This window comes from Crotalus tigris, unplaced genomic scaffold (assembly GCF_016545835.1).
Source record: "Crotalus tigris isolate CLP2741 ecotype Arizona unplaced genomic scaffold, ASM1654583v1 scf7180000017739.2905288, whole genome shotgun sequence".
NCBI lineage: Eukaryota > Metazoa > Chordata > Lepidosauria > Squamata > Viperidae > Crotalus > Crotalus tigris.
Window position 1 is genome coordinate 1 of NW_024096605.1, and position 53066 is coordinate 53066.

Here is a 53066-nt window from a genome sequence, read left to right on the forward strand (position 1 = left end):
CTTGCTTTGAGCAGCAATGTGTGGTTTGAGCTGTTTCTTCCTGTTAACTGCCAGTGAGGGTATGAACGGATTGGATGGGAGCTTGGCTGTGTTCTGATTGGGTGGAGGTGTGTTCTGAATGGTTAGGGGCTTGGCTGTGCTCTGATTGGCTGGGGGAGTGTTCTGTTTGGTTGTGCTCAGGTTAATCTGAGTTGCAGAGGGGTTTAAGATTTTGGGGTTAGGGAGTCGTTTGTCAATAAGGGCAGGTTTCCAAATTGCTGGTAGGCGGGAGGTATCATCTCGCTTGTTCATGCTTTGTGGGCGTTTTTCTATCTCGATGGCTTCTCTGATTATTCTGTTATTAAAATGTTCACTTTTGGCAATGGTTCTGGTAATTTTAAAGTCAATTTCATGTCCTGTAGCTTTAAGGTGTTGGACCAGGGAAGATGTTGGTTCCTCTTTTTTGACTGAGTTCTTATGTCTCAAGCGTGATTTATTTGTGGTTTGTCCGATGTATGTGGTGGGACAAGTGGTGCATGGGATTTCGTATACGCCTTGATTTTCTAATTCAATTTTATCTTTGGGGTTTCTAAGGATGGTGGATATTTTTCTGTTTGTGCAGAATGCTGTTTTGATGTTGTGTTTATGAAGGATCTTACTGATTCTGTCTGTGGTGACTTTTATGTATGGGATGAGGGCTTTGCCGTTTTCTGTTCTGGTCTGGATTTTGGTGGGGGTTTCTTTTGATTAGGTTTGTAATCTTATTTCTATGGAATCCATTGGATGTGAGTACATTGGTGAGAGTGTGTAGTTCGGGTTTTAGGTGGTGTTCGTCAGCTAAGCGTTTTGTTCTGGAGATGAGTGTCTTGGCTACAGAGTTGATCTGTGCTGGGTGGTGGTGTGAGAGAGCGTGCAGATAGCGGTTTGTGTGTGTTTTCTTCTGGTAGGTGGTGTGTCCTAGGGAGCCATTGGATTTCTTGTAGACTAAGACATCTAGGAAGGGAAGTTGGTTGTTAGTTTCTGTTTCCATGGTGAACTGTATTTTGGGGTGTAGGCTGTTGAGGTGTGTGAGGAAGTTGTCCAGTTTTTCTTTCCAATGTGGCCAGATTATGAAGGTGTCGTCTACATATCTGAGCCAGAGTTTGGGTTTGTGATCCGATTTTTCTAGAGCTTGGGTTTCAAAGTGTTCCATGTAGAGGTTGGCAATGACAGGTGAGAGGGGTGATCCCATGGGTGCTCCTTCTGTTTGTTTGTATTTTTGTCCATTATAGATGAAGTATGTGTTGGATAGGCAGTGGTTGGTCAGATCTAAGATGTGTTTGGGGGGTTATATTTGTTTTGAATAGCTGTCAAGGCTTCTTTGATAGGCACTTGGGTGAAGAGGGATATGACATCGAAGCTCACTAGTAGGTCGCTGGGCTGTAAGCTTTGTTTCTTTATGATCTCTATAAACTGGAATGAGTTTTTTACGTGTGAGGTGATGGATTCTGCATAGGGCTGTAGTTGTTTGGTGAGAAATTTGGCTAGGTTTTGTAGAGGTGAGCCTATGGAGCTGAATATAGGTCTGAGTGGGGTTCCTTCTTTGTGTATCTTGGGGAGACCATAGAGTTTAGGGCATCTGGATGATTTCTCTCTGGGAATGATTCTTTGCTGGATCTCTTCGCTAATGGGGGAGGCTTTTATTTTGGATCTGGTGGTTTTTTCCAGGTAGGTGGTGGGATCTGTATTTAGTGGTTTGTATGTGGAGTCTTGGAGTAGGTTTGTTAATTTGGTTTGGTAGTCCGATTTGTGTTTCATAACCACCGTGGCGTTTGCCCTTGTCTGCTGGTAGGATTATTATGCTGGTGTCTTCTTTCAGGTTAGTAGTGCTGTCTGTCATCTTTTGGGTAGTTGCTTTTGGGTGGTTGCTGGTGAGAGGATGTTGCGTGATTGGGAGTCTGATTTGTTAGCGTCGTCGGGGTTGATTTTGGTCAGCTGGTTTCAACTCCACATATAATGGTTTCAGTGGGGATGTGTTTGGGAGCGACTGCAAAGTTGAATCCTTTGGAAAGGACATTGGTTTCGGCTTTGGTGAGGATCCTATCTGAGATGTTATGCACTGTTTGTTTCATGTGTGGCTGTGAGGGAGGAGGGGTTTGTGTCTGGCGTTCTTGTAGTCTTCGGAGTTTGTTGGTGTGGGTATCTGTCTTGAGGGTGGTCTGTGTTTCGGCTCTCCAGACGGCGAGTTGTTTGGATTTGTCCCAAAGTGCGGGGTGGATCTTGTTGCTGAGTTTGAGGTGGAGTGTGAGGAGATCTTTGTTAATTCGGTATAGGAGGAATCTTTTTGTGTGAAGTTCATTTCTGATTAGGGCCAATTCTGTTCTTTTCAGGATCCGTTTGGTGGCTGCAGAGTTGGAGTGGAATTTCAGTTGGAAACATGTGGGGATTAGATTTTGATCTCGGCAGTTACGTAGGAATGCTAGGTCACATAAAATGGAAGCTCTTTGGACTTCAAGTTTTTCATTAGGTCCTGGTCAGATGGTGGATTTCTCCCCGTAGAGGTTCGATATTTGTTTCTGAGGTTTTTCTGGGTATTGTATATAGGTCTTGGTTGTTCGGGTTTTCTCCGCGTAAAATGGAAGTGTCTTGGCAACGGTTTCTACGAAGTCACATTGTCATATTCAGGCTGGGTTTTTAGCCTTTCTGCCTTTGAGCAGCAATGTGTGGTTAGCTGTTTCTTCCTTTTAACTGCCAGTGAGGGTTATGAACTGATTGGATGGGAGCTGGGCTGTGTTACTGATGGGTGGAGGTGTGTTCTGAATGGGTAGGGGCTTGGCTGTGCTCTGATTGGCTGGGGGAGTGTTCTGTTTGGTTGTGTCAGGTTAATATGATTGCAGAGGGGTTTAAGATTTTGGGGTTTGGGGCTAGGGAGTCGTTTGTCAATAAAGGCGGGTTTCCAAATGGCTGGTAGGCGGGAGGTATCATCTCGCTGTGTGGGCGTTTTTCTATCTCGATGGCTTCTCTGATTATTCTGTTATTAAAATGTTCACTTTTGGCAATGGTTCTGGTATTTTTAAAGTCAATTTCATGTCCTGTGGCTTTAAGGTGTTGGACCAGGGAAGATGTTGGTTCCTCTTTTTTGACTGAGTTCTTATGTTCTTCAATGCGTGCACTTATTCTTCTGTTGTTTGTCCGATGTATGTGGTGGGACAAGTGGTGCATGGGATTTCGTATACTCCTTGATTTTCTAATTCAATTTTATCTTTGGGGGTTCTAAGGATGGTGGATATTTTTCTGTTTGTGCAGAATGCTGTTTTGATGTTGTGTTTATGGAGGATCTTACTGATTCTGTCTGTGGTGCCTTTTATGTATGGGAGGAGGCTTTGCCGTTTTCTTGTTCTTTGTCTTGGATTTTAGTGGGGGTTTCTTTTTGGATTAGGTTTGTAATCTTATTTCTATGGAATCCATTGGATGTTAGTACATTGGTGAGAGTGTGTAGTTCGGGTTTTAGGTGTTGTTCGTAAGCTAAGCGTTTTGTTCTGGAGATGAGTGTCTTGGCTACAGAGTTGATCTGTGCTGGGTGGTGGTGTGAGAGAGCGTGCAGATAGCGGTTTGTGTGTGTTTTCTTCTGGTAGATGGTGTGTCCTAGGGAGCCATTGGATTTCTTGTAGACTAAGACATCGAGGAAGGGAAGTTGGTTGTTAGCTTCTGTTTCCATGGTGAACTGTATTTTGGGGTGTAGGCTGTTGAGGTGTGTGAGGAAGTTGTCCAGTTTTTCTTTCCCATGTGGCCAGATTATGAAGGTGTTGTCTACGTATCTGAGCCAGAGTTTGGGTTTGTGATCCAATTTTTCTAGAGCTTGGGTTTCAAAGTGTTCCATGTAGAGGTTTGCAATGACAGTTGAGAGGGGTGATCCCATGGTGCTCCTTCTGTTTGTTTGTATTTTTGTCCATTATAGATGAAGTATGTGTTGGATAGGCAGTGGTTGGTCAGATCTAAGATGTGTTTGGGGGGGTTATATTTGTTTTGGATAGCTCTCAAGGCTTCTTTGATAGGCACTTGGGTGAAGAGGGATATGACATCGAAGCTCACTAGTAGGTCGCTGGGCTGTAAGCTTTGTTTCTTTATGATCTCTATAAACTGGAATGAGTTTTTTACGTGTGAGGTGATGGATTCTGCATAGGGCTGTAGTTGTGTGGCGAGAAATTTGGCTAGGTTTTGTAGAGGTGAGCCTAGGGAGCTGACTATAGGTCTGAGTGGGGTTCCTTCTTTGTGTATCTTGGGGAGACCATAGAGTTTAGGGCATCTGGATGATTTCTCTCTGGGAATGATTCTTTTGCTGGATCTCTTCGCTAATGGGAGAGGCTTTTATTTTGGATCTGGTGGTTTTTTCCAGGTAGGTGTGGGATCTGTATTTAGGGGTTTGTATGTGGAGTCTTGGAGTAGGTTGGTTAATTTGGTTTGGTAGTCAGATGTGTTCATAACCACCGTGGCGTTGCCCTTGTCTGCTGGTTGGATTATTATGCTGGTGTCTTCTTTCAGGTTACGTAGTGCTGTCTGTTCCTCTTTGGGTAAGTTGCTTTTGGGTGGCTTGCTGGTGCAGAGGATGTTGGTGATTTTGAGTCTGATTTTGTTAGCGTCATCGGGGTTGATTTTGGTCAGTCTGGTTTCAACTTCACATATAATGGTTTCAGTGGGGATGTGTTTGGGAGCGACTGCAAAGTTGAATCCTTTGGAAAGGACATTGGTTTCGGCTTTGGTGCGGATCCTATCTGAGATGTTATGCACTGTTTGTTTCATGTGTGGCTGTGAGGGAGGAGGGGTTTGTTTCTGGCGTTCTTGTAGTCTTCGGAGTTTGTTGGTGTGTGTATCTGTCTTGAGGGGGGTCTGTGTTTCGGCTCTCCAGACGGCGAGTTGTTTGGATTTGTCCCAAAGTGTGGGGTGGGTCTTGTTGCTGAGTTTGAGGTGGAGTGTGAGGAGATCTTTGTTAATTCGGTCTAGGAGGAATCTTTTTGTGTGAAGTTCATTTCTGATTGGCCAAATTCCTGTTCTTTTTCAGGATCCGTTTGTGGCTCAGAGTGAGTGGGAATTTCAGTTGGAAACATGTGGGATTAGATTTTGATCTCGGCATTACGTAGGATGCGAGTCCATAAAATGGAACTCTTTGTACTTCAAGTTTTTCATAGTCCTGGTCAGATGGTGGATTTCCGTCCCCGTATAGGTTCGATATTTGTTTTCCTTCGTGAGTTTTTCGGCAGGGTATTTGTATGTAGGTCTTTGGTTGTTCGGGTTTTCTCCCACGTAAAATTGGAAGTGTCTTGGCAACGTTTCGACGAAGTCACATTCTTCATCTTCAGGCTGGTGTTTTTAGCTTCTTGCTTTGAGCAGCAATGTGTGGTTTTAGCTGTTTCTTCCTTTTAACTGCCAGTGAGGGTATGAACTGATTGGATGGGAGCTTGGCTGGGTTCTGATTGGGTGGAGGTGTGTTCTGAATGGTTAGGGGCTTGGCTGTGCTCTGATTGGCTGGGGGAGTGTTCTGTTTGGTTGTGCTCAGGTTAGTCTGAGTTGCAGAGGGGTTTAAGATTTTGGGGTTAGGGAGTCGTTTGTCAATAAGGGCAGGTTTCCAAATGGCTGGTAGGCGGGAGGTATCATCTCGCTTGTTCATGCTGTGTGGGCGTTTTTCTATCTCGATTGCTTCTCTGATTATTCTGTTATTAAAATGTTCACTTTTTGGCAATGGTTTCTGGTATGTTTTAAGTCAATTTCGTGTCCTGTGGCTTTAAGGTGTTGGACCCAGGGAGATGATGTTGGTTCCTCTTTTTTGACTGAGTTTCTTATTTCTTCCAATGTGCGTGGCACTTATTCTTCTGTTGGTTTTGTCCGATGTATGTGGTGGGACAAGGTGGTGCATGGGATTTTTCGTACTACTCCTTGATTTTCTAATTCAATTTTATCTTTGGGGTTTTCTAATGATGGTGGTATTTCTGTTGTGGCAAATGCTGTTTTTGATGTTGTGTTTATGAGGATCTTACTGATTCTGTCTGGGGTGCTTTTATGTATGTTAGGAGTGCTTTGCCGTTTTCTTGTTCTTTGTCTTGGATTTTAGTGGGGGTTTCTTTTGGGATTAGGTTTGTAATCTTATTTCTATGGAATCCATTGGATGTTAGTACATTGGTGAGAGTGTGTAGTTCGGGTTTTAGGTGTTGTTCGTCAGCTAAGCTTTTTGTTCTGGAGATGAGTGTCTTGGCTACAGAGTTGATCTGTGCTGGGTGGTGGTGTTAGAGAGCGTGCAGATAGCGGTTTGTGTGTGTTTTCTTCTGGTAGATGGTGTGTCCTAGGGAGCCATTGGATTTCTTGTAGACTAAGACATCCAGGAAGGGAAGTTGGTTGTTAGTTTCTGTTTCCATGGTGAACTGTATTTTGGGGTGTAGGCTGTTGAGGTGTGTGAGGAAGTTGTCCAGTTTTTTTTCTTTCCCATGTGGCCAGATTATGAAGGTGTCGTCTACGTATCTGAGCCAGAGTTTGGGTTTGTGATCCGATTTTTCTAGAGCTTGGGTTTCAAAGTGTTCCATGTAGAGGTTGGCAATGACAGGTGAGAGGGGTGATCCATGGGTGGCTCTTCGTTTGTTTGTATTTTTTGTCCGTTATAGACATGAATACTGTGTTGGATAGGCAGTGGTGGGTCAGATCTAAGATGTGTTTGGGGGGGTTATATTTGTTTTGAATAGCTGTCAAGGCTTCTTTGATAGGCACTTGGGTGAAGAGGGATATGACATCGAAGCTCACTAGTAGGTCGCTGGGCTGTAAGCTTTGTTTCTTTATGATCTCTATAAACTGGAATGAGTTTTTTACGTGTGAGGTGATGGATTCTGCATAGGGCTGTAGTTGTTTGGCGAGGAATTTGGCTAGGTTTTGTAGAGGTGAGCCTATGGAGCTGACTATAGGTCTGAGTGGGGTTCCTTCTTTGTGTATCTTGGGGGAGACCATAGAGTTTGGGGCATCTGGATGATTTCTCTCTGGGAATGATTCTTTGCTGGATCTCTTCGCTAATGGGGGAGGCTTTTATTTTGGATCTGGTGGTTTTTTCCAGGTAGGTGGTGGGATCTGTGTTTAGGGGGTTGTATGTGGAGTCTTGGAGTAGGTTGGTTAATTTGGTTTGGTAGTCAGATGTGTTCATAACCACCGTGGCGTTGCCCTTGTCTGCTGGTAGGATTTTATGCTGGTGTCTTCTTTCAGGTTACGTAGTGCTGTCTGTTCCTCTTTGGGTAAGTTGCTTTTGGGTGGCTTGCTGGTGCAGAGGATGTTGGTGATTTCGAGTCTGATTCTGTTGGCGTCGTCGGGGTTGATTTTAGTCAGGCTGGTTTCAACTCCACATATAATGTTTTCAGTGGGGATGTGTTTGGGAGCGACTGCAAAGTTGAATCCTTTGGAAAGGACATTGGTTGCGGCTTTGGTGAGGATCCTATCTGAGATGTTATGCACTGTCTGCTTCATGTGTGGCTGTGAGGGAGGAGGGGTTTGTTTCTGGCGTTCTTGTAGTCTTCGGAGTTTGTTGGTGTGTGTATCTGTCTTGAGGGTGGTCTGTGTTTCGGCTCTCCAGACGGCGAGTTGTTTTGATTTGTCCCAAAGTGCGGGGTGGATCTTGTTGCTGAGTTTGAGGTGGAGTGTGAGGAGATCTTTGTTAATTCGGTCTAGGAGGAATCTTTTTGTGTGAAGTTCATTTCTGGTTAGGGCCAATTCTGTTCTTTTCAGGATCCGTTTGGTGGCTGCAGAGTTGGAGTGGAATTTCAGTTGGAAACATGTGGGGATTAGATTTTGATCTCGGCAGTTGCGTAGGAATGCGAGGTCGCATAAAATGGAAGCTCTTTGGCTTCAAGTTTTTCATAGGTCCTGGTCAGATGGTGGATTTCCTCCCCGTAGAGGTCATATTTTGGTTTTCTGAGGTTTCGGGACGGGTATTTGTATGTATTTTTTGTTGTTCGGGGTTTTCTCCCACGTAAAATTGGAAGTTGGAAACCGCCCTCATTGACAAACGACTCCCTAACACAAAAAATGATACCAGACCCACACTCACAAAAACCACACAGGATGTCACCACCAAACATCCACGCAAAAAACAACCCAAAGCCACACTGACTATGAGGCACGACCACAAACCAGAAGCCAGACCACAGCTGCATCATTAGCCACTTTAAACCCCCCCAATCCATACATGAAGCAAACTGACACCCTCCATGAAGAGGAGCATGACCACGAACGCGAAGCCAAGGAATGGCAAGGCAGCCCAAATCTTGAAACCCTCTGAACTCAGACTAACCTGAGCACAACCAAACAGAACACTCCCCCAGCCAATCAGAGCACAGCCAACCCCCAGCCAATCAGAGCACAGCCAAGCCCCTAACCAATCAGAACACACCTCCACCCAATCAGAACACAGCCAAGCTCCCACCCAATCAGTTCATACCCCCACTGGCAGTTAAAAGGAAGAAACAGCTAAGACCACACATTGCTGCTCGAAGCACGAAGCTGAAAACACCAGCCTGAAGATGACGAATGGGACTTCGTCGAAACGTCGCCAAGACACTTCCAATTTTACGTGGGAGAAAACCCGAACAACCAAAGACCTACTACAAATACCCGCGAAAACCTCAGAAAACATATATATATATATATAATATAATATATATATATATATATATAGTATATATATATATATATATATATATATATATATCTTCATTGTTATCTTCATTTTAGATGTCAAAAGGGTCTCCCTCCCTCCCACTCTTTCCCTCTTTCTGCCCTTGATCTGCCAGTCCTCTTCCCCCCCACTCAATGTGTGTGTCTGTGTGTGTGAGAGAGAGAGGGAGAGAGAGGCACTTGCGCTCCCCCCTCTCTGTCTCTCCCCTCTCCTTCTTTCTTTCCTCTCCCTCCCTTCCCCCTTCTTTCTTCAGGTGAGGAGAGAGAGAGAGAGAGAACAAAAGGCAGAGGGTGCCGAAGGGGCGGGAAGAGGGGGCAGGAGGCATCAGAAGACCCCCTGTTGCTGCTGGAGCACCCAGCTTCACTGCCTGCGGGGACGCCCTGGCTCACGGTCATGTTGGCAGGCCATCCCACATAACATGGCATCCCCGGGCTCAAGTCAGGGCCATAGGGCATCTACGGAATGCCCTGCCCATCAGCTGCATCGCCAGGCCTCCCCTCGCACTGCTGGTGTCCCTGGGCTTAAGTTGTGGGACATCCGCGGAACATGCCCTGTCAGTTGCGTTGCCAAACCTCCCACGCCACTGGCATCCTTGGTCGGAACCAGGGCAACGATTCACCTCCCGCCAGAACCAACGCTGGAGCCTCCCATGCTGCCGGTAAATCCGTCGTGCTGAAGGAGCTGGGGCCACTTTGCACCACGCGGCGCTCCCAGCGATCCATGACCCACCAGCTTCGCCCAGGGAGCAATGCCCCTGCCAGCTGCTGCCCCAGCCAGGACTGCCACACAGGGGGCAGCAGGAGGAAGAAGGGGAAGAGGAGGAGGGCAAGGAAGCTGGCGCCGGACCCCAGGAGGAGGCGCTCCCATGGATCCAGCCAGGGCTCTTCTTCTGCTGGTTGGAAAATGCCTCTCTCCTCCCTTTCTCTCCCCCCCTCTTCTGCTCACCTCACATTCTTCACCGACAAAGCAGCCGGGACTCCGGCACGCCTTCCTGGTCAGCTGGGCCAATGGTCCCGGGGCTGGGGATCTCGGGCTGCTCTCCTTCGGGGCCGCGGCTTACGGGAAGGCTGGCCCGCTCAGCTGAGGGTCTGGTGGGCTGCTCCCAGTGGGGATCCTGGGGGGATCCCGGGGCTTTCCCACACAGTTCCCCGGCCACATGCACCTCAGACAGGGCCAGCCAGGGAAAGGGACTTCCTGGCTGTGCTTCTCCCAGGTGGCGGGGCACCCAGGCCCAGGGCCAATCAGGAACCCTGTGAGGGGGCAAATCCGCATGAGAGAGAGAGAGAGAGAGAGGCACTCTCTGTCTCTCTCTCTGCAAATGGCGGAGGAGGCTTGGAGCCACAGGGGAAGGCTCAAAAGTGTCCCCAAAACATCTCGCTCCATCGCCCCCATATCGTCCCCCTTTTGTTCCTTCACCCCTACATTGCCCCTTTTTGTTCCATCGTCCCCCTGAAAAATGAAATCGTCCCCTGGGGGCAATATCGCCCAGGTTAAGAACCACTGTACTATATGAAGACCTCCAAGGTACCTTCCAACTCTGGTATTCTGTATTCTGTACTACTGGTTGCTTGACAACTGCTCCCCTCTCCCCATGGCTACATGATTACATTTTGGGCATTTGCAGCGTTGTGCAATCGTGACCACAATGCCCAATGTTTTTTTGCTGGAAACTGGTGTTTACTTCCAATCGTAGAATCGGGTGGGTCATGTGATGACTTGCTTAGCAACCAGCATGATTTATACCAGTGATGGCGAACCTTTTAGAGACTGAATGCTGAAAAACTGCCGCCACCATTCTACCCTCTGCCCTGCCCTGCCCCACCCCATCCCCCACCCCGCCTGCTGCAGGGCCACTCACAACCTCCAGGACCTGCCGCAGATCACCCAGGCAGCCCAGCAGCGCCATGGCGGTCACACCTCTGCCCACCTCCGCAGCATCAGCGGTGAGAGCAGAGTCTTGTCTACACTGCCTTGGCTGCGCTGCTTCACATGGGCCACGCTCGGGGGTGATTCTCCTCCAGGGGGGCTGCTGGTGAAGAGGGGGTCGCGGGGGAGGTGAGGCATGTATGCCCACAGAGAGGGCTGCAAGTGCCACCTCTGGCACGCGTGCCTTAGGTTCGCCACCACTGATTTATACCATAATTCTAGATTCAATTAAGGTCGTAAGTCAAAGACTATATTCTTATAGGCTTTTGAATGGATTCTAACATTGTTGGTTTATGTTATGTGATTTCAATTTAATTTAATTTTGACTGTAATTACTGTCGTGATTTTGTTGTTGTATTTTATAATTATGGACTACTAAGAGTCCAGAGATGTGGCAGATAAATCTGTACCAATGAGTAGTGTAGAACAAATACCTGTGAAAGTGTATTTGTGTTAAGGTACCATAGTGCAGGGCTTTTCAACCTTTTCACCCATTGTATCACTTTTAGGATACGGCAATATCCGAGTACCACCAGTCGCCTAGCAAGGTGTCAAAAACTTGATGACCAAAAAAAAAAAAGGAAAAAAAGTGATGAAGTACAGTAGTCCTCGACTTACAACAGTTCGCTTAGTGACTGTTCGAAGTCACAATGGCACTGAAAAAAGTGCCCCCCAAGCCATAGCCGAGCAAGACACCTGCCTGCCCATCCGGCGGCGCTCTTCCTCCTGTCTGACGTTTCCATTGTTAACATTTCTGTTGAAGATTGGCAGTGGGGGTGGGGTGGGGGGTGTTTGGTTTTTATTCCCCCCTCTGCTGGGTGGTTGCAGCAGGTTTTGGTCACTTCACATGACCCTGGGACACTGTGACAGTCATAAATATGAATCAATTGCCAAGCATCTGAATGTAAATCACAAGACCCTGGAGATGCTGCAACATTCCAGCTGATTGGTGCTTTTTCAGGGCTCAGCAGAAGCACCAGGATCAGTGCTGCTTTCCAGCTGGAGCCTGTCGCTGATCCTGGCGTTTCCACTGAGCCCTGACAGCCCCAAAGAAGTGCCGATCAGCTGGAAAGCGGCACTGATCCTGGCGCTTCCGCTGAGCTCTGACAGCCCTGCAGCTCCAGCCATCTCTCGCTCAGGCTTGTGCGGTGCTGCCACCGATTCAGCTCATTCCCCTCCCCCGCTACCACTTTTCTAGGATGGCCGCGTACCACCTGCCAGGTGCTAATGTACCGCAGGTGGTACCCTTATCACTGGTTGAAAAGCCCTGCCATAGTGGAAGGAGAACTTTTGTCTGTAAGAAGACAAAGAAATTAAGACTCACTTAATTTCTGCTCATTTCAGCGGCTTTTCTCTACATATGACTAATTAGATATTCAGTGTTCTCACTAGGAAATACTTGATCCATCTCAGATTTTAGATGGCGTTTAAATTAATGTTACTTTCTCAACATTGACTGTTATAGCAATATTAACACTTTAATCTTTATTATTATTCATCCTAATTAATTTTTGTTGCAATATTATTCTTAATGTTTTTGCATACGTTTTCATATTTCATATAAGAATTAATGTTCTGTGATAGACATTGAATTGAGAAGACCTTGAATGCAAGCATGCTCATCCATAAAACTCATCAAAGCACCTTGTTCTATTATCTGTTCCCCAGTTTATACTCATTTATAGAATAATTCTTAGAATAAATGAGATAATCCTGTGTATGCTATTTGGAGCTATACAAGTGTGCTTGATGTTTCAGAGTTTTTAATAATTTTCTATGGATTTCTTTGGTCTGCATACAAGTATGGATTTATTTAGGGTGCATATAGAAAGCACAATCCAATATTTTTCAGTATGAACATGTTGATAATAATAGCAAGCAGAGAGCTGTAGCACAATTGTAGCTTCTTCTACATACTATAAATGCAGTAAAAGAGACCTCTTTATTTGTACAGAATATTTCCAAATGACTGAAAAAGGAAAGTGGTTATATTTTATGCTTTCTATCACAGTATTTAATGCATCCTTGAGCAAAGTTTTATTTTTATTTGTGTTTGTGCTGACCAGAAAAATTACATTAACTGTTTGCATTGATAGAATTAAACATAAACAGTTCAAGTATTGTAGTTTTTTTTTATGTAATTGATGGTAGCTAATGTTATCGTAATTGATTAAATATTAAATAGCGTGTCTGGTTTCCACATTATGCATGCTGGCATAGGTCCACCTACGAAATATATCCACTGTTTGAAATACATGATCAATACAAATTTGTGTAACGTGGACTAAAGTGCTACTTTTTGAACTAGTTCTTCTCAAGTACCGTATGCCAACATTTCCTAAAACAGACTGGCTGCCAAAAAAAAAAAAAAAAAAACATCTAAGAACTCTCTTCATTTGAAAGGATTTTAAAGTCTTTAGAGTAAAAGAGGACTGCAGAGCAGTGTATTCATGGACATTAGAAATTTGGATATACGATATTTGATTTCTTGAATATCCAGTGTCAAAATTGGAAATGGGAAAGTATTACAAACAGAGGGAAAACATTTTTTTTTTAAATTTGGAAAGATACTCTGTAGAGTATTGTCATGTCTAAGAGATCAGACTTCCAATTGGTTGAAAAAATGAGTGATTATAATCATGTAGTTAAGACCGATTAAATTGTAACTGAGCAAATTGATCATATATGTTTTATGTGGTAGAGAGAGTAACTATAAAACGTGTGAGCTCTAATTGTTAACAAGGTTTCCCTTTGTAGCCACATATTGTTTCACCTTCCAGTATTAATTTTATTGTGTCCTATTTTGTAAAATTAAATTGCATTCACCTGTCAGATGCAATGCTTCTAAGATGAAATGGCTGAAATGGCAAATTGAAACTGCTTGCCTACATTCAGCATATTTAGCAAATAGCTATTAAATGTCTTGAATGCTATAATGATAGCTGCAATTTTAAAATTCTCTTTCCCTGAAGTATACATTTAAACTAAATACTAACGGTGATAGTAAAGGTTTTTAATCATTGGCTAGGAGACTTCCTGCTCAGAGCAAACAGCATCTATCTCTAAAATGGAGATCCACTGTTTAGTTTTCCATTTAATCTGTTTGGATAAAAGACTATACCTTTATTTATTTATTTATTTATGGGACTTATATACCGCTTTAAGTGCAAGCACTCTCTAAGCGGTGTACACCAGTAAGCAATGTATATATGTATTTACATTGCCCCCAACAATCTGGGTCCTCATTTTACCTATCCCGGAAGGATGGAAGGCTGAGTCAACCTTGAGCCGGTGAGATTTGAACCGCTGACCTGCTGAACAGTCAGCTAAAGTGGCCTGCAGTACTGCACTCTAACTGCTGCGCCACCTCGGCTCATATCCTTGATCCTTATTTTGGTGAGAAATCAATAAGAAAAATATCCTTTGTTTGTTTTGGGTTCACCTGCTGATGACTGCACTGACACGTGTGTTGGCAACAATACAGCAACCCTTTTTCCAGATCTTTTTTTTTTTTAAGTTTTCAAGTTTAGTTCATGGCATGGCATGGAATAACAAATGGTAGTCTTTGGCATGGCTATGATTTTTCCCCTTTCTCTTTCCCTTTTTGTTTATTTCTGATAAAGTATTTCTTTTTTTCTTTTGTATGTTTATTAGTGAAATCTTTTCTTTCCACCCAAGCCCCTAGCAGGGAAGAGCGAGACACCTTTTTATCACGCCTGCTTTCTTTTAACTATTTTTATCCTTTCCTGATTTTATTATAATTTTCCTTTTTTTTATTGTTGTGAGCTACCCAGAATCAGACAGTTGGTGTACAACCTTAATAAATTATTATTTATCCACCAGTTTTGCAACAAATGTGATCACTGTTGGCTTAGAACTACAGATAAAAAAATATTACTGTTTTATTATTTATTATTTATTTTAGCATTTTTTCTCTCACTTCCCCTTCATTGGAATGTATATATGGTTTTGACCATGCTACCCTCTTTTATTATGTTTCTAGTGTTCATAGTTATTTTTTTGGAACATGCCTTTGTGCAACATGGAATGATAGGATTTTGAGGAACTCCTCTATGCTTTTATTTTATCAGTTACACAATTTCCTGTGAGATACAGCAAAAGCATTTACTGATGGTGCATGCAGAAAGAAGCAATAGATAGTTAAGTTAAATTGTTATGTATCTGTGCTAGGTAATCATCTTTTGTGTGATACAGATCTCTTTTTTTTGCTAAACAACAACTTTATAAATGCATCATGTGTAACCTTATTTTGAGGGAAAGATAAGAAATCCAATAAATAATTCACTTTTAGATTTTAATTAATTAAAGCAGTACTAGTTTTCTTAGCATAAATAAATACATTTAAAATCTAGTAACCAGAAGGGTTTTATAGTCCCAATTCTTTATCAAGAGACGACTTTTTCATTGATTGCAAAATTGGAATCAGGTTACAACTACATGTTACATTTTTCTTTTCAAGAAACAAAATAAATATAATTTAATATATGATACTGAAGAAAACTGTAGGTCCTGATAGATTTCTGATTGACTGATATAAAATATACCTATTTAAAATGTCCTATTTGTGGAAGATATATGATAATGCCTTCTTACAATAATTTCTCTAAGCAGGTAAATATACATATTCAAGTTATAGATCAATTTCCTTAAATTCAGCTTATCCATCAGAACGCTAATAACTTTCGATTTCTAAATGATATCATAGAGTTAATTCACTGTAGTTTGAATCTAGGTTATTTGTTTAGATGTTGAGAGAAAGTTTTAAGTTGACTTCTTGGACATTTCTGAAATGTAGTTTTCTTTATTATGGATTCTGACAGAAGTTTACATTTTGGGTAAATTTGATTTATTCAGACCTTAGATCATTAGTGATTATCAAAAATATTTTTAAATTTTTTATTTATTTTATAGTAAATGTTAAGGATTGAGCCAGCGCTATCTGAAGATATTTTGCATTTAGTCATGTGGCCAGCATGACATCATGGAGGGCTGTTACATTTCCACTGAAGTGGTACCTATTTATCTATTTGCGTTTGTATGTATTTGAATTGCTAAGTTGACAGGACCTGGGGCGAGTACATGTGGAGCTCAAGTCTTGAACCTGGGCTTCTGGCTTTCTAGCCAACAAGTTCATTGTCGTAGCTACTGAGCCACCGCACCGCACCACCCCCTAACAACCTTGGTACTGCCAAAGGATTTCACATATTTTCTTAAAGTGTTAGTGGGATTATGTTGGGATCATAATAGGATTCGGCTGTCCTGTCCTGTTGATAGCATCTTTTTTTTTTAACTGAATTCTTTTAAAAAAAAATAGTGTATTTTTGCGTGCTGTGTTTTATCTTTGTTTTTATGAAAAATAGACCATTTATTGAATTTGAGATTCTTTAAATTGATATAATGAATATTTCTCTCTTCTCCTTCTCACATTTTATAGGATCAATTTGATAATTTGGACAAGCACACGCAGTGGGGCATTGATTTCCTGGAAAGATATGCAAAATTTGTTAAAGAAAGGATAGAGATTGAACAGAATTATGCAAAGCAACTGAGGTAAGTTATTTGTAAAATTCTTATGTCTTAAATTTAGATGTTACCTAAAAACCATTGCCTAAATATTGTAATTGTATTGTAAGCAGTTATTACTTTCTATAAATATCTATCTTGATTCCTTTCACTTTAATTCCGTCCACTTTGGCTCAAATAAAGACACGTTTTAGTTCAGTATATGCAAACAAAAGCTTGTGTAACCATACCATACTATGTAAAGAGACCAGAATAGAAATAGACTCTCTTAATCCAAATGCACCAAAATTAGTAGCTTTTTACCTCACTATTGATGACTGCTTACTCATTTGTTCTATTTGAAACATATATTTTTGCATTTTTCCCCATAGAGAAGGTTATGATTGTAGAGATCTGAATTAAAATATAATTGCTCACTTTCTTTCCTGCTGCTTTTCATAGCTTTTCAGTATGTGCTGGAAAAAGAAACCTCCAATTCCTTAGGATTTCCTCTGTTATTTTTCATTGGATTACATTCTTCTGACCTTGATAGAATAGTAAAGGGAATTTATTATAGTTTTTTTATTATGACAGGAAATTGAAAATATTGCAAGTTGTAAATATGTTCATTAGGATTTAGCAACAGATGTAAGAACCAGTAGTGACTGTACTTTATTTTGTTTTAAATGTTCATTGTTTTCCTGTAGTCAAGGAATACTGTTGTTTTTATATAATGGTAGGAATCCTACTTGAGAGCTGAAAATGTAAGCTGGTTGTTGAAACATTTAGAAACATTTACTCTGGAAAGCACAATCTAGAAGCAAACTCTTTATTAATGCTGATACATTTCTTTCCAGATTGATGATTTTTACATTGATCTTTGAAGATAATATTGTGAGCAGTGGATTTTTCCCTAATTATAAATTTCAGAACATTCTCCCAGTTCTGTTTCCTTTTTTAAATAACAAATTTTGTTAATGTCCATTTCAATTAATTTATGTTTTTGTATTCTCATTTAGCTTCATTTCCATTTTTGCAATATTCTCATACTTCCTTCTGTTTAGAGCAGTGCTTCTCAAAACTGGGTAAATTACCCAAAATTGGGTAAAAGTGGTTTTTCTTTGGGTACCAAATGTAATCACAACACGGACACTTAAATAAGGATTTTCTGATAAGCAGTTTTGGAAATGATGGGAAAAGTTTGGGAAGCACTGATTTAGATAATTACCACTTAATTTTTATATTTCTGTGTTTATTACAGTGATAAGCATATCAATTAATACATTTTAAACAGTTTCCCCATGTGGAACTTATATTGTATATTCTGTGTTGGGCTAGTCCAGGGGTAGGCAACCTTGGCTCTTTTATGACTTGTGGACTTCAGCTCCCAGAATTCCTTAGCCAGCCATACTGAGGGGAAAGGGAGAGTTTCCAAGCTGAGCCATGCTGGCTCAGGAATTCTGGGAGTTGAAGTCCATGAGTCATAAAAGAGCCAAAGTTGCCTACCCCTGGGCTAGTCAATGTCACAAATAATAGTAAGTGACAATATGCCACACAAATGTATGTTCCTCTTGCTTATTCCATTGTTTACTAAAGTTGAGAATGCTGACTTTCAACTTGAATATCATCTAATTTAAGTAATTATTCTGAGATATGTACAGGGAGCCCTCTGGCTATGACCAAAATTGGGACCACAATTTCCCTTATACGATGGGGGGGGGAATTATTTGATCCCCTGCTGATTTGGTATATTTGCCCACTGACAAAGAAATATCAATCTATAATTTTAATGGTAGGTTTATTTTTAACAGTGAGAGACAGAATAACAACAAAAAATGTATTTTAAAAGTTATAAATTGATTTGCATTTTAATGAATGAAAGAAGTATTTGACCCCTTTGCAAAACATGACTTAATACTTGGTGATAAAACCCTTATTGGCAATCCCAGAGATTACACGTTTCTTGTAGTTGGCCACTAGGTTTGCACACATCTCAGGAGGGATTTTGTCCCACTCCTCTCTGTAGATCCTCTCCAAGTCATTAAGATTTCGAGGCTGATGTTTGGCAGCTCGAACCTTCAGCTCCCTCCACAGATTTTCTATGGGATTAAGGTCTGGAGAGTGACTAGGCCACTCCAGGACCTTAATGTGCTTCTTCTTCAGCCACTCCTTTGTTCCCTTGGCTGTGTGATTTTGGGTCATTGCCGTGCTGGAATACCCATCCACGACCCATTTTCAATGCCCTGGCTGAGGAAGGAGGTTTCACCCAAGATTTGACGATACATGGCCCTATCCATCGTCCTTTTGATGTGGTGAAGTTATCCTGTCCCCTTAGCAGAAAAACACCCCCAAAGTATAATGTTTCCACCTCCATGTTTGACGGTGGGGATGGTATTCTTGGAGTCATAGGCAGCATTCCTTCTCCAAACATGGCGAGTTGAGTTGATGCCAAAGAGTGGCACAACATCTGACCACAACACTTTCACCCAGTTCTCCTCTGAATCATTCAGATATTCATTGGCAAACTTCAGACACGCCTCTACATGTGCTTTCTTGAGCAGGGGGACTTTGCGGGCACTGCAGTATTTCAGTCCTTCATGGCGTAGTGTGTTACCAATTGTTTTCTTGGTGACTATGGTCTCAGCTGCCTTGAGATAATTGACAGGATCCTCCTGTGTAGTTCTGGCTGATTCCTCACCGTTCTCATGATCATTGAAACTCCACCAGGTGAGATCTTGCATGGAGCCCCAGACCAAGGGAGATTGACAGTTATTTTATGTTTCTTCCATTTGCAAATAATTGCACCAACTGTTGTCACCTTCTCACCAAGCTGCTTGGCAATAGTCTTGTAGGCCATTCCAGCCTTGTGTAGGTCTATAATCTTGTCCCTGACATCCTTGGACAGCTCTTTGGTCTTGGCCATGGTGGAGAGTTTGAAGTCTGGTTGATGGATTGTTTCTGTGGACAGGTATCTTTTATATAGGTAACAAGCTGTGATTAGGACCACTCCCTTTAACAGAGAGCCAGAAATCTTGCTGATTGATAGGGGATCAGATACTCCTTTCACTCATTAAAATGCAAATCAATTTATAACTTTTTTGAAATGCATTTTTCTGGATTTTTTTGTTGTTACTCTCTGTCTAACTGTTAAAATAAACCTACTATTAAAATTATAGACTGATCATTTCTTTGTCAGTGGGCAAATGTACAAAATCATCAGGGGATCAAATAATTCCCCCCCCCACTGTAAATCAGTGTAGTTGTGTTATGTGTCTGCATCGGCTTACGACAGCAAACCTGGCTCTTCCCAATATGGTTATTAATCAAGAATCCCATGTTGTTAAATGAATGTCCATCCACAATCCAACCCAAGCTTTGATAAGATAAGAGACTTATTCCAATTCCCCCACCCGCCTCTCTCCTATCCCAGTTCTGTCCTTTTGGCCACCCTGCCTTGAGAGGTGACAAACAGTCCCAAAACTGTGTGATACTGTGGCTACTTGCCATGCCCAAGGAAGCCTCAACAAGCACCAGGTGGCGCAGCAGTTAGAGTGCAGTACTGCAGGCCACTTTAGCTGACTGTGTTCAGCAGGTCAGCGGTTCAAATCTCACCGGCTCAAGGTTGACTCAGCCTTCCATCCTTCCGAGGTAGGTAAAATGAGGACCCAGATTGTTGGGGGCAATGTAAATATATATATACATTGCTTACTGGTGTACACCGCTTAGAGAGTGCTTGCACTTAAAGCGGTATATAAGTCTCATAAATAAATAAATAAATAAATAAATAATTTTCCCAGTTGCTTTTTCTCCCAAGGCCCATGGGGCCCCCTAGCCCACTCCCACAAGCAAGCCGCAAGCATTCATTTGCTCCCAGCAATCAGTCAACCACCCAGTTGCCTTCTCTCCCAGTTTCCCACACCAAACTTTCACCTTTTGTGCATAACACCTCATCACTTCAGAAATGGGGGTGGGGGGTGGGGAGGGAAGATTTCCAAAGACAGCACAGCTTTAGCCAGTTTGGAAAACCATGTTGTCTTCAGAAAGGCTTCCAAAGATGGTGCAGCTTCTGCCGCTTTAGAAATGGGGAAGGGGTTGAAAGATTTCCAAAGACAACACATCTTTCTGAAGTGGCTACAGCTGGATGCCAAAGGCAAAACATTGATGCATGAAAGCGTCTATAATGTAATATAGATGTCTCTAGAAAGAATTGCACATAGTCCTCAACTTACAACCATTCGTTTAGCAACCATTCAAAAGTTACAGCGGCACTGAAAAACATGACTTAGACCAGTTCTCACAGTCATTGCAACATCCCCACAGTTTTGTGATTAAAATTTGGATGCTTGGCAACCAACATGTATTTACATAGTTACATAGTTGCAGCATCCAGAGGTCATGTTATCACCATTTATAACCTTCCCAGCCAACTTCTGAACAGCAAAGTCATAGGGGGGAGTCAAATTCACTTAACGACTACGTGATTCAAGGGGAGAACCAACTTAGAACGAAGGAGAAATTTCCTGACAGTTAGAACAATTAACCAGTAGAACAACTTGCCTCCAGAAGTTGTGGGTGCTCCAACACTGGAAGTTTTTAAGAAGAGACTGGACAGCTATTTGTCTGAAATGGTATAGGGTTTTCTGCTTGAGCAGGTGGTTGGACTGGAGAACCTCCAAGGTCCCTTCCAACTCTGCTATTCTTAATTGTGACAAAAGGTTGTAGAATTGGGCAAAAAAGGTTGCACCACTAATTCAACCGCCTTGCTTAGCACTGTAAGTTCTGGACTCAATTGGGATTGTAAATTGATGAATATTGAACTTGATTTTGAAGATGAAGAAAGTTATTTAACTAATCCTGTTGAGTTGGAAACTATATAGTTTGTGCATAGCCAAATGAAGTTTTAGTTACCTAAATTACTATATTTAGAAAGTTTGGCAAGATTTCTAGATACTTTACTAGCATGAATTCTAAATTGAAAGCAAATGTGGTTTCTTGTTTCTCAAGTATGTTTTTCTTTAATTGAAACTGAAAACATAAGACATTGATTCTGATCCAAATGTAGATGTGGCAGACTCTCATTCAGCAATTGTACAGATGAATTCATATTCTGGAGAGATTCGTGCTGAAAAACCTATCATTCCATAGGTAATTGCTCCCAGAATAAAATGACACTTTATTGTCAACTGCTTTTCTCTAAATATTCCAGAGAAAGAAACTTTTAAAAATGATACTCTGTCCTCAGTTACTTTGAACCACTAAGGTGTGCAAAATATTTCAATTTAAACCATTTTGAACGCTAAACAATTTAAACCCATTTAAAACATGTTCAGAAATGTTTTGAGCTGGAAATGAAATTGGTATGAGTGCAAAACCATTTCCAAAATGCTTAAAACTAGCCTGCTTTGCAAAAGTTTCATGCTCAAAATGGCTTAAAATGAAATGTTTTACATACCTCTTCTATCTGCTTATGGACTAATATTTTACTTACCTGTGAAAATTGATTAAAATGTAATATAATAAAAGTGTGTTGAGATAGAAAACCAGCCTGGCCTACCAAAATAAACACAAATGAACAGTGTTTTTAATGTATTTCTGTTCTGATCAGTAACTGTAATAAAAACTCTAATCTACTCCTACTTCTACTCTACAGCTACTCTACTACTCTACTCTAAATAAAAACAAAATAAATAAACTTTGGGAAAGGTGAATTTACAGTAACGATAAAGCTAAAAAGTTCTTCACACCTCCACTGGACTGTCTGCACCTCCACAAAGGAGGTAAATCTCACAGTCTGGGAAACGCTGAGTTATAGTATTCTACTATTCTCAAAACAGTGATGCCAAAAACAACACTAGGGAAAAGATTGTGAGAAATGAATGATATCTTGTAAGTAGCCTATAAAATGTGGGTGAGTTATCCCAGGCGGGTCTCCATTAAAGACTCTTGTGAAAGAAGTCCATGAGTTCCACATTGCCCTAAGAATTTTTTGACATGTGTTTAATATTATACAAGACTCTCCCAGGCATTAAGAAAGTCAATATATAGCAAAGTGTGTTCACCCATATATGTCTTAAAGGCATAGATGGAAAATCTTAGTATCTGTTTTAACAGATTAAATGTTCGTCAACATTTTCCCATGGCCTTTTACAGCCATGTAGAAAGTGTTCAACATCTGTTAACCATTTATATCAGGCATCCTTCCACGGTTGCCCTTTGTGAGAAAAGTTTCTTATTGTCATCAGTTCTTTCTTAATTTTGAATAATTCATTAAATCCTCTCTGCTAACTTTCCCACTTTCTTTTTGCTACTGGTGAAGTGTGAATATTGTAGTGTTTAAGTGCCGGGTAATTTTCTTATATCTAAAAACTAGATGAGGGTTAAATTTAAATTTAGTCCAAGGAAGAATGATTTATTTTATGTTCTTAGTATATCACTTGAGGAAATGAAATAGATTTCCTGCTGTAAAATGTGAAATGTATACCATTATTCCTTTGTGGGGATATTTATGAGCAATCTGGTTAACTTGAGGCCACTGGAATCTTTGGAATTTCTGCTGTATTCTTTTAGTGTCAGTCTTCTGCCGCTGCTATTCTTTACCATCTTGTGGGAAATGGCTTGTTATGGTTGAAAAAAAGCCATGTCTTTACTACTCTGGGAAAAGACAGTAAAAACGCTGCTGAATTTGCAATTATAAATTAATTAGTCAGTCTGTGCATAGAAAATTCTGTTTTTTTCCTTTTGGCTTCATTTTAACATTGTGACCTTACACAGAAAGAAAATACGGCAAATTAGTTTGATCTAATACAGGTAGTCTTTGTGTTATGACAGCTGTTGGAACTGGAATTTTAGTTGCTAAGCAAAGCGGTTGTAAAAAATGACATCATGTGACCACATTGCTTAACAATAGCAATCCCTGTAATTAACAAGGACCACATGAGTCATTAAGTGAGGACATCATGTGACCACAACATGGAAAGAGACGAGAATCCAGGACAGCTTGCTTATGCCACTGAAACTATGTTCCAGGCCAGTGAGTGGTTGCAAATGGCAATCGTGACTGGGACACTGCAACTTTTGTAATTGTGAGCCAATTGCCAAGTGCCCAGACCATGTTCATGTAATCTTGGAGATGTATGATGGCCACAACTTTGTAACTTTGAACTGTCATTGAACGAGCGGTCACTAAGAGAGGACTAGCTGCAGTTATTCAAGAGTGGAATAATTTTTACTTTTTTATATAATTTGTTTTATTTTAAACAATGTAATTTACATAATATAAACAATGTATGCAAATATAAATAAACTCATGCTGGGCAACTTAATTGTGTTATTTTTCTAACTCAGGCAGATTCTTAGGCTCATCTCGCCCCTTTTTAAAGCCCATTTCTCTCTCTCTCTCTCTCTCTCTCTCTCTCTCTCTCTCTCTCTCTCTCTCTCTCTCTTTCTTTCTCTTTCTCTCTCTAACAGAAATCTGGTGAAGAAATACTGTCCTAAACGTTCATCCAAAGACGAAGAGCCCAGGTAATATGAATATGAAATATATATGGATCTTGGTCTAATCCCAGTATCAGGATTGTTGGGATTTAAATGTTTAAGCCAAGTACATTTTTCATAGGTAATTATTTTATAATAAGGTAAAGATATCTGGATTAATGTGACTTCCAAATTCTGGTACATTCAAGACCCGATGAGTTGAGAAAAGTAGCATAATTTATGAGATCTATTTTTAAGAAGTAATATCTTTGTTCTTCCTTTCCATACATTTTTCTCCTTTCTTTTCCTCCATTCAGTTCTAAACCTGTAAGCCTCCCTACGTATTATGTCAGAATAACGTAACATATTTGACCTGACCCAAGTGTCCGACCCTTCATGATGTAGCAAACACGCTCATTCACAGGGTACACCTGAATGATATGTCCCATTTTCCAGATGAAGTGAATCATTTCTGCATCAAGCTTAGTTTTCCTTGTAATTTTAAATTTATTCCTACAATCTGTCTTTTCATTTCACATCTTAGTAAATGCTTCTATTCTGCAGGGCCTTTGGGCGGTATTCTTTATTTTCTCCCTGCATAAATTCCTGTTGATCTTACCTTCTCTAATGAGAAGTGGTTTGGGTATTTGTGTTTTACCTCTTTCTCTGAGATTCATTTTTTTAAAGGTCTTCACAGCATGCTAGATTATGATATGTTCCTTTCCTTGTTTTGTTAAAGAAAAGCAGTTGTACACCCACAGTAATAATGAAATATCTTTTTTGTTTATTTTCTGTATTCTGCCAGGTTTACCTCATGTATAGCCTTTTATAATATTCTTAATGAATTAAATGACTACGCAGGACAACGTGAAGTAGTAGCAGAAGAACTGGGACATAGGGTATATGGAGAACTGATGAGATATTCCCACGAACTCAAAACAGAAAGGAAACTGGTAAGAGGATGGGGGTGGAAGATCCAAGTTACTGTTTTGCTGAACTACTTATGAATGTCAGGACAATTTAATTATTTGTTTTCTCGAAAACAGCAAAAATTATTAGGTCTCTCTCCTGCTGGGCTTGTACATAGATCTTCGTGTAGTTCTGCATTATTCTGTTGCAAAAATGCAGCAAAAATATGCTTGCCTTTAAGATTCTAAAATATAGCCCATTTAAATGTATTTTGTTTTCTGATTTGTATTTTATTAAAATGCACACACACACACACACACACACACACACACACACACACACAACTTCAGTGGAGCTGATTCCTTGAAACAAACTTCTGATCACAGCCTTGATTGTTTTGTAGGTCCTCAGCAAGCTTCTTCTAGATTTATATGTTATTTAGTAGCTAATATATTTGAGGACTTTTAGAAATATTACAGTTTAAAAATATGAAGGTGCTGTTATATACTTAAGACGGGTTTTTTTTTCAGCTGTAGGAATGTAGCAGTAAAACCTGATATCAGTGCTCAGCAATCCATGCAATTATATAAACCACATAGTTACACACATTGTAGTTCCTTCCATTGCATCTCTTAAATTATTGGTCTCTATAAATTATGGCATCTTTTACATCTTTGGAAGAAAGAAAACAATGGATGAGCGCATATCAATAATGTTAAAATCATGATGCTTCTGTTGTGATTTACATTCTTGTTTGGCATTCTGTTTTACCTTGTGTGTGTGTGTGTGTGTGTGTGTGTGTGTGTGTGTGTATGTATCATTTTGTAAGATTAAGCTGAACAGTTTTAAAAGCAAGATGAGGTTTGTAAAACATCTTTTTTATTATATTCCAGCACCTTCAAGAGGGCCGAAAAGCACAACAGTATCTTGACATGTGTTGGAAGCAGATGGATAATGTGAGTTTTCTTTTATTCCTTTTCTGGTTTCTTTAGGGTTGCATAGTTTTATGGATGACTGATGCCAGAGTGAAGACATAATGAATGAACTTGTTTATCACTGAGCAATCACAGTGCTTTCATTGTTCAATAGCCAAGATGGATTGTTATGTTTGTTAGATCATTACAGTGCTAATTCCTCAGTTAGTAATATCTGCAGGAATATGACTTTAATAGATTTACTGACTAGATTTCAGCTGTAATAAAATATATTAGTCTTGCCTAGTCTTGGAGTTCTTAAGCAGGAATTTATTTTGGTAGACCAGAGGCTTACTTTTAATTAAATCTTGAGAATCATATCTTCCCTTGTTATTTAATATTCTTTTGAGTTACTTTAAGATGATTTTTTTATGAATTAGCCTCAAAATATTGGATATTATAGTTATAAAATTAAAGGAAAGTTGATGGAGTTACATAATGTTCCATAATTATTTTAGGCAAAAATCAAATCATTTGACCCATGTCTTTCTAAAAGAATGTACTATGAAGGAGACAAGTAATGATAATGGTAAGCCTAACATTTATACAGAGCTGTTCTCTAGTATACAAACTGCTCTATAAAAAAAATCTATTAATGATCTCTACTGCTGATGATATACTGTATTTCAGATGCAGGACATTTCTGTGCTATATATGAGCTTTCAAGAATGAAAATGCTAGGCCAATGGTCTCTAACCCTCTGGTCCGTGGAAAACTCTTTCTCCATGGAACCGGACCCTGATGCCCAAAAGATTGAGGGCCTCTGGACTGGGATGTTCAGACTAGTTGTTCACGTCGTCTTAATTAGTGTTTGTGTGTGTATTTGTGTGTGCTTATAGATACATTACTCTTGTTAGCCTCTTATTATTAGTTCTTGTAATGATATGGTTTATGTGATGTATTGAGGATAGAATAACTTTTTCAGACAGATGGAGAAAGCAAATACTTTTATGTATAGGACCTGCCATGATGCTATTCACACAGAAGAGCGGATTATTCAAGGTTAAATTAGGGGAATCAATAGCTAGCAAATGGATAGAGCTTCCTAAAATAATGGGGAATGCAATAAGTAATAGTCTTGCTAATCTTAATGTTCTTTTATTTCTAGCGTTGGACGAATACATGGTTGAGAGGGTAGAGGATTTTAAAATCTAAAAATTAAACAATTACAAAATGAAATGCTCACTGGTTAAAGGGCAGTAATGTGTGCAGAATACTTTTCATTTTCATCAAAAGAGCATGGATCTGAATTGTAATTGTGAGAGTAGTACAGGCAATGTGATAAGTTGTATTGATTCATAACTATGTCATTGCATTGTAGAGCAAAAAGAAATTTGAAAGAGAGTGCAAAGAAGCAGAAAAGGCACAGCAATGTTATGAGAGACTGGACAATGATACCAACGCCACTAAAGCAGATGTTGAAAAAGTAAGATATTGTTATTGGAAAATAAGAGTTTGCATGGCTGTATCTGGAAATGTTGTTTGTTGAACAAATACAGTATTTTGACCATCAAATGTGGATATCAAAGTGTGTTGAATTAGCCGAGTTTCAGCCATCACATTTTTTTTATTTTTTTCAAATTATGGTTTGAAAATTACAGTTCTGAAATGTTCTGATTGCAAAATTTCATGAAATGTCCCATTTTGTTGGTAAAACGGCTGGGAAAGCTTGAAACAATCTGTTTTATATTTGAAAGAGAAGTTTCCACACATGTGGCAGGACCTTCTGTGAAATGTCACGCACAAAACCTTTTAAAATGCAACTATTATAGTCCTGTGCTCGAGCCACTCTTGAGCTTTCTTGTTTTCTCATGGATCGAGCTGCAGATTGTGCTTATAAATCCAAAGCAATAAAATGTGACTTGGGCAAATATTCCACATGAAGATTGAAGGCCAGAATTAGTCTACTGAATATTTATCTAAACCAGTTTGCTGTTTCAGATTTCACAGCAGGCCTTTGCTTAATCATGTCCCTGAAACTTACTTACTTAAATATTTTTTAATCTTTAATTTTATTTTAAATACAAAAATACTATGGATAATACTCAGTATGAAGGCTTTAAAATATTAAAATCATGTTAAGAAACTTCATGCAATGTCTTATTTACTTGTATAGTCTTGTATAGGACATTTTATTGTAATTGAATAAAAGCCATAAGTAAAGGTGCAGCATTTTTAATAAAAGGTCTTAAGCATTTGCAATTTTTATCTAAGTTTGCTACCTCTCATTACATGTCTGTAATGTTTGTTTTTATACATTGAGGTACCATGTTTCTCATTAGATTTACAGTTAGTGATTTTTAATATCATAATTTATTAATTCTTATTCTTTATTCCCAAAAGAAAACTATTTTGCCTTATAAAACTCATTACAATAGGAGTCAGTTCTGTTGCAGGAATATGCTTTTCTGCTTGTGTTGGTGGGATTTCTCCCCTTTTTTGTATCTATCCACACATAGATACAAAATTAATATTGTTGTGACTATTTTCTCATAATACTAGTAGATTTGTGCAAGGTTTGTTTCCTTGGTAAGTCAGCATAAGTTTCTGCAGATGGACAGAAAGGATCACCTAATAAACCATTCGTTATAAAGCTTACTTTCCTTTTTTTGTACTTGCATTACCTAAGGAGCAAAACTTGTGTTAAGACATCGCAATATATATTTTTGTCATTTTGATGACCGTTTGGCTTGCTGCAAATGCTCCTGCAAGGTAGTCTTTCCTGTTTAGTTTACTTTGTAAATGCATTAGTTGAAAGTACCACTAAAACAATGACATGATTTGAAACAACTACCGTAAATGCCGGCATACAAGGCGACCTGGCGTATAAGACGACCCCCGTCGTCTTATACGCCGGAAACTACCAGTATTTCCGGCGTATAAGACGACTCGGCGTATAAGACGACCCCTGTCTTTGGTGCCGATTTCAGCGCTCGCGGAAGTCGCCTTATACGCCGGCATTTACGGTACCTGTTAAAATCAAAAGCTTTATATATATATATAGAGAGAGAGAGGTTAACTTCATAGTTGAGAAACAGTTTCTAAATGTTACAAATGTTAATGAGAGGATATATTGGACACTAAGATGTCATAGGTAATTAAAGATAATGAGTATGCTGCTGAGTAAGAATTTCTTTTAAAAATAATTTAAAACTGTTATTGACCTGTCCCCGTTGTTTAGGCAAAGCAGCAACTAAACCTGCGTACACATATGGCTGATGAAAATAAAAATGAATATGCTGCACAGCTCCAAAATTTCAATGGTGAACAGCACAAGCATTTCTATATTGTCATTCCTCAAATATATAAGGTATGTTTTTCATCTAAATGAACTTGGTCATTGAAGAGTGTGAAAGTAAATTTCTACAAGTTTTCAATAGGAACTTGAGTTATCTAGGTTTTTTCTTTGTCTATCTCCCTAAAACACACAAACACTCTCTCTTCTATCATTTATTCTTCTAGATTCTGTTTTATTTAAATTTATATAATTTATTTTATAAATTATATAATTACTGTGTGGTTTTAAATATAGAATATAATTCTAAAAGTAAATAATGCCCAACCACCTATGTGTTGTATTTGTAAGATTTGAAAATGTTTTAGAAACCAGCAAAAAACTAACTAGTTAATTATGGCATACGTTTTTACAGTGTTTGTAATAAATATGTTAGTTCTTAAATTATTCTTTCTTTTTTATTACCACAATCTTAGGTTTCATATACAAATCACGACTTTAATTATTGATGACTGTAGTTAATACTTTCCAATTCTAATTGATTTTAGAAGGCATTAGCTGAATGTGAATACCATTTGTAGAAATGAGTAAGGTTTGGTGAAATAAAGACCCCCTAATAATACATTTAGTATATTTAGTTCACTAACAAATTGTACACATGATAATTATAGGGAGGACAAAGTCCCACCGTATTTGGAATGTTACTATAAAGATGCTCAGTCTCTCCTTTATTACTTAGCACCTTCAAGAAATGGATGAACGACGAACCATCAAACTTAGTGAATGTTATAAAGGATTTGCAGATTCTGAGCGGAAAGTTATTCCAATAATCTCAAAATGTTTAGAAGGAATGATTGCTGCAGCCAAATCAGTTGATGATCGCAGGGTAAGTTAAATTTGTTTTTCATAGTTCAGTGCTAGTATTAAGCACATTGCTATGGAAGTAAATCTAATCTTGTAGATTACAATCACATTATATCTTAACTAGAGCCTATGTTGGTCAAGCTTATGCAGCTTAAGTCCCATAAAGCAAAATACAGTCAGTCTGATATGTTGTTTTCCATGAAATCAATAGCTTTCTTCTCTCTTTTCCCAACAAATAATTTTCCACACTTAATACCCAAATTGCATTGGACAACAATGTATGCCAGAGAGGATATTGGTATTGCTGCATGAGAGAACTTTATCTAAATGGGATGGCAGGAAGTAACGATCTCAAAATCCCTCTCCCCCCCCCCCCTCTCTCTCTCTCTCTCACACACACACACACACACACACACACACACGGTTGGCTTAGTCTCTGTTCCTGGAGTTGCTAAAAGAGGACAGATTGTATTGTTTCCAATCCAACTCCAGCAGATATGGCAGCCAGTCTTATTAGTGGGGTTTCAGGTTTGCATATCTGATTATTGTTAATTAAAGAAATATACCATGTTTCATTGATATTTTTATCTCTCTAAGCACTGTGGCTATTTAATATTGCCTGTTTAGAAAAAAATAACAGTCTAATATTTTTACATATGCCAAAAGGAGACTATTGGATTTTGGTAGTATAATGGGCAGAAGGAATAACCTTGAGAGACTGGAGGAAGAGCTGCAACCTAGACAGTGGTCAGTTAAAAAACAAACAAAAATCTGAGTTCAAACCAGAAATGTGTTGTGAGGAATCACCTCAGAATTGATCCTTCCTAGTTCTCTGGAACATAAAATCGGGGGAGGGGTGGTATTAGTATTCATGATTTTGGTTTCCTGATCAGGAGTGCCTTGAAGGACTGATAGTCTTTAAGTGTAATATTAGTTAAATGCGATATTTAAGCCATTAACTCTGTAAATTTCTCTCATAAAGGATTCTCAAATAGTAATAGACTCCTTTAAGTCTGGCTTTGAACCTCCTGGAGATTTTCCATTTGAAGATTACAGTCAACACATTTATAGGACTGTTTCTGATGGAACAATTAGTACCCCGAAACAGGAAGGAATGAAAATCGATGCAAAAACCACTGTGGGCAAAACTAAGGGCAAACTCTGGCTCTTTGGAAAGAAACCAAAGGTAAAGAAAATTGAAATGTATCCTATGATTGCACATTCAAGGTTGTAATTCGGTGTTTAAATGTTACCTTTTGCAACAGAATAATCAGATTGATTTTTGTGGCAAAACTATTCATTTTAGAAACTGGGTTCTAGTATGTTCCAGAGTATAACTGTGCTATTATGAACATTTTGGTCTCCCATCCCTACATAATTCAACTATGGCATTCCAGCAGCTGAGTCCCAGCAAGTCAAAAGCATATACTGTGACTGATTAGGACTATAAATACAAAAATTCCCCTGGAATTGTAAAAATATTGTAATCCATACCAGACAGTGACTTGGCCAGAAACTCTTATAGCTGATCTGAACAGTTGTAGCAGCCTCTGTAGTTGTTGCTGAACTGTTACATCATGCAATATCTTGCTATCCATGTGGAATTATACTTGTTGAAATAGAAGTGTTCTGGTGGACTGGAGAGAAATTAATAAGCACAATCGGTTGAGGGTTTTAACTTACATGATAAATGTAGTACAGATAAGAGTATAGTTTGTTTAAGCTTTGTTTGTCTTGGTGAAGCTTTGTTGAGTATGGTTTCATATTTATAAGATAAAACTTGTGAAAAAGTGAATATTGTTGAGAAGTGGGTGACCTGAAGGTTCAAATGGAAGTTAGTGTTAATTCCTTTCGAAGTATGAAAAACTAATAATATTAAGTCTAAGTTGACCTTATAACTGTAGATATTGTTGACATTGGGATAAGCAATTGAATTATGGTGGATTGTATGGGAAATTTGTGCAGAAAATGTTAATACTTCAGATCAGGCTTGTCCAACCTGTGAGCCACATTTGGCCCTGGGCAGCTAGTAATGCAGCCCAAAATACTGTAAACTTTTAATATTATTATGTGAATTTATGTATATTAACTATATTGTATATTTATATGCAGCCCAAGACACTACCTCTTCACCAGTGCAGTCCAGGCAAGCTAAAAGGTTGAACATGCCAGCTTTAGATGAAAGAATGCCATTGTAAATTCTGACTGCATGGTGTATTTCTATTAATATTTGAAGCCGCTGGTTTCATGTATCGTTAAAATGGACATCCAAATTTGGGATAAAATAAGTTTTTAATTTCATTTTTTCATAGCAAGAAGCAAATGACACCACATGTATAAATAAAATATCAATGCCTATTGTATATATTTCCTTTTATGACCGAAGTTTATTGGTGTGTTTTTGAGTTAGTCCCAAAGGATAGCTTTCATTGTGATTTTGAAATTCTTGTGAGCTCAGTGTGGTGTCTTTATCATTTTGGTAGTTAAAAACAAGAGCTTTGTGATACCTTAAATATTATAAATTATTTTTATTATGATATAGGTTTTATGATGATACATTCTGATGCTGATAATTGTAATGATGAAAATATAAAATGTTATGGGCTTGGATCCAGACTCTGTGTGCTGATATGGAAGATTTTTTTCCCCATTCCCTAAAGTGAATCGTGCAATGGAGGCTATGTAAAGAAGATTATTTTCACATGTTCTCTTTCTCCACCTCCGGTTCCACCTTTCATATTATTTTTAAAGACCTCCAGTCTTCTGAAGTATATTTATGAGAGGATGGTTACTATGGGTTTCAGAAGTAGGGGTCATTTGGTTAAAATCTCCCCTTCCAGTTGTGGGAGCATTCAGTTTGCAGAAATTTGTTCCTTTGTTACTCTGGATCCAACCCATTATTTGTTTCTGTATTGAAAGGAAAAAAGACAGAATTTTCATCACTTTGAATGTTTGCCTTATCTCTTCCTTTCTTTTCATATCAGCCACAGTCCCCACCCCTTACCCCTACTAGTTTATACACGTCCAATACTTCTAATGGTTCCCAGTATCCCATATTCTCCATTGAACAAATGCATTATTGCATGAATGAAATAAAGGCAGGGAAGCCCAGAATGCCTTCTTTCAAAAGCCTCAAAAGAGGGGTAAGTTTTATGAGTTGTATTAGGTGCATGATGGCGTTGTGGTGTGCTTCTATGTGGCTTCCACCATCGTAACTTTTCTATTGGCAGTGGTGTAGTCGACAATCATGTTGCTTAATTCTATGTTGTGAAAAAGCTCTGCTTAGCACCACAATGAATGTTAAATTAAGAAATAGCTGACTCTGATGGTATTACAAAGAAGATGCTGGGTGCATGTTCTCATTGTTTCCTGAGTGTATTTTAATATTGTCATTAATATTAATATAACATTGGGCACTAGAAATTGTTGGTAAGGAAAGAGAAGTGAGATAATTGTTTAAAAAGGGGGTCGATTTCTATCTTGTTTGCTGACTTCTTTAACAAAAGAGGTTTAGATTTTCCGAGAGATTTTAAAAAGTCATGCTGACAGCCACCCGTACTTACTTCAGATGTTTATAATAAATAATTATGAGGAAAAGTAGGTAAAATTATTTTAAAATTCTTTTGTTCCAACCTTCTTCCAAGAAGCTCTGCATGGCAAGTCTGATGATGCATTTCCCCTTGACCCATCCTCTAGGACAGGGCTTTTCAACCAGTGGTACAGGTACCACCTGTGGTACATTAGCACCTGACAGGTGGTACGTGACCATGCTAGAAAAGTGGTAGCGGGGGAGGGGAATCAGCTGAACCGGTGCCAGCACCATACAAGCCTGAGTGAGAGATGGCTGGAGCTGCAGGGCTGTCAGGGCTCAGCGGAAGTGCCAGGATCAGTGCCACTTTCCAGCTGATCGGGGCTGTCAGGGCTCAGTAAAAGTGCCAGGATCAGTGCCAGGCTCTAGCTGGAGCTCGGCACTGATCCTGGCGCTTCTGCTGAGCCCAGAAGAAGTGCCGATCAGCTGGAATGTTGCAGCATCTCCAGGGTCTTATGATTTACGTTCAGGTGCTTGGCAACTGATTCATATTTATGACAGTCACAGTGTCCCAGGGTCATGTGAAGTGACCAAAACCTAATGCAACCACCCAGCAGACGGGTGGAATAAAAATCAAACACCCCCCACCCCACCCCCACTGCCAATCCTCAACAGAAATGCTCACAATAATGAAAACCTTGGACAGGAGGAAGAGTGCCACGGGGGGGGGGGCAGGCCAGTGTCTTGTTCAGCTGTTGCTTGGGGGACACTTTTTCAGTGCCATTGTAACTTCGAACAGTCACTAAGCGAACTTTTGTAAGTTGAAGACTACTTGTACTTTATCAATTTTTTCCTTTTTTGACACCTTGCAAGTTTTTGACACCTTGCTAGGCGACTGGTGGTACTGGATTTTACCATATCCTAAAAGTGGTACAGTGGGTGAAAAGGTTGAAAAGCCCTGCTCTAGGAAGTCTAGGCAAGTCTAGGCGCCGCGCATGGGGGTGCGCATGGGGGCGCCGCCGCGCATGTGCGGCACGCATGGGGCACCGCACATGCGCATAACGTTAGTGTGACGGGGGTCGCCATCACACAAACGTTGAGAACCACTGATTTAGTGACTGTTCAAAGTTACAACATCACTGAAAAAAAGTTGACTTATGACTTTTTCACAATTAACAACCATTGAAGCATCCCCATGGTCACGTGATCACAATTGGGATGCTTGGTAACTGGTTTCATATTTTTGACAGTCGCAATGTTTTGGGGATTACGTGATCATCTTTTGTAACCCTCTGAAAAGCAAAATCAATTGGGAAGCCAGATTCACTTAATAACTGTGTCACTAACTGTTAACAACTGCAGTGATTCACTTAACTGTGGTAACAAAGGTTGAAAAATGAGCCAAAACGTGCTTAACAACTGTCTCATTTAGCAGCAGAAATTTTGGGCTCATTTGTAGTCGTACGTTGTGGGCCTACCTCCATGTTATTACCCTCTAGTGTTAATTTGAGTTTAGCCTTGACAACCTGTGAACTGATTCTGGTTCATGATCAGAGCATATATTTTTAAGTATGCTGTGAATTTTGTATAATGAGTGTTAAAACCCATTATATGCCACCTTGAATATTAGCAGACTTTTTAATTTTTCAGATTATTGATTGTAATGGGATATCTTAAAAGGTTAGCTTCTGAGAAACATATTTTCATTTTTTAAAATATCTTCCTGCACTTTAATAATTCACACACATGTCTGTCTCTTTTCATTTTAATATATAATACTTATTTAAATAACATTTAAATGCAGTATTCTTCACTCTAGTGGCTAATTTACGGTTATTTCTTGAAGGACACATTTGTTCACTCATTTATGGATTACTATTACGGGTGCAGTTCAGGAAGTGTGCTTACTAATTTATACTGGCAGATTCTGCAAATGGAGTTTTTTTCTAAGGAAGAAGTAATCTCCAACCAATATTTATTATTCCACGACAAATGAACTAGCATAAGATCATTTTCTCTGAAATACATTCTTTCATATGTGGGAGTCTAATCTGAGTCTTGATAACTAGAAATTTAATGAATTCCCCCTCTATACACACACACTTGCATAGTGGAATCAAAATTATAACACTATATACTTATTATAGTTGATCACGTTGGTGTTGAGAGAAGCAGTTCAGAGTCCAAAGATACCATAAGCGGTTCTAGTTAATTATTAGATAGGTTTTCATTGTAGTAAGCTGATTTGCTCCCTTTTTTCTCTTCTGGCTATGGATTTCTTATAATTTCCTTGTCTTAGATTAGAACGCAGTCATTTTTCCATTCAGCATCTGGTTTTAATCTATAATTCTTGCTCTTTAGCCTAAAAAGTTGCAAATTTTGAACCCAAAAAACCCCTTGCCCATTCATTCAGAACAAATTAGATGATTAGACTTCATTAAAAGCATACATTTGGATTATAATTTTGTTGTTCTTCCACACTTAAGTTTTTCAGATAGATTTTATGAGGCGAGAAAAAGCAAATTTGGCAAGAGTTCTCGTCTCTGGTTGGAATTAAGGACGCTAGAGATGATAAAATATTTCTTAGGCTTCCTTTGTATCTCTGAAGCTTAGCTAGATTCTGCACGCACATTACATCTCATTTTTATATAGCAGTTTTGCATCCAGCATTCTGAGAGAAAATGCTCCTAGCATAATAATTAATGCAGCAAGAGAAACTTATCTTTAATAAGTTTGTAAATCATTAAAAAAAAACACAGTTTATCTCCATTTTCTTAACTATTAATCATGGTGGCTCTGTTGAGAAGATCTATTGAATAACTCCGTATTTGAAAAAAATGATAGCTGGCCAAATTAATAAAATTTAATTTAAGAATACTGTGAGAGTTCTCCAGATGCAACTTTAAGTCTTGAGCATTTATATTTATTTATTAATTTTATATGCTGCCTGCCTCACCATAAAAAAATGAAAGGGACAATCACTGTAAGGGCATTGGCTTTCGTTATGAGGGCTGGAATCTGATCTGATCTGATCTCCCGTACTGTTAATGATTTCGTGTTGTATAAAAATGGAAATATATACAGTCCCATATCATAGCTCAGGAGAGGTTTGTTCATGCCAAATTGGCACACTTCATTTTATTAGCAGTGTTCCAATATCTAAGCGGCTCCACAAAGAAGAGGGGGTCAACCTATTCTCCAAAGCACATGAAGGCAGGACAAGAAGCAATGGATGGAAATTAAGCAAGGAGAGGAGCAATCTAGAATTAAGGAGAAATTATCTGACAGAACAATTAATCAGTGGAACAACTTGACTCCAGAAATTGTGAATGTTCCAACACTGGAAGTTTTTAAGAAGAGATTGGACAACCATTTGTCTGAAATGATATATAGGGTTTCCTGCCTGAGCAGGGGGTTGGATTAGAAGACCTCCAAGGTCCCTTCCAACCACGTTATTCTGAATTCTATGTTTAATTTATAATCAAAATCCTGACTTGAAATAGCATTTTCTATATTGGACAAAATGGCTAAACCCAACAATTCCTGTATCATTCAGAATAAGATAGGACAGGACAGGATCTTGGAGGTCTTCTAGTCCAGCCCCTTTATCATCACCCTTTGGTTATCATTTTTAAAAATAGAAAATAATCAAGGAATGCCATAACTATTATGAGGAACAGGATAATTCAACTACTCTTTTTTCCCCTGAATAAAATGGCATGGACTTTAACTACTCATAGCTTTAGCCATCTATTGATAACTGAACATACCAAAAACAGAGGAAAATACGAGAATGACTTTGCTTTCACTGTTTTCCTATATAGATAAACCTAGCTTAAAAAGGACTAAAGAACTACACGAGACTTAGAATTTGGGAGCTTTGTTTAAATATTGGCATTTTTTTTCAAAGTTAAATAAGCGTATAATCAGGGCTTTTTTTTGTCATAGAACGCCCAGAACGGAGTTCCGGCACCTTTTTTGGATGGAACCGTGTAGGGTAGGCAAGGCGGGTTGTATGACGTATATGAGTTCCGGCACCTTTTTTTTTTTTAAGAAAAAAAGCACTGCATATACTGTAGATTTTGACTCTAAACTTAAGGTCATTGTCATTGTCAAATGCTTCTGCATTGTATAACATTCCCATGTGCTTTTTTTTGGTAGAAATAGTAAAATATCAAAGATATTGTGTACTTCTAAAATGTTAGACCATTGCTTCTGTTTTAAACCATGGCTGCCTGCGACCTCCATGTATGCTATTGCGGTACTTTAGGTAATGCTTAAAATGAGCATAACAATAGAATATTTCATAATAAGGAATGCAGTACTATTTATGCTTGATAGCAAACCCTAATGAATTCAGTGAGAGTTGCTTCTGAATAATATATGCCAGATTAGCTGATATTGGGTGGATATTTTACATTCAAAAATCTTCCTAAATACTGGTTGGAAGTATGCAAATAATTTCCTGTTTCTTTCTGTTTTCAACTAAACTTGGTCAGTGGTCAATGAAGACGGTAAGGCGTGTATACTGTCTACACCTGTCTGCTGTAATTCGTAAAAATAGCATGTAATAGCTTATCCATTTCGTAGTTGCTTTTGAGTCAGTTAGTCAGATGTGTGCATACTTTCGTTTGTCACTTTGTCTCATAGTTCGTTTGTGCTTGCTGTAAACAATTTCCTGCTATTTTATAGATTGTATTACTGGTCTGACAAAGATAGAATTCATCTTACAAAGTAGGATGTGTTTACGCATTGTCTTTATGAAATGAAAATAATTTCACCTAGAGCAATGGTTCTCAACCTTTCTAATGTCGCGACCCCATAATACAGTTCCCCATGTTGTGGTGACCCCCAACCACTTATACATCACTGGGTACCAGGGGCGTGGCCAAAGAAAAGGAAAAAAATGGCAGACAGCCTTGTTTGGCGACCCCCGTGAAATGGTCGTTCGACCCCAAATGGGGTCCCGACCCATAGGTTGAGAACCACTGACCTAGAGCTTACTTGAGCTCTGTTACACAAATTACACTCATTTGAACTGGGTCTGGGGGAAAAAAAATCAGTGTGGCATGATATACCCTAGAATTGTTCTGTTTGAATTACTGAATATTTACAATTATTTGGGGAGGGTGAAGTCCTATTTCTGCATCCAATTCCAGAATAAACAGGGTCTTTCTACATCTTCCCAAAGTGCTCTGAAGTTTTTGAAGATAATAGATGAAGGATACAAGGAGCATTTAGGGAAGAAAAGAGGAAAATTAGTTTTGTATAAGAGGTCTTACATTACATAGGAGTTTATCCATTATTTAGAAGTCATGTAAAGCTGGTTCATTTTGATGAAATAATCCATCATCCTTTTCTTTAACATACATTTAGAAAATCTTTGCAAACATGACTTAATCAGAAAAAATATCCTTAACATATTTTCCAGTGCAGTTTTATATACTAGATCTGTTGTAAGCAGGTTTGGTTTTTTTAAAAAAAGACGTATCAACATCCATTTTTAGTTAATGTTCTATTTACATCATTTGCATTTTTTAAAAAAATGAATTTAAAATAACATTGAAATATATTGAGCTAATTCTACTATCGATGTCGAATGCTATTATGGAAGCAATGGAAAATGAGACTTGACGCTTGAGTATAATTTACTGTGATAAAAGAAGAAATATTAATAGGTTATTCTAATAATAAAACTGTTCAAATCTAATAATGTGTACAGTCATAATACTGGAAAATGTTTTAGTTTATTTTGTGAATAGGAAAGTTTATATGTTTCTACTGTTCAATATAATAAAAAGTTGCTGGAAAAATTAAGAGACTTAGGAAAAAAGAAAGAGAAGATGTAAATATAATTTCAGCTATCTTTGCAATTGATAAAGAAACATAAAACTTAATTTTCATAAATAAGTAGAATCCATAGCCTCCTTCTGCTTTTGTCAAAATAAGGAGACCAATATTTAGCTGCAAGCTCTGCCCCTTTTGGATATGTGCATCACCACAATATGCACACAAAATAGACAGGGCACACATCGCTGCAGATACTCCTGACAGTTATATTAATTTTTTGACATCAAATTACACAGAACTCAATATAAATTCAATAAATATGGTGGAAAAAACTAGAAACAAATGTTGCTTATTGTACTGAAGGCAGTTATCTGAGATCAGTTTTGAAGACAGCATTCTTGTAAGAATGCCTGGATTTTTCAGTCCCCCATCCCATTCAATTTCTTTGAAACTTGGCTCTCTCTAGCCCTTATGGGATATTTTTTGTGCATGGTGGTGATTCCAGTGTTATATTTAAGAATAGAAAAAGTTCCCAAGAAAATCTTTTTCTTAAGTGGCATAAGAACACCACTAACATCAGTTGAATCGCAATGATAGAATGTAAGATGTTACAAAATCATTATGTTTTACCATATTGTATTTAGGAAGTTCACTTGACAGCCTCTCCTGAAAAAAACTACTGCAGTAAAACTACTGATCTAGAAAAATTAGTATGAAATTATGTAGAAAAGTGGACTTAACAAGCCTGCCTTGTTTAGTTAGCTTCTCTAAACAGATGGTAAACCATTAAAATAAAGGCTTGTAACTTCCTCTTTGGCTTGTAATTAACCAATTAATTTATTAAATTGTTAATCACATGTGTTCAAGTAGGTGGATTTGTGAATCTTTCTTTGTAACAGCTTGTTTATAGTTTGGGGTTTGCTAATTATGTGATAGAAATTGCTTGTATTCTCTTCAATATATTAGGATTTGGAAATGAACTTTCTGTTGATTATTTAAAAAAAGATTTCTGTTTAAATTCAGTCTGTGTTCATGCCAAGTAATTTGATTTAGGGGTATGATGTAATTATTCCCAAATCAAGCTTTCCAGAAAACAGAACGAATTATATCATGAAATTAATTTGCAATCATGTGCTATGGGAAATAAAAAATAGAGGCTAAAAAGAAGTGGCTGTTGGTTTTTAGATTTGGGGTGCTGCTGTTCTTGATTTTCTGTCAAAGAACCAATTTTGTTCTTTGGCATGTGATCTTCCCTGTTTGGAGAAAATTTCAACGTGTTTCAGTGAAGTTTGAGAGTGACTACTTCCAAGCTCTTTAATAGCTTTTCTTCATAAGAAATTTCTTTTGGGCTAAAGAATGACCTTTATTACAGGTAAATGGGTTTGTGAAGACCGATTTTTAAGTAAGAGTTACACAATCAATCTAGATAAATCCTTACTGTAGATAAATCCTATTGCATTCACTCTTGTGCTGACAGCTTTACCAATATTAGTTTTATTTATAGTAAAATAATAAAGAGAAACCTTGTTGGCAAAATACTACACTATGTGTCCTGCACTATAATCACAGTTTTAAAAGCTCCCAACATAATACAAGTACCGTATTTTCCAGCGTATAAGGCGATCTGGCGTATAAGGCGACCCCCAACTTCGGTGCCAAGTTGCATGCCTAGAAAGTCGTGTTATACACCAGAAACTACCATAATTTCCGGTGTATAAGACAACTCGGCATATAAGATGACCCCCGACTTCGGCGCCGATTTCAACCCTTTAGAAAGTCGTTTTATACGCGGGAAAGTATGGTATTCTTGTGTTAAATTAACATTTCATTTGAGTAAAACATGTAACTACTTATGCTGATATTGGTACAAAATTGCTGCTTAACCACAGTTAAAACTGAAATGTATCTTCATTTTGGGAAAGGAGTTTGCATTCCTGAGATTGGCTTCCAGTTTCTAGTTATCAGGGTTTATGTCTTTTTAGAGGAATCTTTTTAAAAAGTGGCAAAACATTTATATGATTTGAAGAAAAAAACCCAAGTATGTATTCTATATTAGCCTTTTTGGATGTTGCTACAGCAAATAGGTTAATAAATCTATACTATTCCTGGAGATTGTTTTTCTCCTTCAAATAATTTCCAAAATTTCGAGAAAATGTATTACAATTCTCTTATTAATATATTAATCCAATTTCCTTTTCTAGAACTTAAGCTTATTATCTCTTGTTCTGTTGTTTGTAATAAGGAAGAATATTGTAATACTCTAAGCATATTGGGAAAGAATATAATAATCCACCACATCCATTTGCAGATTGTTCAATTGTTGCTTTGGAGTAGCAAAGAACAGTAGATCATCAAGATACCAAATTCAGTATTAGATATACGTTTTTTTCTAGATCTATAGTTTGCAGCATTATTGAAGTGGGTAAATTATTTCTTTCAACTGCATTATACAGCAAAGAAATATGCTGTTAGGTTTAGTGCCAACAGAAATATCAGTGGGAGAGCTACCATTTCTAAGTGTTATATTTTCTTTGGTTTCAGGGTCCTTCCCAAGAAGATTTCAGTCACTTGCCACCAGAACAAAGGCGGAAAAAACTTCAGCAGCGGATTGATGAGCTTAACAGAGAACTACAGAAAGAGACAGATCAAAAGTATTTATGTTATTCTGACTCTTGATGCTGATTTTATTTTGCTCTACCTAGAATTTGAAACTCTTTCACTCCAAGCATGCATCTGGTTTGATTTATCATAAATCCTCCTAAGCATTTGGAATTTTGGTTCTTCAGTTGTGATCTGTGTGTGATTCACATTTATAGACTTTGGATGATAACCAGTCCACCTTTATGTAGCACTAAAGCTCAGCTTTTATTCCCAGAAAGATGATGGAATGCTCTTCTTTCACTTTGTAAACAATTATCTTCCCCTGGCTGTGATAAAATGAGAGTTTATTGTTTGAGTAGAATGCAAAGAAAGAATAAATTGATAACCAGCATCTAAATATGTAAAGGAACATGGCAAGAATGAAGATAAGAGTAGTGATAGGAATTATAAAGTGTATGAATAGGGACAATTATAATAGGGAAAGAAAAATGAGATAATTAGTATCTAGGAAGTAAAAACTATAGATAGTCTTCGATTTTCAATGACAATTGGGACTGGAAATCCAGTGTAAGCTGTTACAGTTGTAATGCGAGGCACCTATGTGACCAGACTTATTTTCCTGACATTTTTTTTGCGGTAATTGTTAAGCGAGTCACACAGTCATCAAGCAAATGGTGCAGTCATTAAGCAGACCCATTCTTCCTAATGGATTTTTGGGGGTGGGGCTGGAAACAAAATGTGGTAATGCAGCAACAGGCTGTAAATGGTGGGATGAGTGCAACATTTTACAGTGGCCGGCAGTGATTTAGAGGCCGTTAAAAACACCCATTCTGAGGCCATTGTAATTCCTAATCCGCATAAATCAAGCACTGACTGTATGAATAATCCTTGTGAAAATGATAATAAGTGTCCATGAAAGAATAGTTCACAACCTGTACCTGTGTTATTATTAGACAAAATTTTAATTGTTCCTAATCCAACAGTAGTCAAAATATAATTTCATTCATGTGTAAAATACTGTAGTTCCAGGAAAGAACTGTTAAGAGAGGAGATATCTTTTATATAAAATAAAATCTTATAGAAAAATTCTATGCTTATCATCTTGGGGTGATAACTGAGATAGTATAAAATATATTTATTTGATCCAAAGCAAACTCAGAAAAAAGAAATCAGTCTCACTAGTTCTACCACATAGGCACATCCATATGTACAAATCACAAAAACTGAAGCCAGCTATGGGTTTTCAGTTGATGATGTATAAATTCAGATATTTTTGTGCTTTTTGTTAGGGTTTAATACAACTTTTGAATCTGAGTAGAGGTTAGAAGTGCTGTATGCCACACAAAAGAGTAGTTGTGATATACAAACGGGACAGGTTCCTGCCAAGATCTGTGAAGCATTGGAAGCCCCAACCTTTTTTGTGTGAATTCACAGATTAATGAAGTGAAGAATCACAATTACAGATAAGTAGCCCATTATAGCGCCTTTGGTTTTGGTATACAGTCAGTTCTCTTTCTCCCAAAAGGATGATGAACAGAGGCAGGCTGTTGAACATCATTTGATGAACTCCTGACAATTGCATTTTTCTGTAGAGATGCCCTCATCAAAATGAAAGATGTGTATGAGAAAAATCCACAAATGGGCGATCCAGGAAGTCTTCAGCCAAAATTAATGGAAACTATGAACAACATGGACCGTCTGCGAATGGAAATCCACAAGAATGAGGTTAAAATCTGTTCATTGGATAGCTTTTCAGACAAGGATTAGTATAACTTTTCAGTCTCTTAAGCAAGGCCTTCTCCAAGTTCCAAGAGTCATTCAAATCAAAGTAGGCAAAGTCCTCTTTGCTATAGCATTTCAGCCCATTTGCAACGGCCTCAATGTCTTTGCCAACTCAGTCTAATATTCAGTTGAATGCAGCAATTGATGATAATTATATGGATGGTTTTGTCTGCAAGATACCTAAAAATATTCAAAACTTACATTGAATTGAGCAGCGCAGTGTCTCAGCAATTAAGATACTGGGCTTGTCAACTGGAAAGCTGGCAGCCCAGGTTTGAGACTCGAGCTCCATGCGACAGGATGAGCTCTCTGTCCTTGTCCCAGCTCCTGCCATCCTAGCAGTTTGAAAGTGTACATTTCAGTGGGAAGGTAACAGCATTCCATGATGTCATGTTGGCCACATGACCGCAGAAATTCTTCAGACAGCACTGATTTAACAGCCTTGAAACAGAGATGAGCATTGCCTCCTATAGTCGGCAATGACTAGCAGAGTAAAATCCACAGGGACTCCTTTACCTTTATAAACCAAAACGTTTGTAACTTTTCTGCACTTAATATAATATTTGGAAGTACTTTAGTTAGAAAAATACTTCGGTAGATACAGATTTATTATTTTATTTATTTAAATCTGTCCTGGTTGAAAATAATACACTTCAGGGAATATATTTGGGCAATCTTAATTCTTAAATAAAATTGAAAATTTAGTAAACAAAGACAGTCATGAAGTATAGTTTTACTAGCTGTGGCATTTCAAATGGGGATGAATTTAACTGTCTGGATATTTATAGAGTTTGTAAGTGATGGTTTCATGATAGCTGAACACAGAATTGATTCTGGGTTAAATTTTTATTTCCTTTGACCATACATGCATGTTTGTGTATCCACGACACAGGCTAAACGCTCCTCAATTCTCTAACTCCCTTTAGTGTTTTTTTAATGTTCCTCGGCATTCTTTTCCCTATCACTCCCCAGTTACATTTGTCTGTTTTCTCCTGGAGAGGAAAAAATATGTCCAAATAGTTACTTGCCTATGCGTATTCCTTTAGACCCATATGAAACCAAATGGATAACTGGAACCATAAAGGTTATATTGGAAGCTGTCATTTTGTACTGCAGTATGCCAGTGCCTTTAAAAAAACAACAACTTTACAACAATCTAAAAGTACATACATATGTACAAGAAATATAGCCTGCGGGGGTTCCAGAAATATCCTGGACACCTAAACAGAATTTTTATATTTCATCCTGGCACAGGTAACCGTTTTTTTTCTCTCTCTCTTCAGGCATGGCTTTCTGAAGTTGAAGGTAAAGTAGCAACAAGAGGAGACCGAAGGCACAGCAGTGACATCAACCATCTCGTAACCCAAGGAAGAGAGAGGTCGCTATATTACACTTTTTTCTGGTCTGCCAGTAGATTTCTAAAACAAGTAATCTAGTAATTTAGGTAATCTAGATACCTAAAATACAGAGCAAGGCAAATCCTCTGAAAGTGGTGTTTTGCAATAGCAAGCACATACAGTATATAAAACATCTCTCTTCTGACATACAATAACAATCAGGAACAGCCAGACATACTTAGAAAGTACAGCTGACAATTATTGGAAGAGATGTGCACCAAATATGTTCCTTGGATTGCAAAGCACCTCCTTGCACAGGTGTGCCTTCTCTGTAGCTGCACCTGTCTTCTGGAATAAGGTTCTCCCTCAGATTCAGATGCTATTTTTGAGAAGAGCCTTGAAGATATTTTACCCAGTCTTTTGGTAAGGGAGAATTAGAACCCCGTCATTTTACTAAAACATATAAAGTGTGTGTAAATGGGTGTAAAAGAAATACAAAAAGACATTTTTCCCACAAGATCTTCTTGTGTCTCATCATTTCAAAAAAGCTTTGCATTAAATCTTCATGCTACCTGAAGTTTTATTTATGTAGTTTCAGTTTTATTAAGCTTTCTGATTGGAGAAGGAAATAGCTGCCGCTTCCAATGTTTACCAGCTTCTCCAGCTCTGTTTTTTTTTCTTTTAACATCTTTTATGTGCTGATATGTACGTTTAGAAATTTTAACCTTCAGTATTATTTGATAATACAATTGCATTGTTAGTGGATTGATTTCCTTCATATATTATACATTTCTGTAATTGTTTAAAAAATGATGCATTCATGTGTTTTAATGGACAGAAATAATATTTAGAAAGAGTGGTGCGTGTGTGTGTGTTCATAAAAAGTGTTCACAAAACCTATAAGAATGCAAAGGTTCCTCTTGCAAAAATGCCTTCAGCATTATACTTCAAATGATTCAGCCAACTTCATATAGTTCTCCTTTTCCCAAAGAAAAGCTGTACCATTCCTCAGTTTTATTTGCTTGGCTAACTGCTAAGGAATAAATACGCTTCTCTTCATTACATTGCAATTGAGGTGTAGCAGAATTGAAACTGTGTAAGTTAAGGGTTGTTTATTCAGGCAAAGCAAGCTGAAAAAGTAAAAAACACTCCTACATATTCTGCTTTTTTTAGGCAGTCAGTGGAAATAAAAAAAACTTTTTAGGTAAACAAATTGTTTCATTTTCTATTTTAAGTAAAGCGGGGATTAAAAATTACGGACTGTTTCACTTTGAAATTTTAAACAAGGATATGTATGGTTATTTTTTTCTACTGTTATAAACCATGTGTGGTGAAGGGAATCAGAAGATGTAATCAGAAGAGACAGGACTTTATTCCGATAGACTGAGCGCGTTTAAAGTACCACTATTATTCCTCTGTTTTTTCATATGCTGGGCAGATGGAATCAAAGCACTTTTGCTTTTAAAAGCCATTGGATATTCAACAATGTTCATCCCCTGCCTGTATTTTTCAGTAATATTTTACATATAGAATCATAGAATTCTTTATTGGCCAAGGGTGAGTAGACACACAAGGAACTTGTCTCTGGCGCACAAGCTCACAGTGTATATATAAACAGCAAGTAATGTCATAATAAACAATATTGACAAATCATAAGAAACCAATAGGAGAAGATAGTACAGTGGTTCTCAACCTGTGGGTCAGGACCCCATTTGGGGTCAAACGACCATTTCACGGGGGTCGCCAAACAATGCAGTCTGCCATTTTTTTCTCCCTTTTCCTTAGCTGTACTACTCCCTTTTATTCTATTGGCTTTTGAAAGCCAATAGAATAGACTCTCTTGAATAGAGTCTAATTCTATTGGCTTTCAAAAGCCAATAAGAATTGTCCAGGCTGTCTCTGTCCTGCTGAGCCCGCCAAAAGTCCCATTCTGCAAATGGTGCTGTACCAATTGAGTAGTCCTCGACTTACGACCGGTTGAGTAGTCCTCGACTTACGACAGGTTAGGGGGTCGCGGCATTAAAAGGTTGAGAACCACTGAGATAGTAGGAAAGATAAGATGGTGAGAAAAGATGAGAAATTAGATAGAGCTGTGGGAATGAAGTGGTTCAGAGTGATGGAACGGGGGGGGGGGGATTACCTTTGTATCTGCCGTAGTAGTTTTGGCATTCAATGCCCTATAGCAGCGTCCAGAGGGGAGAAGTTGAAATTGATTATATCCAGGATGTGAGGGGTCCTGCAGATATTTTCTCAGCCCTCTTTCTGGTTCGTGCAGGATAAGAGGTCCATATATAGGGCGCGTTTACGTTTACTTCACAAAGCTTCATGATTTGCAATGAAATCTGAACATGCTTGAGATTCTTTTTAACTGATAAAAAATCTATAAGAATTTAGTTTGAGAAATGCTCTCTGTTATCTATTACATTTTAGTCCTGAGGGGAGCTACACCGATGATGCAAACCAAGAAGTTCGAAGCCCACCCCAACAGCACGGCCCCCATAATGAATTTGATGATGAGTTTGAAGATGACGATCCTTTGCCAGCTATAGGACATTGTAAAGCTATCTATCCGTTTGATGGTAAGGTTAATTGGACTGAAGTCTGCGTATAGGATAAATGTGAGCAACCTTGAATCAATCCAGAATGTTTTTGAGTTTTCATTGTTCAACAAAACACAATTTGTAGCGTTAGAGCAGGGGTCTTCAAACTTGGCAACTTTAAGACTTGTGGACTTCAATTCCCAGAATTCCTCAGCCAGCCAGGAAGTTGAAGCCCACAAGTCTTAAAATTGCCAAGTTTGAAGACCCTTGCGGTCGAGTGTTATACTGTAAGAACAATGGGAACTCAAAACAAGGCCTTTTAATTTGCCACAAAAGTAGGGCTAGTCTCTGCCAAAGGCACCAAATTACCCAAGTTGCAGAAATACCAGCATCTCTGGTTGTTGACTGGAGGCCTCTTCCTAATGCATAATACACTTGGTAAGGTTGTATTTGTATTTCAACCAACTTGAAAAACTCAACAAACCCAGTTGGGCAACATGAAAGCTCAGCAGCATAGCATTACTAGCTATAATTAGCATGCATAAGCCATGCTTATTCATTTGATAGCCTGTCTAAGAAAGCATTATCCAGGTTAATGTTACAGTAGAACCCATGACCTTAAATCTCTCCCTCCAAAGACAGCAGTAAACATATTGGGCCGGTGGCAATCTTTTCTTAACGGGCAATCAGTCACCAGCCAGTTACAGGACATTGGAACACTCAAAACATTTAATCTAAGTTTGGTGTATGTGCACATTCCTCAATGCATGTGTGTATACACACACACACCAACACGCCAACATAACGTTGTGTGTGCATCTTTGCATGCAGTTTTCTTTTTTATATCTTACATATAATTGTACGTAAATTTTTATAATAGCATCTGGTTTAAGTTCTGGGAAATTCATGCCGTACGTCGTTTCTGTTTAATGGCAATAGTATTTCTGCGTTATAACAAAACAAATATGTTAGATTAGAAAAGCAGCCGTTGGCAAGGATTCAACTTTGCAACAAGAAACCAGGTTTTTGTCTGTTGGCTTACATTCGAAACATATGTTCCACTGCAGAGAACTAACTGATCCCCATCTCCCCGAATGAAAAATGAGGGCTGAGAAAGAGACCAGCTTTAAATCCTCCAAGGGAACAAAACAAGTCTAAACTCCTTGTTTTTTGTTTCTTCTTAGGTCACAATGAAGGTACCCTTGCCATGAAAGAGGGGGAGGTTTTGTATATTATAGAGGAAGACAAAGGGGATGGATGGACAAGAGCTCGGAGGCAGAATGGAGAAGAAGGATATGTGCCAACTACCTACATAGATGTAACTCTAGAAAAAAACAGTAAAGGTGCAGTAACCTATATCTAATCTCCAGTTGATCACCTTGTCCATGAACATTGCTTAATGAATACTGAATCACATAATTGGATGGAAAAGTCCAAAACCGTTTAGGAGTCTTTTCAATATGTGATTGACCACAGGAGCCCAAACTAAGATTTCAGTTTTGAAACTGGAAAATGCCTGCGTATCACTTAGATTGTTCTCAGTGCCATCTTTGCTTAATGTACTTGTACGTCTTCTTTTTCCGTACACGGTCAGGACATATTTTGTTGGTTTTCGTTGTTTTAATGTTATTCTTGTAAAGCTTATTATTGCTTCCTTTTAAAAGAGCATTATTTGAGAACAAAATGTTTCGTGATGGTATACCATCTCTGGGCAATCTACATGCAGTATATCTTTTCTTGAACCAGAGCTTGTTCCAGTGTCCAAGCCAATAACTAAACTTAATTAAATGGAAATGGAAGACCGGCTTTAATTTTTTTTTCTGAACAGCAATTCTACTTCTCATTGCCCTCTGCCCACTGATGCCCTGCACACATTTTATAAGAACAGTCTGCAGGCTAATGCAATGTAAAGTTATGCAGTAACGAAAGAAAACTTTCACTTGCAAGGACACATGCCATTGCCTGCACGCAAGGGAGCCTAGAGAGTTGCCATGTAGGCTTACAAACATTCCTATTCTGTAAGTACTTTTGCAGCTTTTCCTTTCAAAATCGAATCTGAGGTTCTTAAAAATGGTCCATGCAGAGGGTTGCTAGTGGTATAGCAGCCCATTTAGCTGGCTGATCGGCTCCTTTTTGCTCTCTCTCGTATTGAGGATTTTGCAACCGAAGAGTCCCTGCCTCTCATGCCAACACTTGAAACGTTTCTCTTGTTAATTGTCTGTTCAAAAAGTGCAGAAAAATTAGCAACTGCTTCCTGCAGGTCTTTCTTACTTGGTTCCATTCATTCCAATAGAAAGTGCCCAAAGGAATCAATGCAGATCAGGTCCTTGTGTTAAAAAGAACAGATAAGGTCTTTGTATACGTGGAGAAGTTTTCGTGCCGGCAACGGATTGTTTTATGAGGTGGTTCATCTGTGGTATCATATGATTAGAATTGGAATGTTCTAATTTGTATTACTTGTGCTGATACTTGTACATTTTCATTTGGATGCTAGGGAGCATTTGGAAGTTAAAATTGCACAAATTTTCTACTGAGCAAACATCTATCCAGAAAGTCTGACATAGAGAACCCTTGCAAAGGATCTGAGCCATTATCTAGTATAATCGTAATAATTTGAGGTGGATGTTTTTAAAAGGGGGAAAAAAAAAGACTGTTCTTCTCTTTTTTTTTGAATGGCCCCTGATAATTCTGTTCTGTTCTTCTTTTCCTCTCGGATTGCAGGTTCCTGAAGCGGGTATCTGAGAAAATGGGCGAGATGTTGAAGGAGGTTACATGCAGCTGCTTTTTTGGGGGAGGGTGTTAGGCCCCAGCAAGATGGGGGAAAAGTCAGTTGCATGAAAGCATGTAGGCATATGTTTCTCACTAACAACGTTAGCATTTCTCTGTGTGTTCAAAATTGTGGTAAGCTAAAGCTCCATTCCAACAGAACCAAACCACCCCAGTTTGAAAACGTACCTTTTCCATAGTTTGAAGTTCTGAAATGCTAGCTGTTTTACCACTTGCATTTTATATTGGCTGTTTCAGCTGCTTCCTTTTCCATATCCATTTTTAAGTCAGCATTCAGTCAAAAATCTTTTGTCATTGACAGTCTTCTGCCTGTGCCACTTCCATGCTCGCCCTAACCTTTTCCTGCATGTCTAGATACGTGTCGGGCATGTTCGCCTAATGTTTTGTACTTCCATAGCTCTTCCTCGTCTCCTGCATTTGTAGCAACCTCCAGCACTAAATTTTTTTTATTTCCCTACCCATTTATGTTGCTGTAATTTGTTTTTTTTTTTTTTTTTTTAATCTTCTTCATTGTGACCATTCCAGTTCTTTGGCGTTACACCGGCTGTATAAGTAACATTCATTCTGCTTTGGGAATAGAATATACATCTCAGCACTAGGCCATTCCAGCCTATCCTCAGCACCTCAATACTTTCTCATGAGCACTGAAAATCCTAGAATACAAAGAGCACAGATTTGCCGCTGTAAGACAACCAACTCTTTTCAGAAATCAAGTGCTTGTCATTCAGATGCTGCCTTAAACTCTCCGAGTGCCTAAATCTGTTGATTGCCAACAATACCACTTCAGTATCCCGCCAAGGGCTATTGGGTCTCAGCTCTGTATGACCTCCTGAATCTTTCTACAGTTCTGCAGCTGTTGGTAGCCAGTGGTAGTTGTTTTCTCGATCTCTACCATTGCACAACCCAAGGTGCATTGTGAACGTGACACATTGAAAACAAAAGTACACGTATCGATTTTGTTTTACGTCCGATGAATGTTTTTTAAATAGGATTTTTATGGAGCCTTTTTTTAATTGCCTATTTTTTTGAGTTGGGGATGGGAGAAGACACCAGTTTTTAACGAACTGCAGTGCTTGTCTATTTCCAAGTATGCTTTATTGTAAGGACCAGTTAAAAATTGGAGTGATACTTTGTTAATTATCTATGTGCACTTTTATTTGTAAACATTGCGATTTGGACACATTTATACATGTAAATATAGTTGTCTGCAGCACCCCGTCATTGCTCATGTTATTTGTCTGCCATTTGTGAATTATGTTAATGAAAACGTCAAATCTAAGCAAAATAGGGGTAATCTTAGTATATGGGAAGGGATGGGAGGGACAAAGAAAAAGTTAAATTAAGCTTCATAAACCAGCTTTCTGCTGTATTTAAAATCCTGCTTTTCTAAAGGTGGGAATCAAAGCAATATTTGGACACAGCAATGCTGGATTCCTTTAGAACTTTTTTTTCAGTGTTACTAGCAGTTGTACTATCAGTAAAACTAAATCTATGTGACTCTTGTGTGGAAATTTCTTCCTTTTACTATTAAGTGTGCCACTATTACACATATGATTTAGTGTAATTTACATTTGAGGGTGATAAAACACTAAAGGTTAGAGTTTTGGGATATTGTAAACAGGGTTATTTATAATAATGTGACCGTATGCCATTACTGACCAAATTACATGGAATAGTTGTTTAATGCTGGCTTTTTATTTTAAAGTTCCAAATAAAAGACAATGATTAGGTTCTCACTCTTTCAGCCAAGAACCCTATGGATTTTACTTAACAGCCAGTTTGAGCTGCTTTTAACACTTCTAGTAAAGGACTAATAGTTCTTTTGTGCTACTGTTTTTGTAGGGCCGGATTGGTTTCCTCAGGAGGATTTTTTTCTTCCTGTGGTATAAAGCAACCTTTATGAGGGTAGTTAAATGTAAGGGGAGGAAAAAATCTTTGTACTTGCACAGTTGGCTAAAATTATTTTGAAATGTTGAGAATTAATTGTCTTGAGTCATAACTTTTCAGTAATTTTTAATCTTTCGTGCACGTGTTGATTTTTTTAAATGTTTAAATGCCTTGTTAAATAATAGTCGTTCTCTTCAAAATATTTTCATGGAATTAAACAATCTTTTCATGGCCCGGATCATTTCTTTGTCTTCTGTTGCAGGCAAGTAATAGGCGGCTTTTGTTTGGTTTGTCATAAATATGCTCAGGTGGTGAAGGGAAGCAAAAATTGCACCAGAAAGACAAATCTTCACATTTTCCTCACTGTTAGTGCTCCAATCCAGAATTATTCCTTGGGATAATTTAATTTCTTAACAAGGTTTCCCAGACAACTTTCAGTTCACTTTTAGAAGCCACCTAATTTGCCAAAGACGCAGACAGATCCAAATTGGGATTACACTAAAGCTTACTAATTACATGAACATTTAGCAACAGCAGCACTTTTGGCAGGTATAAATGACCATGCAACAAAGAATTGTATTTATATTTGGCCTCTGTAAACAAATAAGGAGTACAGAATTTCCTGCACAATGCAAATGCCTGCCAGAGAAAAGTTGGAGAAGAGGCTGAAACAAGACCCTTCAGTGCGGCTTCTGCACCCATGCAAAACAGAAGCTTTTGGGAGGATTTCAAAATTCCTAGAGAATTTTTTTTTTTTTTTTTTGTCCTGACCTACATAGTTGTAGCATGGTGGGTCTCCAATTTCAGGATGTGAAAAGGAAATGATTCTTCCCATTATTATTTTTTATCCTCCTTTTTTTCCTCTCCGTTTTTTTCTTGCCTTCTTAATCCCAGCTGGATCATTCATGTTCAGCTCATAATTTTAAATTTTCTCAAAAACAAATTGTCCTAAAATTTGTGTATTCATTTGAATTCTGAAACTGTAGATTAAGATGCTGCTTGTTTGATGGAAAGGTCTGTGTTTGGAACTGATAATGAAAGTATTCAATCATTGATTCAAAAGCTGTCCTAAAAGGTCTGCTCTCGGTCTGCTTTACTAGCTTATTAAAGTAAAAGCTTCACATTTTCCAGTTGACTGATCAGGCCATGGTGGTTTTAAATGCCTTTTATTAAGTTTGCTTGTTTCCTCTGTCTTGGGATTCATGTCATGCTCACCATGACTTCCAGAGAACAAAGAGGAAGATAGATGT

The 53066-nt window shown here is 38.5% G+C and overlaps 1 protein-coding gene across 1 annotated transcript; it reads left to right on the forward strand.

The window, feature by feature from the left end:
• Positions 1-23581: 23581 nt before the first annotated feature.
• On the forward strand, positions 23582-52054 carry FNBP1L (formin binding protein 1 like). Its single transcript, XM_039339741.1, has 13 exons — positions 23582-23629; positions 24387-24534; positions 25384-25446; positions 26786-26890; positions 28646-28774; positions 29439-29585; positions 30546-30749; positions 41424-41533; positions 43076-43208; positions 44549-44643; positions 47033-47181; positions 48327-48485; positions 49864-52054. The coding sequence occupies exons 2-13, from the start codon at positions 24496-24498 to the stop codon at positions 49869-49871; spliced, it is 1341 nt and encodes a 446-aa protein (XP_039195675.1). The 5' UTR covers positions 23582-23629; positions 24387-24495; the 3' UTR covers positions 49872-52054.
• Positions 52055-53066: the final 1012 nt, after the last annotated feature.

Excerpts from the sequence above, each read along its gene's own strand:
- FNBP1L (XM_039339741.1), top strand. The coding sequence starts at position 24,496 with ATGAGATATTCCCACGAACTCAAAACAGAAAGGAAACTG. Across the intron at positions 26,891-28,645 it reads CTAAAGCAGATGTTGAAAAA|GCAAAGCAGCAACTAAACCT; the intron begins GTAAGATATTGT and ends CCCGTTGTTTAG. Across the intron at positions 30,750-41,423 it reads TCTTTGGAAAGAAACCAAAG|GGTCCTTCCCAAGAAGATTT; the intron begins GTAAAGAAAATT and ends CTTTGGTTTCAG.